Source organism: Helianthus annuus, chromosome 16, assembly GCF_002127325.2.
Source record: "Helianthus annuus cultivar XRQ/B chromosome 16, HanXRQr2.0-SUNRISE, whole genome shotgun sequence".
Taxonomy (NCBI): domain Eukaryota; kingdom Viridiplantae; phylum Streptophyta; class Magnoliopsida; order Asterales; family Asteraceae; genus Helianthus; species Helianthus annuus.
The window spans coordinates 22,385,880-22,457,968 of record NC_035448.2 but is presented as its reverse complement, the minus strand read 5'-3'; the positions used below and the strand labels follow the sequence as shown (position 1 = coordinate 22,457,968).

The 72,089-nt window shown below is 39.6% G+C and overlaps 1 long non-coding RNA gene and 2 other non-coding genes across 3 annotated transcripts; 2 read left to right on the top strand and 1 right to left on the bottom strand.

The window, feature by feature from the left end:
• Positions 1–24,748: 24,748 nt before the first annotated feature.
• On the bottom strand, positions 24,749–24,822 carry TRNAI-AAU. The gene has a single exon. It is a non-coding gene; the product is annotated as a tRNA-Ile (tRNA).
• A 3,217-nt stretch (positions 24,823–28,039) lies between these two features.
• LOC118488479 lies at positions 28,040–28,971 on the top strand. The gene is made up of 3 exons (XR_004884982.1): positions 28,040–28,196; positions 28,260–28,609; positions 28,729–28,971. It is a non-coding gene; the product is annotated as an uncharacterized LOC118488479 (long non-coding RNA).
• A 25,402-nt stretch (positions 28,972–54,373) lies between these two features.
• On the top strand, positions 54,374–54,479 carry LOC118488591. The gene has a single exon (XR_004885135.1). It is a non-coding gene; the product is annotated as a small nucleolar RNA R71 (small nucleolar RNA).
• The last annotated feature ends 17,610 nt before the right edge of the window (positions 54,480–72,089 follow it).

Here is a 72,089-nt window from a genome sequence, read left to right as displayed (position 1 = left end):
AATTTTATTTCGATCTTGTTGACCAAATAAAGTACGTGTACTAGTGGATAAATAACTAAATATCTTTGTCTAATTGTTCAAATAAAATGATGAGATATTGATGAAAGAATGGTTAACCAAGTGAGGTTAATTTACTGGTCTCGTCAAATAGGGTTAATCACTTCTTTTTGAGGATCAATGGCTGGATCGTCCGTTAGTCGATCTCCTGCACAAGGAAACAAACCGTGACTCGTAACAAGGAGGATGGGGGTGGGGGGTGCTCCTTGTTACCACTCTTCGGCGTGAGAAGCAGTAATTTGCTTGTGAAGCAAAGTGTGTGATAGTAGTAGTAGTGAGAGAGTTGAGAAGAGATACCTCAAACCTGGTTTGGATGGGTATTTATAGCCGAGAAGTGAAGGAGGGTAATTGAGTGGTTAGACTGACACGCGCCGCCCTTATGCAGGTGTGTCAGGCTTGTCGGTTGTGGAGATGAAGCCACGTCCTACTGCGGTGTCAGTCTGTTGCTTACGTGTGGCTGACAGGCGACTGTCATTGGCACCACTTGCACTGTGGTGTCAGTCCCACTTGCCTCGTGGGCAAGATGCGGTGCCGCGCCGCATCGCTGCTTGCGGTAACTGCTGTTGTTTCCGCGTTCTCACTCTGGCCAAGACTGTGGGATGCGGTGCTAGGCAGCATCGCCACTCGTGGTGACTGTTGCTGTTGTTCAGATCTCTTGTCGTGACGAAAATGTTCGTAGGATGTGATGCCAGGCCGCATCACTATGTGCACACCCATTTTCATACACAAGGTAAGTCTTCTTATCACTTGACAGATTAGATTCGACCGCTGCGTTCGTGCGTGCCCGCAGTCTAGTCCCCCCCATTTTCATACGGTGGGGGTTTTTGGTAAGGGTAATGGTCACTCGCAGCCATGTTGGTGCGAGATCTGGGACCATACCCCTTCAAGTCCCCCCCCAGTCTAGTGGGTACTTTGGAAGCTGGAGAAGATTCTAGGCCATGCTGGTGGCTCCTGCTTCAAGTAAATCAAGCTGCGGATCTGGTAGAGTCGTGTGACGTCTCTTCCGTACCGGTGAGCAAGTTCCGTCTGATGCGAAATTCTCAGCCGAGGATTTTGATCCGGTAGTATGGTCTACCTTTTTCTGATGTCATCAGGTTGGTTGCCACCTGTTGGTGTGCTGAACCAACCTTTGAGGCCGTGACTGAAAATGTCAGTGGCCGCAACTCTAGTTGTAACCTCTGTGGCAGCGGATGCAATGCTATAAGTGCTTTGCTTTCGCTTTATGTTTATCAACTGGACATGGAACGATGATCCCTATTTTGTGGGTGTTCGTGTTCTTCCAGTTTAGCTCTCAAGTAACCGCACGTCCTTTGCGGTTACCTCGTTCCTTTACATTGTTGGCCATGTTTGGTCGAACAATGTGAATCGTTCACTTGGACTATGGGCAAATAAACATGGTCATAGGCATGGTAGTGCCCACCATTTTTTATTCTATGCGGTCCATAGGTGGGCAAACAAAGTCATAAGCAGACTTGTTACCACTATTGCTTGGCTTGTTCCTCAAGGAGATTACCCTAGATAGTTAAGAATCTAGGTGAAACTCGTCTGCATTCGTTCTGTAGCCACTTTCCTTCACGCTTAGTTGGAAAGCAGTTTTTCTGGAAGTAGCTTTGCTCATCCGCATGATGACTTAGTCGTGGCTATTCCGTAGCTACCGTTCGCATAGTTACTTTCGCCGCAGCTACTCATGAGTGTCTGCGGTTTGTAACAGAATACTCGCTTTAAAAGACTGGTATGCTTTGATGTAGCTCTTGAAGGATCAGGAGTCAGGGTTGCTGATGTGCGGTCGTGCATCATACTTATCCTTTTCCCTATGGAGAAGCTGTTTGCGTTCCCTCTGTGGTTGTGAACCGGACACGAGGGATTTGAAGCGTGAAGAAGCTTGAAAGGAATGCGGTTTTCCTCATCCTGAGAAGTGGTTTTCGCAGTCCAAAGAACAACGTTGGTTCTGAGTATCTGACACACCTGTGCGGGCTCTTGTGTGTCATCTCCGCATATTCCACATGTGCTCATGGGTATATGAGGATATTGGTTATACCCCTTTACATAGTGTAGATATATATTTTTTCTCTTTTTTGAGGGGTATGTAAAAAACGACATGCGGTATGGGTTATGGTGCGTAATTCCAAAGAAACCGCATGCCGCTTAATTTTGAATATTGTCGTCGCTTTTTTGTTGCATACGTGGCAGAACGCACGTGTGAGTTGGTAGAAGTTGGTAAGATTTCCTGGTATGTGCTGAAACGAAAGGACGTTTGCACTGCCCAAGGTAATAAATGCACTGTAGCAGGAGTGGAAAAGTCGTTTTTATCAGGCGCGTGGGCGGCTACTCGTGCATGGTAACCGTCAGTGGAACTGTCGTTGTACACATGGTGTCGTCTAATTCACTCTTTCCATGCACGACGTTTTGGTTACTGTTCCGCATTAATTGCGATGAGTACAAAAGGGGAAACCGTTTTGAGGTTTCCCCTCACTTCTTCGAAATTTCAAAATTTTCCGGTGAGAGAAAGAAAGAATCCTTCATCTTCTCCGATCAACTACTTGATTTTCCGGTGAGGTTTCTGAGTTTCTGAACTCATCTTCTATTTTCTGTCTTCTACATTGTGATGGTTGAACCATCTAATCCCCATTCCACTGTGGGTGAAAATCCTGAACCTTCGTCGCCGGCGATGGCAGAGGAGGAGGAAGGTGATGCTCCCGGGGCGGAGGCTTGCCGGTTATGAGGTGGTCGAAGACGTTGTTCGACAATGTTTTGAGGGACGCCCAGATGCCACCAGAATATGGGGCTATGTATCCAGAAGAGGGTGCTACCGCCGCCGATGCTCTGGCGGGGTATGTGACCATTTGAGCTGATTTTTCGGCGTTTGCCACCTTCGTTTGCCGTTGTCGGTGTTTGTCGTTAAAGTTTTGGAGCGGTACAAACTCCACATTTCCCAATTGAGTCCGTTTGGGATGATCCGGGTTCGAAACTTTGAGTACACGTTTCGTGCTTTCGGTATAGAACCCATCGTTGGAGATTTCCGGCGGTTTTACCAGATGACGGTGTCGATGGGTTTCTTCTCCTTCCGTCAACGGGACAGTAGCCCCAAGTTGATGGTCCCTCCTAAGGGTCTAACGAAGTGGAAGACAAAGTTTTTCTTCATTAAAGCTGCTGCCATCACTACAATGTTATAGTTTAGAAACGTAACGGACACCATTATATCGGAGAACATCAGTCTCCCTAAAGCGGATACGATGGACTGGTTCCCAGTCCTACGGATCATTGGTTGGGTGAAGCTAGATAACACGCAGCTGTGGGTGCTGCGGATGATGCTAGGGAGGATGAGCAGAAAGGCGAGGCCTGGTGTGCGGGAGAAAAGTGGTGGTAAGTATCCTATCTTCCCTGTGCGGTTTGTTTGCTTCTTGTTTTTTGTCACTAAGTTGTAAATTTACTATCAGAGGATGCTCCGCTTTGGAGAATGTTCTGCCCGGATTTCAAGGGCAAAGTTGTGGTGTTGCCTTGTGAAGATGGTGAGGAGGGGTTTAATGTCACCATTCATGATAATTTCCGGGTGCCCGCGCAGGCCGCACTGGAGGTGGAGTTGCCGCAAGGCAACGGTATAATATATATACTATCTTTACTTGTTTTGTAAATAAGTTGACCTTGCTGATTGTTTGTTGATGGATGAAACGCAGGGAATCTTGGGGCCCTAGAGGACCCTGATGCCACTGGTGTTCCCAAACAACACATGGAGAAACATGGTGACAAAAAGTTTCGTACAGCAAAGAAACCGCATGGGCCGGTTGTTATTCCTTCTTTGGTTCCGAAGGTGGCAGGTATCTCTCTTATTCGTTTACGCAAATACGATGATTACGTGGTAGTGTCTGACACCCTTGGGGGTTTGGGTGTTACAGGTGGTGGTGCGGCTGCGGGTGGATCCTCTACGGGTTTAAAGCCTGCTGGTGATAAGCAGAGGAAAGGAGATGCAGCTGGTGCTGGTGGGCAGAAAGCTCCTAGGTTGAGGAGGACCCGGATAACTGCCATCTCGCAGCCAAAACCTGCGGTTGTAACTGGTAAGTTGATCATAAGCTTAAAAGTGTTTGTTTGTTCTAACTTTTAGTTTATAGATGTTTTTTGCTTTGTTGTAGAACCGCGTGAGGAAGGTTTTTCATTTTTTGACGCTCCTTCTTCTCCCCTGCGAGATGCGACTACGAACATGGGGGTCAATAAGGAGTTTAGAACAAGCCCTTCTATCGAGGTAGTTACTCCACCATCTGCTTATGCGAGGGGATACTATTTCGAACGACCCCTCTGCTTGTAGGGATATCTTGAGTGGTTTGGGCACCCCTTTTGAGGTTCTTTGTGACAACTCGTACTTCGAACCTACTTTGTGTATCGTTACGCGTTTATGTGAACTTGGTGATTATATGAATGTTATGTTAATACGTGCTTGTGATGGTGTGTATGTTTATAAAAGGCCCAATCGCACCACACCTATTCGTTTACACAAAAACCCACTCGGTCCATATAGTTGGACTCGAGACCATGAGGTAGCCCAAGTGGGGTTTCGGCCCACTTCTATTCCATACGTATACATGCATACACATCCCTTAGGGTTTTAGTTTTCACAACCTTGCAATCAAGAACACACACACACCAAACGCTCTCTCTCTCTCTCTCGGATCATTGTGCTCGGATCAATCCCATCCTCTTTTCAATCGGTTAGTGCTTGTATGATTGATGATATTATGATCTTGTGTGATAAAATAGGGTTCTTGATAGCATGTTGATTATGATGATATTCTCATGACTTGGATTGCATGATAATAATCTAAAAACCGATTTGATAGGATAGACTATCATAACTAGTTGTTACTATGATGATTTCGTGAACCGAATGCATGGTTAATCGGCTAGGTTGCATGCTAGTCTAATAATATGATGCATGATCCGGTTTTATGTTCTTGATTTAGATGTTAATGATCCGATTGTATGATGATGATATGAATGTTCATGAATATCGATTGATTGCTGTTTGATTTCTGAATAAACTGTGATTTGATCCAAATTGTGAAACTGCCAAAGATGTTTGCTAATTTTACGGAACTGATTGAGCTGCAAATTATGGAAACTAGGAAGTTGGTTACATTCTGATCTGGACACGGGTTGCGAGTCGAGACCACAACACTCGCACACCGCAGCACAACTCGAGACCGACATTGCGAGTCTGGTTGCGACTCGAGACCGAACAGTCTCGAGTGGACCATGACAAACCGAGACCAGCCCATTGCGACTCGAGACCTGACTCGAGACCACCCAGTCTCGAGTGATATATGCATCTGTCGAGATCTCCCTTATTGCGACTCGAGATCTCTAGTCTCGAGTCGAGACCATATGCACGTGCACACAATTGGACTTGCACACTGACACGAGCCCAACTAATTTGGGCCGGATAATTGGACTTCGTTAATTTACGTGACTTTGCTGTTGTTGGACTGCCATGATTATATGTGTGAGCTGCCATGATCAATACGTGTTAGTAACAATACGTGCTTGCATACGAACCTGACTTGTATAATAACCATGATAGGACGTGATTGACCACTTACTAGCTTACCTGTACTTTCTGTGTATCTGCCGAGCAACCCAAGGTGAGTTCATACAAGCCAAGGCATGGGGTTCCCAGGGTGGGAATGGGGATTTGATGATTTACTGTACATACATAGATGGTAGAACCTACTGCTAGACTAGTAACACTCATTGAACGATCTTCGCACACCTGCCAAGGGTTGGCCGCGATATTATGACTGACTTCGCACACCTGCCTTTGGAAGGCCGCGAACTGTAATCTGCTAATCTTCACACACCTGCCTGGTAGGCCGCGATACAAACAAACCTAGTCTAGAATACTCGGGAGGAACATCCCCTAATATCTTCGCACACCTGCCTGGGAGGCCGCGATACGAATTAAACGATATACGACTTAACAAACGAACAAAACGCTACTCACACTATACTATTACTGAACTGTTAACTGTGAACTCGCTCAACTAGTTGTTGATTATCTGCTGCATGCCTTGCAGGACCTTAGGTACATTATGGAGCTTGCGCAGGGAGGAGCAGGTCGTTGTGGGATACGGATCGTGAACGATATTTGAACTTATACCTTATTTGGGTTTTCATTATTATGCTTCCGCTACTTAAACAAAGTTTGGTTTTCTTTGAAACATCAATCATGTCGTGATGAATTACTTTATCTACTTTTATTATTAAATGCTATGTTTGATATGATTGATGGCTTGATCCTGGTCACGTCACGCCTCCAAGCGGTGGTACTCCGCGTGTGGGATTTTGGGGGTGTGACAGATTGGTATCAGAGCCATTGGTTATAGAGAACTTGGTTTTAATATGGGAAAACGTTTTTTTTATTAAAACCAGACTATAACCAGAACAGTGCTCTCAACGATCCACAACGACGCTTCGCTCCACGTGCAAGACTCGACATCCTAGGTAATAAGGTTTATGTTTATTGCCTGTTTGCTAGAACTATATAGAACTTTGCTCGCATTACGCTTAGATACACATGACTTATTACATGAGAACACCTACGTGCTTACGCTTTTCTGTCATCGCCCTATTCGCGAACCACTCTCACTTACGTTACTTTTACTATGAAGATCATGTCTGGACGGATTAACATGACACAAGCCCAGCTAGAGGCTCTCGTTCAAGCTCAAGTTGTTGCGGCACTTGCAGCTGCACAAGCAGGTAGTATACCCTGCAGTATAGACTCATACTAGGATCTTTAGATCCTACACTCCTAAACTAGCCCATGTATTTAAACTTTGCCCTATTCGTACACAATAGGTCAACACGCGCAGCAACCTGTCTGCACTTTCAAGAACTTCATGGACTGTCGTCCAAGTACTTTCAGCGGCACAGAGGGGGCAGTGGGACTCCTCCACTGGTTTGAGAAGCTCGAGTCTGTATTCGAGATGTGCGAATGCCCAGAGGCTCGCAGGGTGAAATACGCCACTGGCACGCTAGAAGGAATAGCACTAACTTGGTGGAACGCCCAAGTTCAGATCTTAGGGTTGGCAGCTGCTAACGCCACCCCATGGAACGAATTCAAGGAACTTATCAAGCGTGAGTACTGCACAAGGGATGATATCCACAAGTTGGAGAATGAGTTTTATCACTTGAAGATGACGGGGTCAGAGATAGAAGCTTATACGAAGCGATCGAACGAACTGGCTATTTTGTGTCCTACCATGGTGGACCCTCCTATCAAGCGTATCGAATTGTACCTCCAGGGTCTAGCCTCAGAGATTCAGAGCCATGTTACATCGGCAAACCTCGACAATATCCAAGACATCCAGCGTCTTGCTCATCGACTCACAGATCAGGCAGTAGAACAGAATAAGCTGCCAAAACGCAACAGTGCTACTACTACTGCTACTACTCCAGCTGCTACTTCTGCTACACCCAACGACAACAAACGGAAATGGGATGGGGATTCCAGCAGGGGATCAGTATCTGTTCAGTCCCAAACACAGCAGCGTCGCACCAACGATTATCAGAGTCCGAATCAGCAATCATCGGGCAGTCAGGGGCAGAATGGTTATAGGGGAACTCACCCATGGTGTAGTAGGTGCAACAAACACCACAGTGGAAGGTGTCGCAGGGAAAGATGCCAAAGATGCCTCAAGCCGGGTCATGAGGCAAAGGATTGTAGAAGCTCACGGCCAGCAAACCAGAACCAGCAACTCCCACCACCAGCTCCACAGAATCAGCAGCAGCAGCCACAGCGTGGAAACCGAGGATGTTTCCAGTGTGGGGCTGAAGGTCACTACAAACGCGATTGCCCTCAATTGAACCAGAACCACAATCGCAACAACAACAACAACCAGGGCAACGGGAACAATAACAACAACAACAACGGGGGAAACAACAATAACAATGGCAACGAAGCTCGTGGTCGCATGTTCGTGTTGGGTCAGGGTGACGCAAGGAACGATCCCAACGTCGTTATGGGTAAGTTTCTTCTCGACGACATCTATGTTACTGTCCTATTTGATTCGGGTGCTAATACAAGTTATATGTCCTTAAAAATGAGTAAACTGTTAAAACGTACACCAACACCCCTAAACGCCAATCATGTCGTAGAACTAGCAAATGGTAAGAGTGTAGAAGCCACGCATGTAGTCAAGGGTTGTAGTATTGTTCTAGCGGGTCAGACCTTCTCGATTGATCTTATACCCATAGTTTTGGGTAGTTTCGACGTCGTCATCGGTATGGATTGGTTATCCCAACATCGCGCAGAGATTTTGTGCAAGGAAAAGATCATCCGTATTCCTCGTTCTGGTCAGGAACCTCTCGAAGTTCAAGGCGACAAGAGTGGTGCTGTGGTTGGCATCATTTCTTTCTTGAAGGCTCAGAAATGTCTGCGAAAGGGTCACACCGCAATCTTGGCGCTCGTTTCAGATGCATCAGTAAAGGAAAGGAAATTGGAAGATATTCCAATTGTACGCGACTACCCTCAGGTGTTTCCTGAAGACTTACCTGGCTTACCGCCTCACCGTCAGGTCGAATTTCAAATCGAGCTCGCTCCAGGAGCAGCACCCATAGCTCGCGCACCATATCGTCTAGCTCCATCAGAACTGGAAGAACTGTCAAAGCAGCTACAAGAGCTCTTGGAAAAGGGCTTCATTCGTCCAAGCTCTTCGCCTTGGGGAGCTCCAGTACTATTTGTGAAAAAGAAAGACGGTACGTTCAGGATGTGCATCGACTACCGTGAACTCAACAAGGTGACGGTGAAGAACCGTTATCCTCTTCCGCGCATCGACGACTTATTCGACCAGTTGCAAGGGTCGTGTTACTATTCCAAGATAGACTTGAGGTCTGGTTATCATCAGCTGAGAGTCCGGGAGGAGGACGTCTCCAAGACTGCATTCAGAACTCGTTACGGTCACTACGAGTTTCTTGTCATGCCGTTCGGGTTAACGAACGCGCCTGCCGTATTTATGGACCTTATGAACAGGGTGTGCAAACCCTATCTTGACAAGTTCGTCATAGTATTCATCGACGACATTCTGATCTACTCCAAGAGTCAGGAGGAGCACGAGCAGCACCTACGCCTTATTCTGGAACTCCTACGGAAGGAACAGCTGTACGCTAAGTTTTCGAAATGCGACTTCTGGCTTCGTGAAGTCCACTTTCTAGGCCATGTAGTGAACAAGGATGGGATCAATGTCGACCCATCCAAGGTAGATTCGATCAGAAACTGGCCTGCACCAACGGAAATACGCCAATTCTTGGGTTTGGCAGGTTACTACAGACGGTTTATTAAAGACTTTTCAAAGATTGCTCAGCCGCTTACACTACTGACACAGAAGGGTGTCACCTACCGTTGGGGAGGTCCCCAGGAAACTGCTTTTCAGCACCTAAAGGATAGACTTTGCAGTGCACCTATCCTCTCTTTGCCAGAGGGCACAGATGACTTCGTAGTTTATTGTGATGCATCCATTCGGGGACTTGGATGTGTGTTAATGCAGCGGGATAAGGTTATCGCTTACGCTTCTCGTCAACTTAAGATTCATGAACGGAACTACACGACGCACGATTTTGAGCTGGGAGCTGTTGTTTTCGCGCTTAAGATATGGCGACACTACCTGTACGGTACCAGGTGCACGATTTACACCGATCACAGGAGTCTCGAGCATATCCTTAAGCAAAAGGATTTGAACATGCGTCAACGAAGATGGGTTGAACTACTTAACGACTACGAATGCGCTATCAAGTATCATCCAGGCAAAGCCAATGTTTTGGCTGACGCTCTCAGTCGGAAAGACACCTTACCTCGGCGCGTGCGAGCGCTACAGCTTACAATTCAGTCTAGCCTTCCAGCACAGATACGAAATGCTCAGGTAGAAGCATTGAAACCCGAAAACGTCAAGGCTGAAGCCTTACACGGCTCACGACAACGAATGGAACAGAAGGCAGACGGCGCCTACTATGTAACGGGGCGTATTTGGGTCCCACTTTATGGCGGTCTACGCGAACTTGTAATGGATGAAGCTCACAAGTCTCGCTATTCGGTGCATCCAGGGTCGGATAAAATGTACCACGACATCAGAACTACTTATTGGTGGCCTAGCATGAAGGCCCATATCGCTACTTATGTCGGCAAGTGCTTGACCTGTGCGAGAGTCAAGGTTGAATATCAGAAACCAGCTGGCCTACTTCAACAGCCTAAGATACCTCAATGGAAATGGGAAGAAATTTCCATGGATTTCGTTACAGGCCTACCTAGATCCCAGCGTGGGAATGATACCATATGGGTGATCGTGGATCGACTCACCAAGTCTGCACACTTCCTACCTATAAAGGAAACGGATAAGTTCTCCACTCTCGCAGACGTCTATCTTAAAGAAGTTGTTTCAAGGCACGGGGTGCCCACTTCCATCATTTCGGATCGGGATGCACGATTCACGTCAGAGCTATGGCAAGCAATGCACAAATCTTTTGGCTCACGGTTAGACATGAGCACAGCATATCACCCTCAGACGGATGGGCAGTCTGAGCGAACGATCCAAACTCTTGAAGACATGCTTCGGGCATGCGTTATCGATTTCGGCAACGGCTGGGAAAAGCACCTCCCTTTGGTGGAGTTTTCATACAATAACAGTTATCACACCAGCATACAAGCCGCTCCATTCGAGGCATTGTACGGACGTAAATGCCGGTCACCTCTCTGTTGGGCAGAGGTGGGGGATAGTCAGATTACGGGTCCAGAGATTGTAGTGGACGCCACAGAAAAGATAGCACAGATACGACAACGCATGGCGGCAGCACGCGACCGTCAGAAAGCCTACGCGGACAAGCGTAGAAAGCCATTGGAATTTCAGGTCGGGGACCGGGTTTTATTAAAAGTTTCACCCTGGAAGGGTGTGGTTCGTTTTGGCAAACGGGGCAAACTAAATCCGCGGTACGTCGGACCATTCGAAATAAATCATAGAGAAGATAGGCAAGGTAGCCTACAAGTTAAACCTACCAGCTGAACTCGGGGCAGTTCACAATGTATTTCACGTGTCGAATCTGAAGAAGTGCCTATCAGATGAGACCCTTATCATTCCTTTTAAGGAACTCACTATTGACGAGCGGTTGCAGTTCGTCGAGGAACCAGTAGAAATCACGGACCGGGATGTGAAGGTCCTTAAAAACAAGAGAATCCCTCTTGTTCGAATTCGTTGGAACTCCAAACGTGGCCCAGAGTACACCTGGGAACGCGAAGACAGGATGACAGAAAAGTACCCCCACTTATTCGGAACCAATACAACCACTACTGAGGCTGAAGCTACTACTTCGGAATTTCAGGAAGAAATTCCAGATCAACGGGGGGAGGATGTGACACCCCAGGAAAACCAGTGAACGATATAACTTACCTAGCTTCCTCAGTGAGTGCGTACCAAATTTCGGGACAAAATTTCTTTTTAGTTGGGATAATGTGACAACTCGTACTTCGAACCTACTTTGTGTATCGTTACGTGTTTATGTGAACTTGGTGATTATATGAATGTTATGTTAATACGTGCTTGTGATGGTGTGTATGTTTATAAAAGGCCCAATCGCACCACACCTATTCGTTTACACAAAAACCCACTCGGTCCATATAGTTGGACTCGAGACCATGAGGTAGCCCAAGTGGGGTTTCGGCCCACTTCTATTCCATACGTATACATGCATACACATCCCTTAGGGTTTTAGTTTTCACAACCTTGCAATCAAAAACACACACACACCAAACGCTCTCTCTCTCTCTCTCGGATCATTGTGCTCGGATCAATCCCATCCTCTTTTCAATCGGTTAGTGCTTGTATGATTGATGATATTATGATCTTGTGTGATAAAATAGGGTTCTTGATAGCATGTTGATTATGATGATATTCTCATGACTTGGATTGCATGATAATAATCTAAAAACCGATTTGATAGGATAGACTATCATAACTAGTTGTTACTATGATGATTTCGTGAACCGAATGCATGGTTAATCGGCTAGGTTGCATGCTAGTCTAATAATATGATGCATGATCCGGTTTTATGTTCTTGATTTAGATGTTAATGATCCTATTGTATGATGATGATATGAATGTTCATGAATATCGATTGATTGCTGTTTGATTTCTGAATAAACTGTGATTTGATCCAAATTGTGAAACTGCCAAAGATGTTTGCTAATTTTACGGAACTGATTGAGCTGCAAATTATGGAAACTAGGAAGTTGGTTACATTCTGATCTGGACACGGGTTGCGAGTCGAGACCACAACACTCGCACACCGCAGCACAACTCGAGACCGACATTGCGAGTCTGGTTGCGACTCGAGACCGAACAGTCTCGAGTGGACCATGACAAACCGAGACCAGCCCATTGCGACTCAAGACCTGACTCGAGACCACCCAGTCTCGAGTGATATATGCATCTGTCGAGATCTCCCTTATTGCGACTCGAGATCTCTAGTCTCGAGTCGAGACCATATGCATGTGCACACAATTGGACTTGCACACTGACACGAGCCCAACTAATTTGGGCCGGATAATTAGACTTCGTTAATTTACGTGACTTTGCTGTTGTTGGACTGCCATGATTATATGTGTGAGCTGCCATGATCAATACGTGTTAGTAACAATACGTGCTTGCATACGAACCTGACTTGTATAATAACCATGATAGGACGTGATTGACCACTTACTAGCTTACCTGTACTTTCTGTGTATCTGCCGAGCAACCCAAGGTGAGTTCATACAAGCCAAGGCATGGGGTTCCCAGGGTGGGAATGGGGATTTGATGATTTACTGTACATACATAGATGGTAGAACCTACTGCTAGACTAGTAACACTCATTGAACGATCTTCGCACACCTGCCAAGGGTTGGCCGCGATATTATGACTGACTTCGCACACCTGCCTTTGGAAGGCCGCGAACTGTAATCTGCTAATCTTCGCACACCTGCCTGGTAGGCCGCGATACAAACAAACCTAGTCTAGAATACTCGGGAGGAACATCCCCTAATATCTTCGCACACCTGCCTGGGAGGCCGCGATACGAATTAAACGATATACGACTTAACAAACGAACAAAACGCTACTCACACTATACTATTACTGAACTGTTAACTGTGAACTCGCTCAACTAGTTGTTGATTATCTGCTGCATGCCTTGCAGGACCTTAGGTACATTATGGAGCTTGCACAGGGAGGAGCAGGTCGTTGTGGGATACGGATCGTGAACGATATTTGAACTTATAACTTATTTGGGTTTTCATTATTATGCTTCCGCTACTTAAACAAAGTTTGGTTTTCTTTGAAACATCAATCATGTCGTGATGAATTACTTTATCTACTTTTATTATTAAATGCTATGTTTGATATGATTGATGGCTTGATCCTGGTCACGTCACGCCTCCAAGCGGTGGTACTCCGCATGTGGGATTTTGGGGGTGTGACATTCTTCATGCCCGTGGTTTGTCTCGTGAGAACCGGATAAACCAGATCTCTTCCATGCTTGTTGGGAGCTCTATAATGGCGAATGCGATTATAGAGGATTACAGGGTTCTTGGCCGCAAGTAATAGGAAACCATTCACCTGCGGGCTGAGGCCGAGACAATGGTGAAGGCTGCTCGTGAAGGTGCGGAACAGCTTGAAAAGTAGAAAGCTGCTTTTGAGAAGTTAAAGCAGACTGAAAGTTGGGCTACAACTGCTGGCCTTAAACAGGTTCGTTCTCTTGCCAAATTACTTTCTGATGAGCGCAAGTGTTGGAGGGAAGCTTGCGCTCGAGAAAATGAAAAACTTTTCCGTGTTCGCCAGGAGCTGACTAATCTAAAGGCAGCGAATGCTGCTTTGATGAAGGAAAATACCGCAGCTGAAGCGGTTGCCAACGAGGCGAAGGAGGCGGAGGCACGCGGTGCCAAGGCGCTTGAAGAGGCGGTTGCGGACCGCAATAACTTGAACAAAGCTGTTGAAGACCTCAAGGTATGAACTGCGATTACACCTGGGTTTGTTTCTTTGTTTCACAAGTATAACTGATTGTCTTTTATACTTGTGTATGTTTTTTTGTTGAAAGGCTGAAGTGCAGAACCGGGTGACCATTCTTGAGTAGGTCACTGCCCGCGCAAGTGAAGCTGAGGCACGGGCAAGGGAAGTTGCTGAGGCTAGAGATAGTTTGACTACCTCTCTAGATCAGCTGAAGGCTGATCGTGACTGGATGCATGATCACGGCATTGGGCATGTAAGTACCTTGTGTCCTTCCCTTTTTTCAGTTTTGTCTTTGTAAACTTTGTTCCTTGTATTCTGCAGATTGTTGGAACCGTTCTTGACGCGTCTGAGAACGCGAGTGCTGTTAATGAGCTTAAGGAACGTGCGTGGGAGGCGGGGTTCAAGGCTGGTTGCAACGAATGCCTTAATCATGTGAACCCCTTCTACAAGAGCAGTTTACTGATGAGAGATTTGGGTTCCATGGTGTAGATACCGAGGCTCGGTATGTCGCAGCTGTTAACGCGTACAACAGCTTGTCCATTTCCGTCATTGAAGATATTGAGAAATGATTGGAGGCGGATGATTATGTGGACCGCTTGCGGTTGTTGTATGGTGATCCTGAGGAGGAGGAGGAGAAGACCGCTGGTGGCGCAAAGGGTGGAGCGGGCACCAGTGGTATAAAAGAAGATTAGGTTGGCCTGCGTGCCCTTTTTTTGACTTCCTCTTTGATGTAAATGTTGGGGAAAAACTTATGTAAATTTCTTGTGCCCCGCATAGGTGTAGAAACTTTTTGGAATATAAAGTTTATCTTTTTGTTCAATTTGTACAAGTGTTTTTACTTCTTGCTTTTAAACACGTGTGAGTTAATGTCTAGATAAGGCCAATGGTTAAGGCCTTAAGTAACATTTAAGTCTGAATTTGCCATTTGCATGTCTAGGTGATATGCAAGTATACGAATGACTTTGTTGGCTGTAAAGCGCGGTTGAGTAAGGTAGTAGTCAATTTCCGTGTTTATCCCGTTAGGGTTTAGGAATTGTGTAGGTTTTGTGAAAACCGTATTGCGTATCCAGCCGGACAGACTTTGATGGTTTGCCTTTGCTGGCCTATTACAATATTTGTGTGTGGTCACCACTTTGTGTGGGTATCGCAAATGAAGATTTTTCTAATCTGTTTTTGCAGATACCGCAAAGTGGAACACACATTTGTAATAGAAAGGATAAACAATGTTGCATTGAATTGTTCATTTATTTATTGTCAAATGGCATACGGCCCGATAAGTTACATAGAAAATGTAAAACATGGCTTACATGTAACAGTGTCGGAGTTGCTGTGCATTCCATGCTCGTGCGATGGGTTTGCCTTCTGATGTTTGTAGTTTATACGCGCCTTTGCCCAGGACCTCTTGGTTGAGGTAGGGTCCTTTCCATTTGGGGGCAAGTTTCCCTGTGCGTTCCACATTGGATGCCTCGTTGTTGCGGAGGACATAGTCTCCCGGGTTGAAGGTACAAATGCGAACGCGTGCATTGTAGTACTTTTCAAGTTTGCTTTTGTACATGGCCTCGTTGATTCCTGCGTTTTCACGCCTTTCTTCTAGGAGGTCCAAGTCAAGCCTGCGTTCGTCATTGTTGTCAATTTTGTGGACAGCTAACATTCGAGGTGAAGGGAGACCTATCTCAGCGGGGATCACCGCCTCAGAGCCATAGAGTAGGCTGAAGGGTGTTTCCCCGTGACTTGTCTTCGGGTTAGTCCTATGTGCCCATGGGATACTTGGGAGTTCATCGACGCAGCCGCGTCTGGCTGTTTCCAACTGTGCCTTTATGCCTTCGACTAAACTTTTATTGATGCTCTCAACCTGGCCATTCCCTTGCGGATGTGCCACTGAGGAGAAGATATGTTCAATGTTCAGTTCTTTTATCCAGTTTTGAAAATCTTCAGCGGCGAAGTTGGTGCCATTGTTGGTTATGATGCACATTGGTAGACCAAAACGGTAGATGATATGTTCCCAGATAAATTTCCTTGTTATCATAGCGGTGGTAGGGCCAGCGGTTTCGATTCTACCCATTTGGTAAAATAATCGACAACCACTATGATAAATTTCACCGCACCTGGTGCGTCTGGAAAATGTCCTACCACATCGATTGCCCATTTTTGGAATGGCCATGCGGTGGTGACAGGGATCAGATTGTTCTTGGGGCGCAAGGTTTTTGGAGCATGTCGCTGACAATTGAAACATTTGCGCAAGACTTTGACTGCATCCAGGTGCATGCCGGGCCAGTAGTACCCAGCGTTCATGATTTTGGCCACTACCATACGCGAGCCCGCGTATATGCCACACATTCCCTCGTGTATCTCTCTGATTAGATACGTGGCGTCTTGGGGTAAACGCATCGTAGGAGTGGCCCCAAGTATGATTTACGATATAAAATACCGTCTCCCTTCGGATAATGGCACGCTTTGTATTGTAGTTTACGTGCCTCTGCTTTACTCTCGAGAGTAACACCTGATTGAAAGTATGCAATAATTGGTGTCATCCAAGATGTTGTACCGTACTGGATGACGTTGACTTGGCGCAGGGGTACTGAGGGATTTTGCAGTATCTCAATACGTATCTCCTTTGCCAGATGTTGGAAGCTGGTGGACGCGAGCTTTGAGAGTGCATCCGTAGGTTTGTTTTCACTCCTGTTGATATGTCGGATATTGAAGGACGTGAATTCCGATTTCAGTTGCAGGGCTTGTTCAAGATAGAGAATCATGATATCCCCTTTTGCCGCATAGTCACTGCGCACTTGCCCTACAACTAGTAATGAGTCGACGTGTGCTTCCAAATGTTGGACGCCGAGCTTGACTGCCAGACACAGCCCTGCCAGTAGAGCCTCATATTCTGCCTCGTTATTTGTGCTTTTGAAATCGAGGCGGATTGCATAGGTGAGTTCTTGACCATCAGGGCTGACGAGTCGCAGACCTGCACCGTCCTCGTTGGATGCACCATCTGTATATAGTGCCCAGATATCTGATGAGGATGGCGGAGGTATAGGGTTTTGTTTGTCTTTGCATTCTTGGATGCGATTTGCCGGTACCTCGGCAATAAAATCAACTAGGACTTGGCCCTTAATTTCTGGACGCGGCTTGTAGATCAATGTATGTGCGCCGAGTTCAATAGCCCATTTTGCTAATCTCCCAGAGATTTCGGGTTTGGAGAGGATTTGCCCGATTCTGTAGTTGGTTAACACGGTGATGACGTAATTGGCGAAGTAAGGCGTAACCGTCGAGATGCATGTACCAGTGCGAGTACCAACTTCTCCATGATGTTGCATCTTGTCTCTGGGTAATTAACCATTTTGCTGACGTAATAAATCGGTGTTTGAACTCCCTCTCGCTCCACTATGAGTACCGCGCCCACCGCGTTGTCTGCGGCGGATAGGTACAAGATGAGTGGTTATTTCTTGCGTGGTGCGGTCAGAGTTGGAAGTTGGATCAAACACTCTTTCATCTCCCGGAAAGCGTTCCAGCCTCTGCAGTCCATTGGAATTGTTCCTTTTTCAAGCAGTTCCGCAGAGTACTGATGAAAGGATAAGATTTAGCTGCGTGGTTAGCTAAAAATCTGTTTAGTGCGGCTAGCCGGCCGGCTAGTCGTTGCATTTCCTTCATTGTGGAAGGTGATGGCATGCGCTCGATCGCCTGAACCTTTTCCGGGTTGACCTTGAATCCATCTTTGGTTACGATGAATCCAAGGAACTTGCCTTCTTCCATTCCAAACGAGCATTTCCTTGGATTGAGCTTCATATTGACGCTACGCAGAGTTTGGAATGTTCTTTCGATATCGTTGAGCATGGCATCCTCGTCCATGCTCATGACGACTAGGTCGTCCATGTAGATTTCGACACTTTTGCTGATTTGATCACCAAAAGTGTCGTTTATCAACTTTTACTAAGTTGCGCCCGCGTTGCGCAACTCAAACGACATTTTTGTGTAACAGTAATTTCCGGTAGGTGTGCGGAATGTCGTTTTATCTTCGTCCTCGATTGCCATCTGTACTTGGTGATAGCCTTTATAACAATCGAGAAAACACTTCTATCGAAATGGGGCGAGGTTATCGACTTTTTCGTCGATCTCGGGAAGTGCGTAACAATCTTTGGGACAAGCTTTGTTGAGATCTTTATAGTCCACGCACATGCGCCAGCCCCCTGTTGGTTTTTCTACCATGACTGGGTTGGATAACCAAGTCTGGTACTTGACATCCCGCAGGATGCCTGCGGAGAGCAGTTCTTTGACCTGCTCGTGCATCGCCTCGTTCTTTACGGATCCAAGGTGGCGTTGGGCTTGGATCACCGGCTTGATACCTGGCAGGGTATTAAAGATATCTCGATTCCTGAATAGAAGTTGCTTCGTGTGGTACCCCCGTCATGTCGGCGGGTGTCCATGCGAAGATATCTCGATTCCTGAATAGGAGTTGCTTCAGGCGCGCTCTGGTGTTGTTGGACAAGGCATGACCCAACGTGACTGTCTGTTCTGGGTATCTTGCATTAAGTACCCACTTCTCTGGTTGAGTGTTGGGGGTGAGCCTCGCTATCTTTGTCGGACGTAGTTCGTCCGTAGACATAACCTCTCTGCGGGCGTAAATTATCGCCACCCCTGTCTCGGTTAGAAAACCAATGGCAGAGTGAGGGACAGATGTAATCATATTAAAGTCGCCCTGAGATTCTCGCCCGAGAAGTACGTCGTATCGGGAGGTGTGGGGTAAAACCATGAAATTTACTTCCTCCGTTCGCGTGTGCCTACCGTTGGTAAGACGCACGGGGAAAGTAATTTGGCCAAGGGGGAATACGGTTTCCCCCGCGAATCCGGCCAAAGGATAGTCCACCGGCTGCAACCGATCTTTGTCTTCCGGATCGAATTGGTTGAAGCACTGCTCGTATATAATGTCAGAAGTACTGCCCGGGTCAATGAACAACCGCTTCGTGTAGTAGGGAGCTAGGTAACCTGTGATGACGATGGCGCGCCTGTCGCGCGGTCCACCTCGAACTTTGGGGAAAACGACTTGTTCGTCTTTCCAGTCGTTGTCCCCTCTTCTTGCCGCCTTGCGCGGCCTTCCACGGCCCCAATTGATCATGTGGGTTGAGGCCACATACATGGTCTTTTTGCCTGTGGAGATGCCCTCATCTTGGGGGGTGATGCGCTTGGTTTGCTTCTGCGCGGCTATCAACAGATGTTGGAGCTTTCCCTCTTTCAGGGCTCGCTCAATCTCCAATCGGAGACTGATGCAGTTGTTGGTTGAGTGGCCCGTGTCTTTGTGATACTCACACTAGATAGTGAGATTTTGGTTCTTTTTGTATTTCATCGGTTAGGCCGGTCGCAAGAATTGTGCGTCCGTAAGGAGGACGTCTCTTGGCGACTTATTGATCTCGGTCCAGTTACGGTCTCGATATTCCTTCTTGGATGCCCGGTTGTCGCGTTGGGCATTGATCGTCGCCCTTGCGTCGGGCTGGTAATTGCGCGGGACGTACGGTTTGGAATCGTTTCCGCGATTCCACGTATCCTGTTTGCGCTTATTATTACGCTTGGTATCTTGGCGGGAGGATTGACCTTCCGCCTGAGGCTGTGCCTTGGCAGTGTGCGGTTTGAGAGACCGCTGAGTTTGGGCATATGTCTTGACCGTGGCCATGATGTCGTCCCACTTTTCTGGCAAGCCCTCCTTGCCTGAGATGGTCATAACCATTTCATCGTCCTTGACGGCTCGGATGAAATGGTTGCGTGCCATTTGATCTGCTATTCCGCCGATCTCGAGGCACTCTTTATTGTAGAGGATGACAAACGACTTGAGGCTTTCGTTGTCTTCGCGCTAGATGTTCATTACGTCCATTGAATCGCGCTTGTGACGTCGCTGCTGGCTGAAATGTGCAAGAAACGTTACTTGTAGATGTTCAAATGAAGCCAGTGATCCAACTGGCAAAGAATCGAACCAGTCCCTCTCCAGTCCAGTGATGGTCTGGGGGAAAAATGGCACCATATGGCCTCGTGCCACTTGCCATTGCACCCAGCGCCGGTAAAAATATTCATGTGGTCATCCGGATCGGATGAACCACTGTATTTCCCAATCGTGAGTGGGAGTTTAGTCGTTGTGACTTCGGCGTGGGGTCTCTTCGGTACAAATTTAGAGTTTTCGGCCGCGGACTTTGGCCTGTAAGCCTGGGTTTGGTTGCGCTTAGCAGTGCGGAGGTATGTAGTGCGGGGTTCAGTGAGAGGAACGTAATTGTATCCTCCTGGTTGGCTGTTAGCCGAGTGGGATTCCCCGCAATACGTACGGTCGTCTGGGTCGGTGCGATCGTGCCCCTCGTGGTGGGGTTGTGGTCCTCGACGGCTATGAATGCTGGAGCCGCGGTGGGCTGTTGACTGTCGCCTATTTTCGCCATGAGGGCCTAGGCGGCTGTGTATTGGGCCCCTACATCGGGACCCATATGTAGAATCATCCTCTTCGAGCGTGCGGACGCTACAGTAGGAGGATCCGCGGTCTTCGCGCCGACTTCGGGAGGTTGCGTGTGTGGGGACCTTGTACTCGTATTGCAAGATACGAGCCGCAGGTGTATTTGGTGCGGGGGTGGGACCACCGGGGATTTGCGCTTCAGCGCAAGCTCTATTGTAGGCTGCGGCCAACATAGTTTGTTGTTGGAAATACCAGGCATGGAGGTCCATACCTGGAGGTATCACAGAAGCATACTGTGAAGAATCTAGTGCGAATGTGAGGGGAGCGCCCCCTTGTGTGGATGTGCCAATGTGGCCAACATGTTGGGCTGGGGGAGAAGTCCCTGCAGGCCTAGGGTTTGCAGGGTTTAGGCTTTCCCCGGTAGCATTGTTTTGACGATCAGACAAGATCTCAAGAAAGAAAGAGATATGAAAAAAGTGCTAAGAGTAGCGGTGGGCGCCAATGATGAAACAGTGGTTAACCAAGGGAGGTTAATTCACTGGTCTCGTCAAGTAGGGTTAATCCTTTCTTTCCGAGGATCGGTGGCTGGATTATCCGCAAGTCGATCTCCTGCACAAGGAAACAAACCGTGACTCGTAACAAGGAGGATGGGGTGGGGGGGTGCTCCTTGTTACCACTCTCCTGACACGCGCCGCCCTTATGCAGGTGTGTCAGGCTTATCGGTTGTGGAGATGAAGCCACGTCCTACTGCGGTGTCAGCCTGTTGCTTACGTGTGGCTGACAGGTGACTGTCATTGGGGCCACTTGCACTGTGATGTCAGTCCCACTTGCCTCGTGGGCAGGATGCGGTGCCGCACCGCATCGCTGCTTGAGGTAACTGCTGTTGTTTCCGCGTTCTCACTCTGTCCAAGACTGTGGGATGCAGTGCTAGGCCGCATAGCCACTCATGGTGACTGTTGCTGTTGTTCAGATCCCTTGTCGTGACGAAAATGTTCATAGGATGCGATTCCAGACTGCATCGCTATGTGCACACCCATTTTCATACACAAGGTAAGTCTTCTTATCACTTGACAGATTAGATTCGACCGCTGCGTTCGTGCGTGCCCGCACGGAAACAGATAAGTTATTGCCGGTGGGGGTTTTTGGTAAGGGTAATGATCACTCGCAGCCATGTTGGTGCGAGATCTGGGACCATACTCCTTCAGGTATATATATATATATATATGTCCATCTAAACTCAATAATATCATAGTTATGCATTGATCGGGTAACGGTTTTGGGATGAAAAAAATGAAATTATGAGATATACCTATAATAAAAAAAGGAAAAAAAAAGAAAAATATGAGGTATACCATTTTTAAATACTTTACACATTGCACATGAGTAGGGCTGAGTAATTTACGGATCTGAATCTTTAGAACCGGAGAAGCGCACCAGAACCCTCAGATCCAAAACCGTATTGTTGTATTTAGGGTCCGGTTATGGTTCCTAAATTTAGGAGAAAACGGTTCCCCGTTCAGTTCCGGTTATAACCGACGGGTCCGTTTAAAGAACCGCTATAACTGGTTTGGGTTTAAACTTTAAATAATATATTCAAAAACCTTATTAATTTATTTAATCTTTAAATATTATAGAGTAAACTGCCATTTTGGTCCCTATGGTTTGGCCACTTTTGTCATTTTAGTCCAAATCTCAAACTTTTTAAATCTGGGTCCCTGTGGTTTCACTTTTATTGCCATTTTGGTCCAAAAATCAAAAACCCCATTTTTTCACTGTTACAACCTGCCTATTTTGTCTTTTTGTTTAGGGGTAAATTGGTCATTTCATAAATATAATGTGATGAACTGCTTTTTAAGGGTAAATGAATATTTAAGAAAAACCCAGATCAAGAACTCAAAGCAGATCATCTTCCACAAACCCAGATCAAGAACTTATAAGAAAAACCCTAATCGAAGTGTTAATCATAACAATCAGCCGAACTCATAAACTCAAACCAGCATAACAAGAGGCTGGATGAACAACAATGAAATGGTCTCAAATGCATTCGATTGGTAATCCAGATTCAGAAACATAAACTCAAACCAGCAAAATAAGACATCGTATTTACAGTTATTCGTGATGCAATGGGAGTCCGGAGCACTATGAATTTGCCAAAGGAAAGAAACGATGGTTCATTTTTGGAAACCCTATGCTATCTCAAGATAAAGAAAGCAAGTTCTACCTCCATCCACTTTTGATTCCCCTATTCCAGTCGAACTCATATACCCTAATGTGGAGGGTTCTTATGCAGCCTCTCCTGCTTGTGGTATTAGCTCAGATCTGAATCATGTTGAGGTTTCTAGTGATCCCCCTGTCACAATTAAACATCAGTTTGGCCACCAATCGGTTTCAAACCAACCAATCGTGCTAACAATTACCCCCAAATCTGTTACTCCCGTCTCTGGCTCAACAACCCAGGTTTCCCCTGCTATGTCGCCATATACGGAGGACGAATTAGCTCTTATAAGAGCCTAAAAGATTGCTCATGATGCCAATTTGATGCAGCAAGCTGGGCTACCTCCAAGTGGGTATCAATTTGCTAACCACAAAGCTGTAGGGGTCAAGATAAAAGGGTTTCGGAACCATAGACGAGACGGCGGTGGGGGAGGTGTTACAGGGAAGAAGAAGGAGGGGAGGGCGTCGGGTGTGCTCGTCGGAGAAACAGGATGCCGGACTACGGTTTTTGGGTTAGGGTTTGGTGTGGGGTGGGGTGAAGATGATGAAGATGAAGTGAAGATGATGAAGATGAACTGGGGAAATAGATATTTAAGTTAATTAATAATATGTTATATTAAATTTAAATGGACAATTTTTCCCCTGAACAAAAAGACAAAATAATCAGTTTTTATTAGTCAAATAAAGGGTGATTTGAATTTTGGACCAAAATGGCAATAAAAGTGAAACCACAGGGACTCTTATTTAAAAAAGTTTAAAATTTGGACTAAAATGGCAAAAGTGGCCAAACCACAGGGACTAAAATGGCAGTTTACTCAATATTATATTTTAAAATATGTTTTTAAGATTAAAGAATATAGAAATAGTTTTTACTTAATGTTTAAATGAAGTTTTTGTGTGTTTTTTAGTTAACTTTTGTTTGTTTACCTTGTATACTTTCATTTTATAGTTTAAAATATTTTATTGTTGCTGCTTTTAATTTGTATTATTTGAACCTTGGATGTTCAACTCCTAGTTATGTATTTTAAACGGTTTGATTGTTTTAATTGTTTTTATTTGATTGTTATTTTTAGGATTTAGTTGGTAATCCGTTCTGACGAGAATCGTTTAACCTGGTTTCGAACCGAACCGGAACCATTGAAATACGTTTCGGTTCCGGTTCTTATATTTAACATTTAACGGTTTCGGTTCGGTCTGGTTCTAAACCGTTATGTAAGTAGCATATATAATTGTTACATGTATTAAAAAATATTGTAGGTAGCGGAAACGTATTTAATGACGCAAATTGTACGCGATGGACATGTAGCTAGTGAAAAAGTTTTGAGTTTGTCTCAAGTGTGAATAAACATAGTCAACCTTTTATACCCGTTACAAACAAATCCAAGGAAGGTGCAAAAGTGAGGGTCACTTTTATTTATAGTAGGTGTTTTTTATTTTATTTTATGAAAACTGGATTCCTTAGACCATGGGGTATGATGGAGCGGGGGTTGAGGGCATGAGTTGACACGTGGAGTTCGAGCCCCTCCACCGATGAGTGACGTGTCCGTAAGGTATGAGGGGCGTAGGTGAACCGCGTGGCTTGCCAGGTTATAAAAAAAATACAAAAAAAAAAACACACACACACAACATTAAAAAAAAAGCTTAAAATTTTATTAAATTCAAAAAAACATAAAAAAGATTACATCAAGCCCCTCCACCGATGAGTGACGTGTCCGTGAGGTATGGGGGGCGTAGGTGAACCGGCCTCAAACTCCTGCCTCTTGGGCCATGCCCTAACCCAAACCCACCCGGGGTGGTAGCTTAGGCGTTTTCAGTCAACCCACGCCCCAACCCAAGCCCCATACCCACGGTCTTAAAGAGTTAAAGATTGAGTTTGTTTTGACAAATAATATGAGTGAAAATTGTTAGAAAAGTTTGGGAAAAGTTATGGCACATCAGTTATTAACCAGATAAAAGAAGGGCAAAAACGTGAAGATGAAACTGCAGGGGTCCGTTTTATTTGTATTTATGAAAATACAAAAGGGCTGGGTTAAAAATTTAATGGCCCATGCAGGTCTCGAACCTGCGACCTTCGCGTTATTAGCACGACGCTCTAACCAACTGAGCTAATAGGCCGATATTCTTTTCGGTGGTTTCTTAATTTAAGTTCCTTATTGTTTTCAAACGGGCTCGTTTAAAATGGGCCATAAAGCACCGGCAAAATGGCAAATGTAGAAATTGGGCAGAGTTACAAGGCCCAACGCATCTTCAACCATTTGTAATAGTTGTTTCAAAAACCATTATAACTAGGAGTAATTTTTTTTTTAACTCTAATGATACACAACTCCTACTTGCTACTAAATATTTATATATTATTAATTTAAAAGATTGTTGTGCATTATGTGTTGTACTACCTGCAATATGTGTAGTACCAGTTGTATAATTTCTATTTAAAAGAGTAGGATAGCCAGGTGAGAGTAGGATAGCCAAATGTTTTATATAGATCTTCCAGTTGTTCATTAGCTGTCTATCTAATTACGGGTTTGAGTTTTAAACCTGATTATAAAGAGCCAAGTGCCCCTCATACGTGTCTTTCTCCTTCAAAATTTAGGGTTTAAAACCCGCACGCCATTTACTCTTTCCTCAGATCAAGCCCTAATCTCTCTTCATCCCGCTCACACAACTGTTGATCGAAGGTACGTCCTTCTGATTTATGGTAATCTTATTTCTAAACAGGTTTTCCTACTCTTAATTTGGTAAATTTTTCACCAATGTTGGTTGTTTAGTTGTAATATGTGGCAATTGTTGTATAGGATGAAGTAATTTTTGTTATAGGGTTTTCATGACGGTTGAGTTGATATCTGAGGTTGTTTATGAGCGATTTGTTTTATTATTAGAGCTTACTTTTGATTTGAATTAGTTTGCTTCATTGTAACTGTTGCATAGATACTGTTGTTGTTGTTGCTGAATTTGAGCTAATAGTTTGTTCTTAGGTTTAGTAGGTTCGTGTTTATGCAAATAAGTTAATGTTTTATGTTTCGAGTTCGGATGCTGAAGAGTTACTGTTGTTGTTGCTGAATTTAAGCTGATAGTTTGTTGTTGGCATTAGGTTTAGTAGGTTCCAATGATATTCTCAATTAATTTTGGAAAAAGTGCACTCAAATTTTCTAAGTACTTTGTCTATTCGTTGTTTATTAGATAACACATTAAATAATTTTAACTTCAATTCTGCATTCCGTCATCACACTGAGTTCATATGTTGCAGTGTTACTATTTTCGTTGATAAATTTGAGCTAATAATTTGTGTTTAGCATTAGTTTTAGTAGATTTGAGCGTTATTTATACAAATAAGTTGAATGTTTATGTTTTGAGTTCATATGTAGCAGAGTTACTACTGTTGCTGAATTTGAGCTGACAATTTGTTCTTAGCATTGGTTTCAGTAGATTTTGGAAGTTATCTTGGAGATATTTTGTTTGTGCAGAATGTGTTGTGCAAATAAGTTGTATATGATCCCCTCAAAGTTACTGATGATACAATAGCTTACTCTTTGTTTTGGTCTTTATAAGGTAACAAGCGAATATGTCCTCCAGGGCTGTCAAGGACATAAGAGCAAGAGAAAAAGCAACAGCTATCGAGATTAGAGTGATTAAAAAATGGATTTCTACCAGCAAAGTCCCTGGCATTAAGAAAAACGAACTGTGCTATCAGTTTGTTGATATAAATGTAAGTCATTATTCGATCCTTATCAATTCCTATTGTGATATTAGAAAACGTATGCTATTATATGTTGTCCAATGTTTCAAGGTTATAGTTTATGTTTTTTCCCAAAAGGCATATGACATCCTAACACTATTAGATTACCTGTAACGCAGGAAGACGGTATTGAAGCTACAGCTGATGGTGACAAAATAGAATACTTTGACAAAATAATAAGGCTGCAATCATGCTACAGGGTTACGGGATATGTCTGCACCAAGCCTCGAGACTACATGGCTACTATAAACCACCCAACATCGCTTATAATAGGTAAGAAGGCAAAGTTTGTTCCCATAGAAAGCGCAGATATACCAAACATATACTTCGGCTTTGTGAGCTACGAGGTGCTAAGGGGTCGCATCAAAGTTAACAAATTGCTAACTGGTACACGTATACTATGATCAATAGTTATAGAAAATAGGTTTATAATTTATACACTAAGGCCTAAATATATGAATAACTGCAGATTTCATAGGCCGTGTGGACCGCAATTATCTCCAACCAACAGGTAAGATTTCAGCAGTTAGGAATGTTGTGTTACGCGACGAGCGGTAAGTGTGTCACAAACTTATCTCATAAACGATAACAAATTATTAACAAATACGGTTCTCAATACATCTTCTGTTATACAGTCGAAACAAGGTTGAGATCACTCTTTGGCCGAGTATGTTACATCTAATCGGTGACCATGTTGGATCTGGCAACATAGTTGCCATAACAGCCACTCAAGTTTCAAACTACTATGGTATGTTTCTTGAAAAAATAGATTACTTGCTACTGAAACAGATTTATCAAAGCAATTTACATCAGACATTAAAAATATTGTTTATAGGTTCGATTCAACTCGAGGCTACATATTTGACAACGGTTGCTATCAACCCGGAAATGCCACAAACTATCGAGTATACAAAGAGGTAAGCACATATAGACATATAAATACCTATTACTTGAATCCTACAATATTTTCATCTAACTTCCTTACATTTCCCACATTTGGAAAACAAACAGGCTTAGGGACTTACCACCTGTTGATCCCAATGACGAAGACGATCCGATAATTACTGTTCGTGAGTTGACGATTCCTGACATTGCTGGGAAAAAGGTACTAAGGCATCACATGTAAACAATATTCTCATGTTCATTAAGCATAACAATGTAAATAAAACTGTTAGGTTCATTAATCGAATATAGATTATGCATAGTTATGTTGAACACATATTTTCATGAAAAAAAAAAACTTAAAGCAACGAGGATTTAAGGGAACAATATAATTCCATATTAATCCGAATCAATCCATAAAACTTCGGGCCGTGTTCGGGTTCATATGTATGATACGGTTTTCGGGTTCGGATTCGGGTCGGGTCGGGTTCGGGTTCGTGTAAAATTTTCGGGTTCGGGTCGGGTTGAACCCGCTAACCCACAAACACGACCTCTTTTGCGCCCCTAACCTACACTGTCTATTTCAGAAAGAAAAAAAAAACGGGCTGTCACATAACAATATGTTATGTTAATGTAAATGGGTGAGGGGGTTGTTAGTAATGCTTTTCCGTACAGACACCTAACATGTTCTTCCACAATGATCAAACACAACACTCTACAAGATTCAGGTGTGACGCATGGATAGAGAAATTTGACCTGAATCGTGGATGGTTTTATGTACACTGTTCAACCTGCGACAAAACGGTTTATCCGGAGGAAGATGGGTCATTGATGTTCGTTTGCAAGGATGATGAAGACATAACACCCAGTTCTTGTAAGTATGACACATACATAGGTGGATTTTATAACCAGTATTAACAAACATTATTCTTTTCAGGTACTCTGTTAATGCGATCATTACGGATGGAACAACACCAACTGAAGTCACGTTCTTTGATGAGGGAATGACTGCCCTCCTGAAAACAAGCTGTGAGGATTTGATCTTGAAACATGGCTACACTGACCCCAAATCACTGCCACAACAGATTTCTGACGTTATAGGCATTAGGAAAATAATGTATGTCTCTGTTAGAAGGGAAGGTCATGTCGTAGTCACCAACGTTACAGATCTCGCTGAGACATGTGATGCTCAGGGAAGCAGTGTAGGAACTCTAGCATCAGCAGTGCCTCCAACAACTCCAGACCCAAAAGTTAACATCAACAAACGTTCTCATACTGATTCACCAGGTAAAGAAAATGCGCTTTAGTCGTATATCCCGACACTGAATAGGTTATGTTTAAACCAATAAATCCGACTCTGAATAACAATAAGGACAGTTTACTAACAATAGTCAATGTCTACGCAGATGTTGGCCCTGCCACTAAGGCACTGCAGGTAGGATGAATCAGTTGGTGACCAGTTTTTTGGGGTAGCTGCTAATGATAGTGTAACAGCAGCGTGAAGCCATGGAAGAAGATGTAACAGCTCAAGAAACATGCTTTTGGTACAAGCTAGGGAACTAGCAGATGATGTGTTAGTCACTTAACTTGTATGCCAACCCAATTAGCTACATGAACACAACTTTTGTAGATGTTATGTATGTAGTATGATCGCTGTAAAACAAACTAAACTTCTTCATATAAATAAATAATGGCTTTTGTTATGAAATCATGTGTTCATAGCCAACATTTTGTTTGAATTAGTGTGGTACATTCTTCCTATCATCGTCCTTCGTTGCTCTATTGCTTCCCACAAAAAGTTCCGACGCCGACTATTTGTTTGTAAGTCACAGTTTCGTATCTCTAAAGTGTATCCCCGTGTTCAATCATGAATGGCATCATGATTTACAAGACAGATAGCACTTATAGTTTTCCCACGCCCACACTGGAAGTTTTGTACCAGCAAAGTGGGTTTAACCAGTGAGGTTCTCTGTGGTTTTTTTATTATGCATATGACTTGGGCATATTGTATTGATATGAATTGATTGTGAATTTTGTTTGTATATACTGCATAAACGTTATGAATGCTGGTATTTAAAGTTGAAGCACATTGAAGTGGTTTTATGTCTTTTTTTATTTAAGACATATTAAATTGATACTTTTACAACAAATTAGAAATGGATAGATCACTGTAAAGTTACTTAGAAACGACTTAGAAACGCTTACTTTCAGTCTTAACCAGAAAAAAAGTAAACCTAAAGAGTCTATTTTAGGCCTTTAATTGAATTCCAATTGTTTCTTTAGTTTTGCACTCTTTGCTGATCATGCAGGTCTACGTTCTTATTTGCCGGTCGTCATTCATTGATTCTGGTTTATCTCTTCCCTTCGGCATGTATGTATGTACGAATATTACTTGGAAACGTTAAATACATCAGCGCATATAGCCAAATAGTTGTATCTTTAAAGTAGCTCTGGGGTATTTTGTCCAGGTTTGATGCGAAGGTAGCAGATGACGTGTGGCTATGGAAGTCGGGAGACGTAAAATAGGACTTTTCAAAAAAAAAAAAACATGTAAGGCGGATTTGGTGGGCGCGGAGCAGATTCAGGTTCAGCAAGCGGCGTTTAAATGGTTCAACTATGTTGTCTTTAAATGTGATTTAGAATCCCTCGCTCGAGCCACGATTGTCATACCGCAACCTAACCATCTCCACTTTGCGAGTATTTGGCCCTTCACTACTTAACCCAGATGGGTGCAATATGTATTCACTCATGGGCCGGCATTATGATTTATATAGTGATAATGCTATATATTATATATAGATATAGATTACGATGAACCTGTCTAACGGGAAAAGATAGACGCGGGTTCATCGTAACACGCGAGTCCTAGATCAACTTAGTTATTTTATTCTATATTTTACGTTTCGGTTTAATTTCTTCGTATTAACACCGTAACTTCAGTGTCGGTGGTCGCTGACAGTAGTGTGGCATTAGTACTCGCCCCCGCCGCAACGCGGGGGTACTTGATACTAGTTTAATTTAAATACTATAAATAAGCAACACTTTAATAGTTAGGAGAGTTTTTAGAAAAAATCATATTACACTTTTAGCCCCACACTATTTTATTGTTTATTTTTAACCCAAAAGTTTTCATATTTTCCAATTTAACCTCACAACTTTTTTACTTTCAACTTTGGTCCCTTATACTTTTTATATTTCGCAAATTTTTCGTTTTACGTTTCGTTCTAAATTTTGCGAGCTAACATGACGCAACGTGCGTGTGTGGTATGTAATGAGTGGTATGTAAGTACATGGATCATGATGTAGGTTAATCATATTATAAATTATAAATTAGTAACAACTTGTTGCTTAATGGTGTTGTACCCCATGTATTGGGAGTTTTTCAAAAAAAAAAAAAAAGATTTTTCACTTCTAGCCCAAATGTTTTCACCTTTTTCATTTTAACCCCTTTGATTTTCTAACTTTTAATCCAAAGCTTTTCGTCTTTTGCAATTTAACCCCAACACTTTTTTATTTGCAACATTGGTCCCTCATACTTTTCGTCTTTCGCAAGTTTTTCGTTTTACGTTCGTTCTAAATTTTGCGAGTTAATACGCCACAACGTGCGTGTGGGTTTCAACATATTTTCGTCATTTTTTTTCCCGTTTGACAAGCTCATCGCAACACATCTGTTTTCCTCGTTTGACAGATTCATCGCAATGCGTGAGTCCTAGATCGACTTATTTATTCTTTTCTACGTTTTATGTTTCACTCTAATTTCTTCGCATTAACACACCAAAACGGGCGTGCGTGGTTCAACGATTTTATGTCTACTTTTCACCCAATGTTATTTTTTCCTTTTTTATTTATTTTTGTTTTACGAGTTTTCCAATGGTGGTCGCTAACAGTGATGTGAAATTAGTGTTACTTGGCACGGTTACGTGCATATTTTTATGTACGTGTCGGTATAAATTCAATTTGCTCTATGTTTTGACGTAAATACTTTTTTGGAAACGAGTCAGATTAAATATAATACGTTTTTTCATTTAAAAACATTTTTACGTGCATATTTTTATGTGCGTTTTGCTATAAATTCAAGTTGGTCTACGTTTCAACGTAAATTTTTTTTGGAAAACAACTCAGGTCAAATACAATATGTTTTTGTGCTTTTTTATATATGTTTCATAAATTTTGTTTCGAATTGAGCAGAGTCATTTTGTGCCTTTTCCCTTTTTTTTTTCAAAATCTCTAATTAATTCCTTTTGATTACACGTGTCGGTTTTCCTTTATACCCGTTAATTTTTCTATGTATGAGTCGGGTCACATATAATACGTTATGATTGTACGGTATAAACTCGATTTACTTTACGTTTTGATCGAATCGCAATGCTAATATAGGTCACACTGAGCTCATTCAGATACGTCGAAACGTGTGTTTTCATATGATTAACGCATAACATAACATTTGGACTAATCAATTCAATATTTGCGATGTATCCGCGCCGCAACGCGCGCGCACATGTTTTCGTATGATTACGTTGCAGTCTAATTTCTTCGCATTAACATACCATAACTTCAGTATTGGTTATCGCTGGCGGTGGTGTGTCATTGATGCTATTCGGCACGATTTTACACCGGCGGGTGGTAAATCTAGTTATTTATATAAGTTACATCTATGTACATGATTTAACATTGTCATCATAAATTAAGTTTACAATTTCAGGATCATACCCAAAATCTAGTTATTTCATAATCGCTGGCGGTGATTGTTTGATTCTCGTATTTTGTCAAATTTAGTTTAACTGAATCTTCAATCAAACTTTTGGTTCCCTAGCTTGGAGGCCGTAAAATTCCCGAACATGGTTCAACAGGTCATGAACAGTAATTTCTCGACTTTGTTTTTAGTAGGATAGGTTTTGTAATTCAAAAGGGGGTGTCGGCACAACTTGCTGCCCGTTTACCTGTCATTTTTTTGTAATTTCTTGTTTTGGTTGTTGAAGTGATCTGAAATAAAAAATAAAAATAATAATAATCAAACTTATTGCATTTGCTTATATAATCGTTTAAGACGTGTTCGGGTTACCACATGCTATCTAGGTTATTTAAGTTTTTTTCTCGTATCAAAAAACGGTTATCAAATGAAAACAAACTTTAAAGCTTAAAAGAGCAATGCTCATCAATAAAGATAATTTGATGAAACATTTAAGAACAATTTTCTTTATACTTTTTGTTGTAAGACAACCCGAAAGATTCAAATTTATCTAGCGGAATATTTCAGAACCTTTCTAATACATGACATCAACAACCTTTTTAGGCCACCCGATTCGCTGGTTCGTGTAAGATCTTGAACAAGCTTTTTGTCTAGCGGAATGTTGGTGAAGAGCTGTTGAAGTTCCGGCTTTCCTCTATAGATTGAGTAGTTTCTAAACCTCGGGTTTGGAGTAATCGCGCCATTGTTCTTCATCACGTCTTTGAGACTAGTGTAGGTGTGTTTCGACATGATGAAATCAAGAACACAAGTGAGATTTGTTTTTGGTTTTGGTTCCATAAAAGTTATAATGGAGTTTATATTTATATTTGAGTTTTTGTGTGCGTAGATTATGTTTGATGAGGGGGAAACATGTGAGTTGAGTTTGATGATAACTCATATTGGTGTGTTTATGAGTTTGAATATATTACGGGTGGTATGTGTGAGGGATAATGTGAAATAATATTATTCTCGTTTTTTTCCTAATCTTTGTTTGTCACATGATAAGTTTTCTTGGAATATATTTAATATTTTTTAATCTTTACTATATAATAAAATAAATCAATTTGTGGACACTTATCATTATATTAGGACATCTCTTATAGATAATTATTATTTTAGTTTAATCTTTTCTAATTAATTATATATAAACTTGCCACTAAATATTATTTAGTTGAATATCTTATGGATAATTATTATTTTAGTTTAATCTCTTCTAATTAATTATATATAACCCTGCTACTAAATATTATTTAGTTTAATATCTTATGGATAATTATTATTTAGTTTAATCTCCTTCTCATTTATAATATTATTTATTTGAATTAATTATTACTTTTATACTTATCCATTTACTTCAAATTCGAACTTAATTATCTAATTTGATTTTAACTATATATTTGAACATTTTGTTTAGTTTGGTATCAAATAGATTTTATGAAACTTAAAATAAAATTAATTAATATTATTTATCATTTATACATTTACGGAGTTTTAGATAAAGGGTTAAATTTATTGAGACTTCGTTAACAAATTTTGCAATAACAGAATAATCTATTTTTATCACGAAAATCAAACTTTGTGTTAATATATTAAATATTTTTATTTTCACTATACAAAATTACATGTACTCGACCCATGTAATACATGAGGTTTTTTAAGATATACCTTTTTATTATTTGATGTATAAAATTATATTTATTCAATTCGTACAATACACAGGTTTTTTAAGGATATATATATATATATATATATATATATTTATTTACTGTAGAAAATTACATTTATTCAAACCATGTAATACACATAGTTTTAAAGATGTAATTTTTTTTATTATTTGGTATATAAAATTACATTTATTCAACTTGTGCAATAAATGAGGTTTTTAAAGATATATTGTTTTATTATTTGGTATATAAAATTTATTTATTCAACCCGTGTAATACACGTGGTTTTAAATATATAACTTTTTTATTTGGTATATACAATTACATTTGTTCAACTCGTACAATATTGTTTTTATAGATATACCTTTCTATTATTTAATAAATAAAATTACATTTACTCAACCCGTGCAATAAATGAGGCTTTTAAAGATATATTGTTTTATTATTTAGCATATAAATTTATCTATTCAACCCGTGTAATATACGGGGTTATAACCTAGTATTATATAATTTATGTTTTAGTGTTCGTCCCTGATTTATAGATACGAGTGTAATTTGATAATATTTTAAAATTATTTAGATAAACTTAATTTGTTGGATAAGCGAAAGAATGTATTTTCATGCATTACCAAATACACCTAAAACTTAATTTAACATGTCTTTAATAAATAAATAATTTTAATAAAACTAGTATTAAGGGCCCGGGGGGGGGGGGGGGGATAGACCGTGCCACTGCCAAGTAACACTAATGCTACACAACTGCTGGTGACCAACAATACCGGAAAAAGCTCGTAAAAATAAAATAAATAAAAAGGAAAAAATAACACCGAACGAAAAGCATATGTAAAATCGTGGAACCACGTATGCCAGTTGCGACATGTTAATGCGAAGAAATAAGACTGAAATGTAAAAATAGAAAAGAATAACTAAGTCGATCTAATACCACGCGCGTTGCGACGAACCTGTCAAACATGGAAAAATAGACGCGTTGTGACGGTCCTGTCAAACGGGAAAAAATAGTCAAAAAAAACTTTGAAACCCGCACGTACGTTATGGCATGTTTACTCGCAAAATCAGAACACAACGTAAAACGAAAAATTTGCAAAAGATGAAAAATACATGGATTAAAGTTGAAAATAAAAATGTATTGGGGTTAAATTGCAAAAGATGAAAAGTTTTGGGTTAAAAGTAAAAAAACAAAAAGGTTAAAATACAAAAAATGAAAACTTTTGAGTTAGAAATGAAAAATCAATTTTTTTTTGAAAAACTCTCCATGCTCGAAGTACATTCCATTCCATGAAGTATAAACATCTTTCTAATTTATAATATGATAATGATGAAAAAGTGAAATTAATATGTTAAATTTAAATATCTTAAGATCGTGATCCTTGATTGGATTGTTTTTATCTTCGCAAATTCATGATCATAACCTCAAATTTGGTAAATTCATGATCATAACCTCAAATTTGGGCGGTATGTTCCCGATATTAATTAAGAAAAGAAGAGAAAGGCGAACTAAAGAGAGAAAAGAAACGGAAAAAAAAAAAAAGAAACGGAGGGAAAATGAATTAAGAAGAGAAAAAAAAGGGAAAGAAAAATCTTAGTTTAATTTCGTATTCTCGGGTTCGAAGGTAAAGAAAAGAACATTAGGAGAAACCTTTCTTTCTCTCAAAATCTTTCCATTTTAGAAGGAAAGTCAGGAGGGATAACTATTAAGAATTTTCCTTTCTTTTTTTTTCGATTTCTTTCCCTTTAAAAAACTCGGCAACACGACATTTTTCAAGTTCCTTCCACTTCCTTCCATTAAAAAAAACCCCAGGAACACAAAATTTTTCCACTTCCATTTTTTTTCCTTTAAAAAAGACACAGGAACAGAGCATTAAAGATTTTACATAAATTTAATAGTTTATTCGCATGTCTTATTTTTTTCGCATTACCTGTTGAGTAAATTACAAATCTATCTATACTTTCTATAAAAGGAGAAATCACGATGACATAAGAAAAGCTGATGTGGCAGCCAGAGAGGCTGTCCAACAATGCTTTGCTTATGTCATTACTGCATCATAAAGCTTAATATATAAAATCACTTTAAAATCTATCTAACACTCTGCCTCCCAAAACCTCTGCTCATATCCATCCATACTTTAAAGCCAGCAGAGGTTGAAGGTTCATATAATGCTATATACCAGCAGATATTTACTTGCCGGTAATTTCAAATTCAAAATGCCTAGGAATACGTAATTTGCAATTAACGCATGTCACTCACTCACTTCTGTCAATCATCTTCTTATATAAAGGTTTTTTTTCTCATTTCCCTCTTCATATTTACACTCCCCTGTTCTCTGCTTTTGTATTTTGAAATTTGAATTCATTTCGATTTCCGAATTAGAAGCACGTCAGCATGAGTTGAGATTAACAATTTTAATTTTGTTAACGATTTGAATCCTGGGAAAGATTTGTGGCACATGAGAGCGATGATCATCCGAAAATGGAATCAAGGTTATAGAATGGATCTCATCTAGGTATGGTGTATTTGTGTTTTTTCCGGTCGTGCATAAATGATTCCATGGATGTATATATGTGAATTCCTGTTTCTATGCTTTATAGGTTTCTATTATAAATGTTCCTGGGAAAGATTTGTGGCACATGAGAGCGAGGATCATCCGAAAATGGAATCAAGGTTATAAAATGGATCTCATCTTCATTGATGAAAAGGTAATGTGTATTTGTGTTTTTCCGTTCGTGTATAGTTGACTTACATAGATGTATATGTGTGAATTCCTGATTCTATGCTTTTAAGTTTGTATTATAAATGTTCCTGAGTTTTGTACGGTAGTTTATTGAGGATGTATATTCTTTAATTTTTTCTTTTTATCACAAACTGTAGGTTTGTATGCTAAAAAAATATTTTGTTTAAATGTTCTTCAGGTAGATGTTGCTGGATCTGTTATTTGGTGTGGAGGTCTTGAATTCGTTGGCCGCCTTCAAAAGAAACTAACAGTAATATGTCACAGAATAGTAACCAAGTTTCAAAAGTGTTCTAATTAGGTCACTCGGATCGTTTTTGTCCCAATTAGATAACTTAACATTCAAATCAACTCATGTCCTTTTTTCTATAGGTCAAGAAAAAAATGAAGGATAAAATGTTGGGATCGGATTATTCTAATATATGAAATTATATTTATTAAAAATAAAAACACTTTAATTACATTAAAAATTAAAAAAACAAGTTACAATTCACGTTATCACTCAAAGTTAGCATCAAATAAAAGGGAAAAAAGAAACAAAAATCCACATCATCATGGTTACTTATGAAATGGATGAAAAGACCCTTAATTTTAATGAAAAATGAATGTTGAGTGACCTGATTGAAACATTTTTAAAACTTGAGTGACCTAATTGAAACACTTTTAAAACTTGGTTACTATTCTACAAAGTTACCCCAAAGCGATATTCAAGAGTTGGAGTAAGTGGTCATTTACATGTTCAGTCATGTACAATTTATTGTTTGTATTTACTGTGGAATGATCTTAATAAATGAGATCAAGACTGTTGGTATTTAAAGTGGAATCATGGTAATGCTAATAAATGAGACTAAGGTAGCGTTTGGTATGAAGGAACGGAAGGTGGAATGGAATGGATCATTCTGATGGAACGAAAAAAAATATGTTTGGTTGTAATGTGGTAATGGAATGGAGCATTCCAAAGGAATGTAACTCCTTCCAAATATAATAATTTCCATTCCTTGGCATGTAGGTGTTTTTTTTTCTATTCCTTCAAGGAATGGAAAGAAATATGTTATTATTATTATTATTATTATTATTATTATTATTATACTTTTATTTGGATTTATATTTATTAATATTCATACTAATATTAATATATATCAAAAATCTATTATTAATTTTTTATCATTAATATATTATTATTATTATTATTATTATTATTATTATTATTATTGAGGCAATTATATTTTTGTCGTTTTTAATACAGTTGTGTTTCGTTACTTCATCTTTTTTTTGTTTATCAAAATTGTACAAAGTAATGATTCATTCTATTCACATATGAGTAACCAAACATCACAATGGAACGGAATGATCCATTTCATTCCGTTGTCCATTCCATTACCTCGTCCATTCCATTCTCTCATCTATTCTATTACCACATACCAAACAGACCCTAACAGTGTTTGTATCTAATGTGGAATCATGGTAATAAATGAGATCAACAAATTTATTCTTCAGGTGAATATGTTAGTTAATTTGTTGCTCATTTACTACTTTAATAGATGGTCACAATTTTCGTTTGATTTTTGTTGTTATTCATTCAGTTTTAGTTTTGATTTTATAGATTCTAGAAAACTGGTCATAAATTAGTGTTTAGTTTATGGTTAAATGAATATTATTTTCATGTAGTGTTACGGTTTTGCGATGTATTGTGTGGAATGATTATGCTCTGTAGTTTAACGAATTCATCTCTAAAATGACAACTCATGAGCATGTGATGGCTGTTATACAACATATAAAGTGTAAGGAAATGGAAAGGTAATTTTTGTTACTTTCTGCAAATCATAACTATACTCTTTATCTCTGGCAATATAATAACAGGTTGAATAAATATTCATTAGTTGTTTTGTGATATGTTGCAAGGATGTTGGTGATGTTACGAAGACTTTTCAACTGTTGAAATTGAAAAGGATTCTGGATTAAGTCTGAATGGAAACTAAAAACAACTTATTTTGAAAACTAAAATTGTGGTTTTCAGTTATGTTTGTTAACTTTTGTTTTAACCTGGTGTGTTTGAAAGTTTGGTATGTTATGGCTACAATTTGAATCATCTAAACGGATGGATTTTGTATGTAATTGCTACAATTTGAATATTATTGTTATTATATTATTGTTGATATTCATTTTTTGCACAAGTAGTAGGGTTATATATTATTTTTAGTGAATGAATACTTCTTTAATGAATTGGTTAGTAGGAAAACTGTTAGAATCTGTTGAATAGACTTTACTTCAACAGACCTTATCATCTATTGATCATGGTCTGTTAAAGCTCTTCTGTTAAACATCCCCTGTTGAACTGCATCATCTGTTAAGCCACAGCAGAGGTTCTCTTTGGCAGACCTTTGCTTGAACAGTCTCTGTGTTTATCAGCGGATGTTGTTTCGTTCAACAGACTTTGCTTTTAAAGATTTTCTCTTCAACAAAGTTTTGGGCAGGGCCGGTCCAATGGGCTTCTGACCCTAGGCACAGGCCTAGGGCCACCCAATTTGAAGGGCCTCCAATTTTGTTGTGGATTTTTTATATATTAGGCCCATTTTTTGTTTTAAAGCAACAACCCATCACATGAAAGGTCCGTCCAAAGTCCAAACTAACAAAACACAAAAGCCTCACTCCTCAAACACGTGCAGATGAATTGAATGAAGAACGAAAGGTCGTGGCAGAATTAGGGTATCGAACAGTCGTTGCAGAATGAGGGTATCAATTATTGAACAGGCGCTGGCCGCTGATGAAAGGTCGGTAAGTAACTACTAAATAATGGCTTTCTCTTCTTCTTCTTTTTTTTTTTTTTTTTTTTGCTTTTTAACATCTATATCTTCCATTTGATTACAAGTTGCTCTCTAATATCGATTACAAACAAACCAGACGTTGATTTGATTACAAACTGGCCGATGATACTTTGATTAAATCAGACGTTGTTTGATTCTGTTAAATCAGTTCTTCCATTTGATTACAATTTTACAAACAGTTCTTCGAATACGAAAATATATGTTGTTCGATTAAATCAGTTCTTCGATTAAATCAGTTCTTCGATTTGTAGCAGTGGCAGGTGTTGTTTAATTTGTGGTAGACGACAGACGTTGATTGATTCGGGAATTAGGGCTTATTCAGTTCTTCGATTTGTTGCAGAGTTGGTGTGACACAGGTTAGTCATATCCTCATTCTTCTTTCATAAGTTGCTATTTTTCTAGGCTTATTTGTTGAATTGATCCTGTTATTTAGGCACTAGGTTTGCTTGTTTGTCTATTTAATTTGTTGTTTAGGGAATTAGGATTCTTTCATCAAACAATTTGCCTCGGTTAAAGCTAGGAAAATCAATTTTATTTAAACGTATACTTAATTTATACAAAGCATACAACCTTCAACAAAAAAAAATTTAACTTCACCAACTATAAACTTTTTAGTTTATAATTGCCGGTCCTAAGCCCGGGTAAAGGAGGAGGGTTTTGTTACTAAAAATGTTGAAAGGGTAATTTTGCAAAAAAGGCCTCCACTTCGAAGTTCGCTTAGGGTCTCCAAAAACCTAGGAACGGCCCTGGTTTTGGGTTTGGTAGACTTTATATAAGAAGATGTTGACTGTATTCCTTTTGTTGCAGATGTTCAAAAGACTGTTATTTGTATTTAGAGGTTGTAGAGTATAATTCAAGTTAGATTATGATAATGATCGGCCATAAATTTGTTTCGCCTTTTAAATGTCGATCACCAACATGTTGTGATTTATCGTGAAGAGACAATTTAAATATAATGAATTTATAGCAAAAATGAGAATCATCTAAGCTGATGGATTTAGCATGTAATTGCTATAATTTGAATAGTATTGTTATTATATTATATATTATATTATTGTTGATATTCATGTTTTGCATAGGTGGTAGAGTTGTATATTATTGTCAGTGAATGAATGCAAATTTAATGAATTGGTTAGTAGGAAAACCGTTAGGATCTTATAAACATTAACATCTATTAGAGACTAACCTTTGTTATAGATTGCTAAGATCTGATGTGCCCTAGACGAAAAGGGACTTGAGCTACATTAGGATCTGTTAAGCCATAACAGATGTTAGCTTCATGATACTTTTGTATTCATCAGCAGAGGTTCTCTTTTGGTAAACCTTTGCTTCAACAGTCTTTGTGTTTATCAGCAGAGGTTGTTTGGAACAACAGACTTTGCTTCAACAAAGCTTTGGGTTTTGCAGACTTTAGCTAATGAGATGTTGAGTGTATCCCTTTAGTTGTAGATGTTAAAAGACTGTTATTTGTAATTAGAGGTTGCAGAGTATAATTCAAGTGAAGTTATGGCAATGATCGGTCATAAATGTGTTTCGCCTTTTAAATGTCGATGATCGGCCATAAATTTCCTGAGTATAATTCATGTTGTGATGATCGTGAAGAACCAATTAAAATATAATGAATGTACAGCAAAAATTTAAGTTAATATAACTAACAAGATAATCATACATGATTATAATTTAAATATTCGAAAGTTTGGAAAATATACAAGTTTCATACATCACCATCGCATAACTTCTTCTCACATGAGATAATATCAACAACCATAACTATTTGTAGACTTTCTTTAAGATCAGCTTGGCTTTGTCTGTAGAGTAGACAAATTTGCATTTCTTATTTTTGTAGATACCATTGGGCTTGGTGAACTTCTTGGTCCATTGACAAGCCGCGTATCTAAATCCCTTGCCATGCTTCTCCGGTCGAAAGTCAATTACAGTATCAACTCCATTCGGATTTTGAACTGTCATCTTCAGTGATCTATCAATCCTTGATAATAACGCCACTTTCGTATTCAGACCCTTAAAATAAATATAAAATAACAATAATCAATAATAGATAAATAATGTATTTAAGCAAAGTAACAAATTTTTAATTGTAACAAACACTTACAATGAAAGAATGAGGCATAATATATTAACAGAACAAACTTACAAAATGTTTACTGCAGTACCATACGAATTCTATGGGATATACATCAGGATCAGCTTCATAATCTGAGACAGCAACATCAAAATCTGTATCGTCGCATCATCGGATGATTCATCGGATACAACATAATTACTATACGTCATTAGATACGACTGATGATCCATATCTTCAGTAATTGGAGCAACTTCTAATTTGGGTGAGGAAGTATCGCCTTTCGGACTGTCATCAGCTTTGGGTGCAACAATCTCACATCCATTCATATTAAAGACAGTAAGCTGAAAGATGTAATCCACTACGTATCTTAAAACAAGTACAACTCTTGTTTGCAGACCAATGTAGTATACAACATTTTCCCATCCATCAGTTATAAAGTAACAATTCCGAAGAGGATCCCGTTGAAGTACTACATCAAAAGAGTCCCACTGATTCACATAAATCTTAAATGTCTCTTTAAGTTTACCAACTCCAATACTGATGTTAACTAAGTCCTTGGGTATTAGCTGAATAAAAAGATATAAACTTTATTATGAAATCAATAAAGGTACAGTAAATTTTAAAGTATATCACTAATTAGTACAATAACATTTAAAATATTGGATTAAAATACCAAAACTTACCAACACATCCTTAGAAGCATCAGAAAAACTATGGGAGAATGAATCCATACATCCAAAGTTCCTCTCAAATGATATTGATGTGAACATAGAAATCATTGGAAGTTTTGTTGGATAATGATGAACTTTTTCAAAAGGTGTCAGCATATATGTATATGGTGCAGTTTTTTTAAATACTAATAGACATCATTCTTTCAATGAAATGTCAGAGACAACTGAGGACCATCCTTCTTTTAGAGCAAAACTTCCACTGTGTTTTGAGAATCAGATCTCCCATCTCATACCATTTACACACTTTATAACGGCAATATTACCAGGAACTTCATTAAGTAAATGATTGTTTGCAAAGATTTTTGGTATTATCTGTGAAGTTCAAGTATTTAAGTATTAGCAAGTGTTATATGTGAATTAATCGTTAACAACAAACTGCAGAAAATGGTTTTAATGTAATAATCTTACCAAGATTTTGGAATTAAGAGAGTCCAAATATTTATAAAAAGACATCTTCCAAGATATGGTGTTTATCTAAAAACCAAAGAAACAATGAAACAATGTATTTTATCAGATACTTCATTATTTATCAAGACTGTGATAACAAATATGAACCAACAATGTTTAACATATCTATTGTAAGGACTCTCAAAATTTCCTAAAAAATACCCGTATTTATAAACCCGGACCCCTGAAACCCTAAACCATATTAAAAATCAAGAAAAAAAATTAAAATTCTGGGTCTCAGACGGGCCGCGTAAAAGACCATTCATGTCTTACGCGGGCCGCGTCAACTTGATGTTGACCGAATAAGTATGCCAGGGCCACGTGTTGACCAGCTGGGGGACCTACGAATGACCAATCAAACCTACGCCTAGACTGGGCGGCTAGGCGGGCCGCGTAAGTGTTACATAAGGGTTTACGCGGGCCGCGTAAAACCCTAATTTCAGCTATAAATAGCCTGTTACCTCCACAGTCCACTGATGTCGAACAATTTTCATAACAAACGAATTCTCACTACTGTTAAGACGAAATTATAATTAGTATCGGGGTGCTGCAACAATACCGGGTATTAACTCGATCCCTATTATGATTCAACGTCCGATCGATTGAAACTATCCAACGATTATTTAAGTGCTGCTCAAATTGGGTTTATACTTTGTTATTCGTCATGATTCCGACAGGATATTTGGGTATTGCCCAAATCCGGGCTTTGCTCTGTTATTCGTTGCGAATCCGCTGGATATTTAAGTATCGCACTTTGTCAATCGTTGTGAGGGTTTAATCTCGTGAATTGTCGTAACTGCTGTATTAGTTACTAACCCAGTTTGTGTGCATTGTTATTTAAATTAGGATCAAACAAGGATAATCAGTAGGCATATACACTGCTCGTTAAATCTGCAATGTGAGTCATTCTCTTTTTATTAACTGTTTTACAAAACTCCACAGTTATTTTCAAAGTTATAATTACAGTGATTAAGTTTATGTAGTCTTCAATTACAGCCGGTATGTGGGGTTTTGTATACATTACTTGATAACCGTCACCATTGGACAACGGGTTAGCCAAGGGGTGATATGACCATAGTCACAGACACCATTGGACAATGAGGTTACCGATGGTTGGTCGAGTGACAAATACTGTGGGTAGTTGGTTGACATATAGAAACATTGTAATCTCTCTTAATACTGTAAATTATAACAAATGTGTCATTTTCAGTAAACTGAATGATTCACTCAGTATTTCCCCGCTGACAAAACCTTTTTCAAACATGTTTCAGGTGATCTGTTGTGAGCAAAGAAAAGTGCCGTGAAGCACTACAAGCTTAGAGAAGTGGATCCATATAAATAAATAAAAGAAACATGTTTTAAGAAGTAAAGATTTCCGAGTGAAATTATGTTATTGTAAATTACAGGGTTTTATCCCTAAATTATGTAATAAAGTAAACGGGCATTTTTGATATTAAAAGATCCTGTATTAAAGACTTCCGCTGTCGCCTAAATTAAATACCACGGGATTTCCTGCCTCGCGGCTCTGGACCGGGTCAAACCGGGGCCGAGGGCCGTGACATCTATGTCATTCAAATAACGCATTTAATATTTATCGATTTATTGAGAGTAAATCAATAAATAAAGATTCCTCGAAAAACTGTAGAACCGAGTAGCAAGGAAATAACATTTTTAGAAGTCCATAAACAAAAGATTGGTCATTTGATCATATTATTTAATATCAAGTAAGAAAAACAACAAAATATACCTTATCGATTGGCTTCAAGAAACTAAATGTAGCACCATATCAAAGAAAACTTCGAATCGGAAACATTATAAAAAGTAAAAAACTTGTAAAATGAAATCCATAAATCATCTAAAACATGCAATACATGATCACAGTCTTGATAACAGTCGTTAATGATGTGCATATGAAACTCATGTGCATACAAATTTTAATAAATATTATTATACCTTGAGCGAAGTTGTTGATGATGTCAAAAGTAAGAAGTATTCAAGTGGAATGATTGAATATTGAAATGGACCTCAGTGATTAAAACTTGAAGCACTTTTCATGAGATCAGACAAAAAATTTTGTAAAGGGATGTGTAGAGTTGTTAAAAAGGTAAAGTATGTTTTTATATGCCTCTATGTAAATGATCGGAGTTCATCTGATTGGTCCACACAATACAATTAAACCGCCATTGGAATAATAAATTACATCTTACCGCCATTGAGATAAGTAAATTACATTTTACCCCCTAATACAGCTGTCATATTTTTATCCTTAAATATAAAATATAGTATCCATTTCAAATCTGTATCATCAAATATTTCAAATCATTTTCACAATACTTTCAAAGTCCTTTTCTCGAGTGGTTAACAATCTTCTTCATTCAGGTATTTGAAATTATGGATACAGATAACAGAATTTCAAGTAAGTATGAAGTGTTCCTTCAAGCAAGTCAAAGTCAAAGTTGTGCTGAAGCAAGGAAAAAAAGGAAGCGTGTTCTGCAACAAAAGAGAAACAACAGTGGTTGTCATCCTACATCAACATCCGATTCTGTTGAAAGGATTCCATTATCAAATACTACAAATGGTATGTGTTATAGGTTTGCAAACAAAATTCAAAAGAAATATGTATTTATATGTTACCTTTTGGGAATCCTTACATATGTCGTATTTTACAAGTTTCAACCACCAATGTTGAAAGAAGGAATGTATATCATCTTCCTGCTTATGCTACTCCAAATATTAGTAGTAATTTGTGTCACTCATCTACAAAAGGAAAATGTATACTTACTGCTGATATATTTTTTTTTTTGTAATTTCAAATCATTTTCACAATACTTTCAAAGTCTTTTTCTCGACTGGTCAACAGATCTTCTTCATTCAGGTATTTGAAATTATGGATACAGATAACAGAATTTCAAGTAAGTATGAAGTGTTCCTTCAACAAAAGAGAAACAACAGTGGTTGTCATCCTACATCAACATCTGATTCCGTTGAAAGAATTCCATTATCAAATACTCCAAATGGTATGTGTTATAGGTTTGCAAATAAAATTTAAAAGAAATATATATATATATATATATATGTTATGTTTTGGGAATCCTTACATATATTCTATTTTACAAGTTTCAACCACCAATATCGAAAGAAGGAATGTGTATCACCTTCCTACTTATGCTACTCCAAATATTAGTAGTAATTTGTGTCACTCATTTACAAAAGAATACGGTAAACTTATTGCAGATATTTTTTTTTTTGTAATTTAATTATGAATTGTAGTTTTGTTCATTTATTTTATATACTTTTGTCTTATAAGATTCATCAAGAAAAATCTCATCAAGGAATGTACATCACACTCCTTATGGAAGTACTAAGCAAACATCCGATTTTGTTGAGAGGACTCCAGTATCAAATATTAAAAATTGTATGTTTTAAATGTTTGAAAACAAAATATTTGTTTAATGTATATTCATACTTAGCTTTTATGAATTGTTATATATGTCATATTTTACAAGTTTCAATATAAGATACAAATGTAAATTCCTGTTAAGTTTTCAACTTGTATATATCTTATATTGACTTATAAATTTGCTAATTCTGTAGATTATATTGATCATGGAGATGCCATCATTGTGTGTTCTAAATGTGATTCAATGTTATGGGAAGATGAAATGCTTAGGGAAAATCAAAATCGTAAGAATACATCATATTCTCTTTGTTGTTCAAATGGAGATGTTGAGCTACCACCACCACCACCTCCATTACTACGTCATTTATATAAAAGTCATACCTCAGAGTCTCACAATTTCATGAATAATATTCGAGCATATAACATGATGTTTTCGTTCACATCTCTTGGTGGGAAGGTTGACAAAAGTTATCAGAGAGGCAAAGGTCCTTATGTATTTAGACTACAAGGTCAGAATTATCATCGAATAGGTAGTTTACTTCCGGACGATGGGGAAGAACCCAAATTTTCACAGCTTTACATATATGATTCACAAAACGAGGTGGAAATCGTCAAAAAGCAGTAAGGTAATTTCTTTATGAAATTGTGCCATTTATGAATATATATATATATATATATATATATATATATATATTGCTTCCTAATATATTCACATCCATGTTTCATTTGAAACGAATGTAAATTTTAACATTTTATGTTTCTTGCAGTTCTCAGATAGAATCCAAAACTACAAGAAACAACCAGCTTGATATTACAACCATCAAAAGTCTTAAAAATATGTTGGATTCTTGCAATCCTCTTGTCCAGTCCTTCAGAATGGTAAGAGATTGTTTTCAAGAAAATGAGTGGCAAGATGTAACCTTGAAGCTTATTAGAATAAGAGATAAGGAGGGAAGAGTTCACAATTTGCCAACAACATCAGAAATTGTTGCGTTAATAATTGGTGATTTTGATGGAGCATTTAATAAACGGGACATTGTTGTTAGAAAGAAGTATGGTGGTCTTCAAAGAATAAGTGAACTTCATCCCTCTTACCTTGCTTTGCAATATCCACTTATTTTCCCATATGCAGAAGATGGTTATAGAGTTGGTATTTAACATAGAGAGATTGCGGTTGATAATGAGGTACTTAGAACCAACATTACAATTAGAGAATTCTTTTGCTACAAAATTCAAGATAGACAGAATCAGTTTTCATTGTTAGTTAATGCCAAAAAACTATTTCAATAGTTTTTGGTTGATAGATACACAATGATAGAATCTGCCAGGTTAAATTATATAAGGTCACAACAACCGAAACTTAGAACGCAAAGTCTTAAGAACTTGAATGCTACTATTGAAAGTGGAGAGAATAATGCCTCAAGTTGTGGTAAACCTATACTTTTACCTTCATCATTTATTGGTGGTTTTAGATATATGATGCAAAAGTACTTGGATGCTATGGAAATTTGCAAGTCTGTTGGATATCCCGATCTATTCATAACGGTGACTTGTAATCCCAACTGGCCTGAGATTTATAGGTGTTTGCATGATAAAGCTCTTAATGCTGAAGACAGTCCGGATATTATCTCTAGATTATTCAAGTGTAAATTGGATCATCTTATAAAAGATTTCAAGAAAGATAAATTCTTTGGTGATATACAAGCAGGTACCTTTTACTTATATTTTTTTACTTTGAACATCTAATTATATTTATCCAATAGCTCACTCTTGAAAAATTTCAGTTATATATACAGTTGAATTTCAGAAGCGTGGACTGCCACATGCTCACATATGTTTGTTCTTGAGTGCTGAAAGCAAATTTCCAACTGCATCTGATATTGATCGTGTTATATTAGTGCTGAGGTACCAGATAAAGAAAGAGATCCTAAATTATATGAGCTTGTCCAGCAATTTATGATTCATGGGCCATGTGGTACAAACAACCCATTTTGTCCATGTATGGTTCAACAAAAATGTTCTAAAAAGTTTCCCAAAAATATGTAGATGAGACTTGTGTTGATTCTGAAGGATATCCTGTTTATCGTCGTCGTCAAACAAGTAATACAGTAGTAAAGAATGGTGTGGCACTTGATAATAGGTTGGTAGTTCCTTACAATACTCTCCTCCTCAGAAAGTATCAGTGCCATATTAACGTTAAATGGTGCAACCAGTCAGGTTCTATCAAATATTTGTTTAAATATATTAATAAGGGGCCTGATAGAGTCATGGCTTCTATTTTTAATCCAATACCACCAACAATGATACGTAGAAGAATGTAGCTGTAGATGAGATAAAAGCATAACTTGATTGTAGATATATTTCTGCTTGTGAAACTGCTTGGAGAATATTCATGTATGATATACATTATAGATATCCAGCTGTTGAAGTATTGCCTTTTCATTGTGAAGATGGTCAGAGTATTGTGTATAATGATCATCATAATTTGTGTGATATTGTTACTGATCTAACTGTGAAAATGACAATGTTCACAGAGTGGAGGAATTGTAACAAAGTCGATGAATTTTCCAGGACATTGAAGTATGTTGAGTTTCCGGGATATTATGTACGGAAAGCTAAAAATCGGAAATGGTATCGAAGAAAGCAGCCGTATAGATCAGCTGGGAGGATACATTATGTCCCACCATCACTTGGTGATTGTTATTACCTAAGGATTTTACTGAATCATATTAGGGGACCAACCTGTTTTGAAGATATAAAACAGTTGATAGACAGGTTTTTGAAACATTCAAAGATGCATGTTTTGCACGGGGACTGTTGGATGATGATAAGGAATATGTTAATGCTGTCAAAGAAGCTATCACATGGTCAACCGGAGATTTCTTGAGGACTTTTTTTGTAATGTTGTTGCTGTAAAATTCGATATCTCGTCCTGGTGTTTTTTGGTCGGAAACGAAGTCCCTGTTGTTTGAAGTGTCACACCCCAACCGATGGCGGAAACATCGGGGCATGGCACTGAGCGAAACAGATTGTCCATGAGTATCCATAACAACTATTCATTACCAGATAATTAAACGTCATGTCCCATACCACAACATATCCAAATAAAACAGTTATTACAAATAATTTTCTAAAAAACAAATACTGTTTTGACGACTCAGATTTAAGCGTGACATAGCTAGACCCCTAACTTGATTCACCAAAGCAAGCATCCTAGCAGTTAGCATCCTAAACACCTGTCACATATGTTAAAATACGGGTCAATACACATAGTGTAAAGGTGAGCATACAAGTTTGATAATAGCATAATAGAGTTCGAAATCGTTTACGCATAACCAGCATGAAGCATGTATAAAGTGAAGGCAAGTAGGTTATCGAGAGAGAAACATGCACAGACGTGACTGCGAGTTGTAGAATGCGCAACACATATCCCCACTGGGACATGTGAAGTAAAGCCCTTAACAACCCCTGTCCATGACAGGTGCTGAGTCCAAACTATAGTACTATCGTTGCTAAGGTGTCAGGCAACAATCACTGTGTTAACATAACATACAAGCATTCATCGAATAACATGTAGCATGCAATAACGGTTAGCGTATAAATAGTGTTTGCATTGTGTGATTGATGTGATTTGAATATAGATAACGTATGTAACACCCAAAAGTGCATAAAGCAAAAAAGGATCGAGTATACTCACAGATTGTGTTTAACAAGTAAACACTCTCTTGGATTGAAGGGAGCGCTGAGAGAGATTAGCCTGAACAGTTAACGATAGCATAAACGATAAGCGGCGCGTAAAACGGTGCAAGTGATAAGTGCCGGATGGAAATCCGATCGGATAGCCAATCGATCAGGTGTCAATCCGTTCGCATAGTCATCCGATCGGATGGCCATTCGATTGGATTGACACCTTATTTGGTGAAGATGTGTTTGTGTATGATGGTTTGTCTTTTGAAGTTTTCGTTGTAGCATTTTGAAAATAGAGAAGTATCTCTACCCTTCAGGTCGGTCGATCGAACGACGGTTCGATCGGGTGACGATCCGTTCGGTGAGGTATTTCTCAGAGAACAAGTTCACAGCAGTGTTGTCACTCGATCGGATGGTCTACCGATCGGGTGGCAATCCGCCTTGAACATGTTGAAAATTGTTTAAGTGCTGAAGTCCCAAACATCACATGATCGGATGGTCGTTCGATCGGATGGCAATCCGATCGGACGGCAATCCGTTCGACGTTCCAACTTTGAAAAGGTTGAAATATTGTCTAAGTGTGGGGCCAAGTGCAAGCCGATCGGACGGCTGTTCGATCGGATGGCAATCCGATCGGACGGCAATCCGTCCCAACGGTCTGATCGTCTTGACACTTGATTGTTTGAGAGTTTTGCCGTTTTCTCGAGACGGTATGACAACGTGCTAAACAACAGAACCCCATCAATACTCAGATGATCCAATCGGGTAGGAATCACCCTAATCCGGCCGGTCAATGACGTGATGTCGTGGTCACAATCAAATTTAATCCAAATACAACTAAATAGATAGCGGTAAGTGGGTATCGAACACAGGGAGTTTGTGGAAAATGTGTTATTTGAGAATTTATCTAGATTAACTAAATTAGGCTAATTGCAAGAAAATAAAATTCAAGAGTTGGTTTGATTGGATTGGTTCTTTTAAAACTAAGGTTACTAATTAATTTGCGAAATGAGAATTGAGTTTGTAAACAATTTAGAGACAAATGACCATCCTAAGTTTCCGGTTTGTTTCAACAATTGTGCTATGGTTTACTAGAAAGAACTACATAGACATAGTTCATGTGAAATTACTTGTTGTGATAAAAGGGAACTTAAGTACTCAGATTCCTAGAACGTGAGGTTGTTACCCGATGACCAATTGGCCCTTACCCAATTCTAATTCTACCCATGATATCTCGATTGCCAACGGCACCAAGAACGTATGGTTTCAAAGAAGAATAATTATAAGCATCAACACTTTACAAACAAACAAGAACACACCATGATAAACAAAACATAAGTTCAATTCATCATTCTAGAAATATAAAACAATCACAATAGTTTTCACAAACCTTCCACCTAAGATGACCATAGAGTGTTTAGCCATGCATGGCTTGAAGCAACATCATAATGCAAATAAAGTTAATATTGTTCAACAAGATCACCCACAACAAAAACTAGATAAAAGATAGTTCTCTAAGCTTCCAAGTCTCCAAGATTGCTACAATTTTCGTTCACAAGTGAGTCGTAACCGAAAACATAAGATGAGCCACCATAAAAACCCATGAAATGACAATTTAATGCATAAGTTACAAAATTGGATCAGTCGGTGGCGTAACCTATGGCAGAGGGCCGTAGGTTACGACGGGTAGCTTTCCCTTACGGCGGGTGGCTTCTGTCTTACGGCGAAGGCTTTTTGCAAAGGTTGGAGCCGTAACCTACGGCCAAGTGCTGTAGGTTACGGCGCTGAGTGTTAGTTTTTCCTTGTTTCCTTCATTTAATTCACCATTTCTTCAATCCCAAAACCGCCAACTTCTAGCATCCATCCAAGCTCCATAAAACCCGCATTTTAAGCTCTTTAACACCTGTAACATCAACACATACACGATCAACATAAACTAAACAAAAACATGTCATCCTTTTACTAACCCGTTCTTAACACCCAAAACAATACACCCCTCTCTAAATCTCTCCTCTTGGCTACAAGTAAGTACTAGCAAAGATAAGCTAGACACACAATAGGCAAACGGGTGATTGCACAACTATAGGCTTGTACCTAAATCGGTCCTCCTCCTACAAGTGCCAAACATGAATGCAAATCAAAGGGGCTTTTAAGGTTGTAACGAGGCTAGGCGAATGGGTAGGAAATGGAATATATATGAAGTAGCGAAAACTTAACCCGGTCTTTTATTACCCAAAGAAACAAACGAACAACTATCAAACTTAACTACTATATACAAGAAAACTAAACATCACTTTTTTTTCATTTTTTTTTCATTTTTCATTGCTTTTTCTCTTTTTTTTTCTTCTTCTTTTTTTTCTTTTTTTTATATAACAAACTAAATCACAAACTACTAAACAACCACTAATACTATAAGACCGCGTCAAATCGGGTAAATTTTTAGGTAACTAACTAGGGGTAACAAACGATAGGCTTGTAGGCACAAAATTGGGCAACTAAATGTCCAAACCCCCGCCCCTCTCACAACCATGCTCATTTATATAATTTATGAGGTCCAACCCCCCAAATCCCACACTCACACACACTAAAGACGAGGCTACCTAAATGCCCTTATCCTTTTCACATTCACGTCCAACTAAGGACTCAAACCGCATTCAAGCACAAGTTCTAATGCACCCCCGCCCGTTGCCACTCTCATCAAAGATAAATTTTATTTATGTACAAGTGTGGCTTCAACTCTCACCAAGAACAAAAGCATATTAAGGGTTGCCAGTGCATCATCTGGGGTTAGACTAAGGTGTTCAAATTTTTCATGTTTTGCTTGATTTAAAAAGTTTTCAAAAATCTCAAAATTTCTCCCCATCCCCACACTTGGGATACATTGACCCCAATGTATGGTTTTGAGAGACTTTGATCGCATAAATTCTTAAACACCAACTAAAAGCTTATAAACTCAAACCCCAAATTTCTTTTTGTATTTTTTTTACAAAATCAAACAAACTAACTACCAATATTTCAAAGCTAAAGAACATGACAAGTCCAAGGAAAAAAGTACATTAACCTGGTGAATTTTGACACAACAGATATTGTAAATGATCCAATTTCCTATCACCACCTTCACACAAATATCCGCACATCTTCCCCACACTTGAGTGTTGCCATGGCCCTGAAACATAGAAAACTAAAGAAATAACAAGATCAGTGAAAAACCTCGGGTTGCCTCCCGAGCAGCGCTAAGTTTTCAGGTCTTTAGCCAGACCGTGCCACCCCCATTTAAGGTGGCTCAAAGAATCGGTTTCTGCTACTTCCATCACTACATCGTGTCATTTCGTAAAATGCATCCGTCCCGCTTCGATTCGATGGGTAATCAAATACACTCCTACTTGATCCCGTATGCGTGTCTTCATGATTCGGTGTGTGATTTATTTTCATTCTTTGACACACATTTTTTATACAATCATTAGACTCACCACCCTTCCCCTCAATGGACTCATAACTAATCACTCTAGTTTGAAATCAAAGGACAACTTACGGTTCTTTTCGGTCATGGTAATAATCCCGTCTCTACAATTGATTTGAGCATTTGCTGTGTATAGAAACGGTCGACCTAAAATTACCCTTTGTTGTGCTGCCATTTTGGTAGAAGCATAATCTAGAACTAAAAAATCCACTGGGTATTCTAATTATCCCAATCGAATCATAACATTCTTAACTATTCCCCGTGGACGCCTCCAACTTTCATCCGCCAAACTCACCATGGTGTTTGCATCTTGAAGCGGACCAAAATCATACATATCATATAAATCGCCTGGTAGCACACTCATGCTTGCCCCGTAGTCCAACAATGCGTGAGGGATTTTTAATTTTCCCACACGGATAGGCACGATTGGTGCTCCATGTTCTTTATCATTCTCACCATCAGCATCCTTCTCTATACCTTTATTTATTTGACACGAAGAGGTTAGACATTTTTCATTAAATTCGGTACTAGGAACGGTGCTTACCACATTGATATTAATGCCTTTTATGTTCTTGGGATTTTTCACCGTATCACTTGGTAGCTGGCCTTTTGCTTTCTTCAAAATCGCCACTTCACTCGCAAGTTGACCCATTTGAGTAGTCAACTTTATCACGGGCCTCGTCCTTTTGCATCCGAACCTCATCACGTTGATTCATTCATTGCATTTCAACTTGCATCGCCTTCAACATTTCCATTACTTCGTTTCCACCCGAAGAGCTTTGACCCGTTTGATATTGCCTTTGAAATCCTTGGTTTCCTTGGAAATTCGGGTTAACTTGATTTGAAGGGTTCCCATAACGAAAGTTTGGGTGGTTCCTCAACCCGGGGTGGTAAGTGTTAGAATTCATATTGTTGTAATTTCTACCACCCCCTCCTTGACCTTGCACAGCATGAACCTCTTCGTATTGCCCATCACCTCCTTGGCAATTTTCAGCCGCATGACCTATTTCATTGCAAATAGCACAAACATCATAAATTTGATTAGAAGTTTGTACATTACCATCATCAACCACATGCACTTGTGTTCGGGTAATGGCCGGTCGTGCTCTCCTTGATGCTTGAGCTTTTCTCTTTGATGTAATGGCCATTTGCTCCAAGAACTCCCAATCGTCATGCTCATAGTTTGTGCCAAAAGTCCCATTTGTGATGGACATTAAATCACGCGCATCTTCGGCACACAACCCCTCATGGAAAGCATTCATCAACTCCCAAAGTTCAATTCCATGATGCGGGCAATTTTTGATCATCATATTAAAGCGCTCAAAAGCTTCATGAAACATTTCGCCTTGTTGTTGTTGGAAACTCCTCAACCCCTTCCTAGCATCATTGGTCTTTTGGGTGGTATAAAATTCGTCTAAGAAAATTTGTTGCATTTCCGCCCAAGTGTAAATAGATGCTGAAGGCAAAGTGTAAAACCAATTCTTTGCCTTATCCTCCAAAGAAAATTGAAATAAAACCAACTTGACGTCATCGGCCGAAAAACCTTGACTCCCAAGAGTATTGCAAATTGAGTCGTAGGCTTCCAAATGGAAATAGGGTTCCTCCGTTGCTAGACCCTTATATTTCGGCAAACTTTGCAAGGAATTCGTTCTCACTTCAAAAGTTCTTCCTTGATTGTTGTGAGGAATAACCACCGGTGAAGGATTATGAGTAATCACCGGCCTAAAATGCGCTTCAATACCCCTCGCATGTTCTCTAAGATGCCTTCTTGGTACACCAAACCGCCCCCTTGGACGAACAGGACCCATTGGTCTTGGTATATGCCCTTGTGGTGCCATTGGTTGTTGAAATTGTTGTTGTGGCATCGGTGGTTGTTGAATTGGCCTTTGAAGTTGAGGTTGTACATTTTGTGGACGAACTTGTTGCAATGGTATAGGACGTTGCATTTGTGGCCCTTGTGGCCTCGGCCTAATGTGTTGTGGTATGAGTTGTTGTTGTTGTTGCACTCCACCAACACTTGGCATTCCTTGAAATTGGCCTTGCACGTAACCGAACTCTCCTTGATCCCCATCACCTCCATAAGCATACCCATCTTCATCAAAACCCTCAAATTCCTCATATCCCTCATCATAACCATCTCCTTAAATTCCCGAAGATTGCCCAAATGGATGAGTCGAGTACTGAAAACCCGACTCGTTTGGTGCTATGGTATAGTTTGAATATGATGGACCCGCGCCCGGGAAGAAATGGGATAATGGTGGAATAGTAGTAGCAGGGTTAAAAGTAATGGTGGGTTCTTCTTGAGTGGTAATAGGTTGTGTGGTATTAGTTTGTTGTGACATTTTGAAGTACGGTAGGTTAAGTGGTAGTGGTTGGAAGGGTGGTATTTGGTGAAGGTTGAGTGGTTGTTGGTATAAATGGTGGAGCAGTTTCACCCGTAGTGGGTGGTGGTGGTGGATCCCGATCCATGTATCTCAGTGGTGTAATCGGTGTAATTGGTGTTGTTGGTGAACCGCTAATTGTATTTTCCCTTAACAAAATCCTGTTTGCTCGCAAAGTTCGTTCGATTTCCGGATCAAATGCTAATGTTGAAAGCTTGTGAGAGCTTCTAGTACGCATGCACCTGTAAATACCTGCACACTAACAAACCCCGCGTAAACCAGAAAAATAACAAACTTAAGAAAAGCAAAAATAACACACGTTGCGCACTACTCCCCGGCAGCGGCGCCAAAATTTTGACGTGATGTCGTGGTCACAATCAAATTTAATCCAAATACAACTAAATAGATAGCGCTGTAAGTGGGTATCGAACACAGGGAGTTTGTGGAAAATGTGTTATTTGAGAATTAATCTAGATTAACTAAATTAGGCTAATTGCAAGAAAATAAAATTCAAGAGTTGGTCTGATTGGATTGGTTCTTTTAAAACTATGGTTACTAATTAATTTGCGAAATGAGAATTGAGTTTGTAAACAATTTAGAGACAAATGATCATCCTAAGTTTCCGGTTTGTTTCAACAATTGTGCTATGGTTTACTAGAAAGAACTACATAGACATAGTTCATGTGAAATTACTTGTTGTGATAAAAGGGAACTTAAGTACTCAGATTCCTAGAACGTGAGGTTGTTACCCGATGACCAATTGACCCTGACCCAATTCTAATTCTACCCATGATATCTCGATTGCCAACGGCACCAAGAACATATGGTTTCAAAGAAGAATAATTATAAGCATCAACACTTTACAAACAAACAAGAACACACCATGATAAACAAAACATAAGTTCAATTCATCATTCTAGAAATATAAAACAAGCACAATAGTTTTCACAAACCTTCCACCTAAGATGACCATAGAGTGTTTAGCCACGCATGGCTTGAAGCAACATCATAATGCAAATAAAGTTAATATTGTTCAACAAGATCACCCACAACAAAAACTAGATAAAAGATAGTTCTCCAAGCTTCCAAGTCTCCAAGATTGCTCCAATTTTCGTTCACAAGTGAGTCGTAACCGAAAACATACGATGAGCCACCATAAAAACCGATGAAATGACAATTTAATGCATAAGTTACAAAATTGGATCAGTCGGTGGCGTAACCTACGGCAGAGGGTCGTAGGTTACGGCGGGCAGCTTTCCCTTACGGTGGGTGGCTTCTGTCTTACGGCGAAGGCTTTTTGCAAAGGTTGGGGCCGTAACCTACGGCCAAGTGCCGTAGGTTACGGCGCTGAGTGTTAGTTTTTCCTTGTTTCCTTCATTTAATTCACCATTTCTTCAATCCCAACACCGCCAACTTCTAGCATCCATCCAAGCTCCGTAAAACTCGCATTTTAAGCTCTTTAACACCTGTAACATCAAACATCTTGTGATTACCAAATTCAAGCTATTAACCGGATAAAGTATGGTATTTTAGTCTATTTAAAGGCCTTAAGGGTTGTCCTACGGACCACCCGTCACATCCCCACACTTACCCGTTGCTTGTCCCAAGCAACTCATTCAAAAACTATTTTCAACACATACGCGATCAACATAAACTAAACAAAAACATGTCATCCTTTTACTAACCCGTTCTTAACACCCAAAACAATACACCCCTCTCTAAATCTCTCCTCTTGGCTACGAGTAAGTACTAGCAAAGATAAGCTAGACACACAATAGGCAAACGGGTGATTGCACAACTATAGGCTTGTACCTAAATCGGTCCTCCTCCTACAAGTGCCAAACATGAATGCAAATCAAAGGGCCTTTTAAGGTTGTAACGAGGCTAGGCGAATGGGTAGGAAATGGAATATATATGAAGTAGCGAAAACTTAACCCGGTCTTTTATTACCCAAAGAAACAAACGAACAACTATCAAACTTAACTACTATATACAAGACAACTAAACATCACTTTTTTTTTCATTTTTTTTTCATTTTTCATTGCTTTTTCTCTTTTTTTTTTTCTTCTTTTTTTTCTTTTTTCTTTTTGTATAAAACAAACTAAATCACAAACTACTAAACAACCACTAATACTATAAGACCGGGTCAAATCGGGTAAATTTTTAGGTAACTAACTAGGGGTAACAAACGATAGGCTTGTAGGCACAAAATTGGGCAACTAAATGTCCAAACCCCCTGTCACACCCCGACCACGTAGAACATACAAAACGTGGCGGAATCATCGGGGAGTGTTGTAACAGAATTAATTGTTTCAAATCCATGGCAATTGAAGTTTCGTTTTATTAATCAAACATGAAAGTTTACATTATTTTAAACAAGAACCAAAGAGTACATAACATAAATTAACTAGTTCTTGTCTCGTTTTAAGTCACTAAGGCACAGGTCCGCCTAAGTATGTCTTGATACGTCCTATGCATCATCTCCTGAAAACACATGTGAAAATAGGTACGTCAGCATAAAAATGCCTGTGAGATACATAGGTTTTGTGAAAACAGAATTCATGACTTATGTTTGAGAAAATGTTTAGTCATGAACCTTGTAATTTGCTTTGTCTTGTAAATCATTTGAAAAACGATAAGATCAGATGATATGTATAAATAGGAGAATAATGTATGGTTAAATGAATAACCATGTAAAATGAGTTTGTATAAGATAAGTTGTTTGTAAATCAATGTCTTGTGAAAAGTATGTTATTTGTATAAAATGTTATATGTCTCAAATTGAAATGATTCAAATAACGCTACGATATGTAATACCATACAAACACTTATATATAGGAAGTACCAGCGGCGTATCCACCATGCTTGTATCATATTACACACGCCTCGTTACTTAGATCACTTACTCAAACCAAACCATCAAGATGAAATGTTTAACAATTGTAGAAATGTTTATGTATAGTCAAATGTCTATTGTCAAATGTAAATCATGTCAACAGATACAACTGGTTCACACGGTTCAATAGTTACAAACGGTTCATATAATCAAAGGGTTAAGACGGTTCACATAGTCAAATGGTTACATCGATTCAAAATGTAGTCTAATGTGTTCATATGCTGGATAAGCATATGCAACAGAAATGCAATATAAAACAATGTACTAAGTATGCACACAATGGGCATACATAGCATGAAATGTATTGTAAAGTGATGTACTAAGTATGCACACAATGGGCGTACATAGCATGAAATGTAATTGCAAAGTGATGTACTAAGTATGCACACAATGGGCATACAAAGCATAAAATGTAATGAAATCACGTACTATAAACGTACTAATGAACATAGCAAGTATACGATGTGAAAACAGGAAAGCATGAAAGTAACAAGTAGGCACATGTGTTTCACCCCAAAACAGTTTGGAAAACAGTAATAGAGGGGTCTATGTACTCACTTGAGGTTGATTTGAAGTCCTTGTATAACAACCAAACAATGCTAGGGATCACGGATATCAAACGGCACCTAATATAGGTAACTATGTTAATATACCGGACCTAAATCGGAGGATTGGATAGGATGAGGGTTCGTAAACCAAACGAGTATGGAGACTCGTGTAATATGGTTTAACAGAGCCCACATACTAAAATGAAACTTAACCTAAGTGCTTACGACCCATTACGACCCGTTTAGGTAGCTTATGCTACCTTAACACGTCGTTCGCGTAAAACGCGTTTGGAACGCCTAACGTCGTGACCATAAGGTATAACCTCGGAAGGTTATTCCCCATACAACTATGGTCACTTAAACTGTTTGGTCGGATCCTAAAGATCGACCAAATGGGTCGGGTTCGAAAGTATAAGCGATTGTTTAGATCGCTTATCTTACGACCCTCTATAAGCACTATACTAAAAGTGACGAGCTAAGCATGTTAGAACATGCTTAACTAAGTTTAGAAAAACAGGTTTGGTATCAAAACAAACGGTTTTGATACCTATGAGTAGTTTGGTTACAAAATACGCAAGAATGCGCATTTTGGCCGAAACTACGACTCGTCACTGAGCCTAGATAACGTGGTAATCAGTAGGTGTAGTCACTATGGACTATAACCATCGTGATTGTTGGTGCATAATGTCTAAAGCCTGCGTCTTTGTGAAGTTAGATTAATGTATATGGTCTAGATAGGTTATTTTGTAATAGATCAGGGGTTAAATGTGTAATTATATGTTAGTTTGTATGCTGGACCGCTTTTGTGACACTTGTCCACAAAAGCGAACCAAGCTGGATCGCTTATGTGGACATGTCACATAAGCGGTTCATAAATCCTATATATACCCTTGATCTTAGTTCATTTGTAACGTTGTCCTGGATTGTACGTCGAACTGCTGACCTTCTGGCAATCGTTATCAAGTGAAAGTAAAAGTGATTAAAGTGAAGATCTATCTGTTTTCTACTCCTTTCTGTACCGTATATCTTCGTATCATGTTAAAATGTGTTTCCGCCACATTTTTAGCAGGCTCTAGCTTATATTGACTCCTCAGTGAGATCATACTCGATCCTACAATTGGTATCAGAGCCAGTTGTAAGCTATGTGCTAGATACGAAGTGTTTTTCTGAGACTTTTTTAGATCTGGACTGATTTAGCGGTGAAAATGAACTGAATTTTGGACAGTAGGTGGTAAATATAGTAATAGTAAACCCTTGAAAGTTTCGGACAAAAATTCGGATTAAAACTGAGCTAAAAACACTCGTGAAGTTTGGACCGCTCTGACGTCAGCTTTGAACCGCTCTTCTGAACCGCTTTTACATACAAAGTTTCCTGAACCGCTCTCTGTCTGGATCGCTCCAAATGGTATCTTAGGTGCTGGACCGCTTTTCTGAACCACCTGAAAGTGCTGAACCGCTTATCTGTCAATCTTGGATCGCTCTTATTACAAAACTCTGGATCGCTCTTAGTGCAGACTTTGGATCGCTCATTGTGCAAAACTCTGGATTGCTCTTAGTGCAGACTTTGGATCGCTCATTGTGCAAAGCTCTGGATCGCTCTTAGTGCAAGTGTGTGAATCGCTCTTAGTACAAGTGTGTGAATCGCTCTTAGTACAAGTGTGTGAATCGCTCATAGTGCAAAGTTTGTGGATCGCTCTTAGTGTTTTTCTGGATCGCTCTTCTTGACAGTTTCTGGATCGCTTATTGAAACAGTTTCAAAATTTTTCCGTAAAGTCTGAAAATGGATAGTCAAGACTTCTACAACATGTTCTCGGGTGTGAGTGCTACTCAAGGCCAAACCAATATTTTGCAGAATGTGAATCTAGAAAATGAGCTGGGCACGATGCAGAAACCTCCAAAATTGATGAGTTTAGACGAATACTCAGGATGGTCAGTGAGGTTTAAGAACTGGGTACAAGCCAATCACTTAGAGAGTTGGGTAAAGATCGAGAGAGAGTATGTGGCTCCATTAGATGCGATGAGAACAAAAAAGGCAGTTGCAAGTCTAACGGATGTAGAGCAGGTAGAATTCAAAGCTGAGAAGAAAATGATCAGCATCCTGCAACAAGCTATAAAAGAAGATATTTTAGTGCTACTACAGCATAAGGATACTTCAGCATCAATATGGTATGCATTAGAGAAAAAGTTCAAAGGCAGCGCGTCAATGATAAAAAGCAAAAAGGCTTTGTTGAAGAAAGAGTTTGACATCTTCACAGGGATAAAGGGTGAATCAACTAAACAGCTTATTGAGCGATATTGTCATTTAGTGTTGGAGATGAGAAGGTTGGACGTTGATAAGACGAATGAAGAATGGATAGATAAATTGTGCGATGCACTTCCCTATGAGGAATGGGGAACATACTTAATGATGTTGAAGAACAGTACGGATTTCATGAATTACAGCTTGAGTGAGTTCATAGAGAAGATTGAAGCTCATGAACTAGAGTTGGTGAAAATTAAGAAGATAAATTCGGCAAATATGCCACAAGATGTATCGTTGTATTACAAGAGTAGTCCTGTAGTTTCGAACGTTCAGAGTCCGAAAATTCTTACTGGTTTTAGTGCAGAAAACACTACATCTGTTACTCCAAATGAATATTCGTCAGGTCATTCAACTCCGTTTGCTAACTATGAGCCGAACGTCAAAGCTTCAGATAATTCTCCTCAAAGTTCAACTGGGTCGAATCAACAAACAGTCGTGTCTGGGGTGCATTGCAACATAGCGATTAACATCAAAAATGGAAATGAGATCACAGAAACTGCAGCAAAGCAGCATATCGCGTTATTGGGTTCGGTTCTGGAGGCGTATGAAGGGTTGGTTGCTGGTCGGATCGGAAATCCTGATATGACCAAAGAGGATTACGATCAAATCGACCCTGAAGAGCTGGAATTGATAGATATTAAGTGGTGTATGGCAAGTCTAGTCCGGAGAGCTCAGCGGTTTATGGAAATCACGGGTAGAAATAGTTTGTCGGGACCGGATCAGAAACTGGGGTTTGACAAGACCAAAGTCACCTGCTTCAAATGTAAAGAGAAAGGTCATTTTAAGCGGGAGTGTCCAAATCGCGAAGTTAAAAACCATCAGAATCCGTTCACCAACGATTACTACAAGCAAGCTATATATCATCGCCCAAACCAACAGCCTGCAGTTCAAAGACCTCAGATCGAAAACAAACCTGAGAAGGCGTTGATCGTAAATCAGGATGATGAAAAAGTTGCATCTGGATTTAGTTGGGACAAGTTCATTCCTGGAAAAGACGATCAGGCAATGATGGCTGAAGTGGCAGAGATTACCGAGACAAATGCTGAACCGGAAGTCGTAGTTTCTGAAGATGTTGATGGAAAGGCTGCTGTTTTTGCTGATTCTGATTCTGAGGTGGCTAAAGAAACAGTTACTAAGAATGTTGAGTCTGTTCCTGAGATCGTGATTGAAGAAGTTATTGAAGGTGTTGATCAAGAGATTCCGGAGGTTGTTACGGATGTTTCTGTGAAATATTCTGCTAAAGCTGAAGAATCTGTATCTGATGATCTTCGTTTTGAATCTCGACGGGAGGAATTTATCTATACTATGAAGTCAATTTTACCTCCTAATGTGTTTGGTTCTTATGCAGATTTTTTTGAAGACCCAAGAACCGGTACGTGCCCGAGATTCGAAGCCAAGAAAGATGAAGTAGTGGAGATAATTGATGTGTCGAAAGAAATGACGGAAGAAGCTCTGAAGGATATAGCCGATAAAGCACTTATGAGCAAATTGAAAGAGGTAGATTCAGACATTCCGGAGTCAGTTGACAAAATGTCAGGTCTAGGAGAAACTGGAGTCGTAGAGGTCAGCGAGGTCAAGGTGTCTGAGTCAGAGTCAACTCCTGTTGGTAACATGGTTTGTGAGAATGAGAGCTTAGGTGAAAAGGTTTCAATTCCTGATACACCGTGTCAAAGTTGTTCACAACCGTTCACGGAGTGTCTTGTAAAAGACACTATGTATCAAGAATTGAAACAACATGCAGATCTGATGAAATTTGACTTAGGACAATTAAAAGAAGCTTATGACACATTGTCTAGGTCAATAAAAATGATACAAAAAGAAAGTCTTGAAAATGACAAAGCAACCAAGCTAGCTCAATCAACTTTATTTGACAAACAAAGAGAAGTAAATTTTCATTTAGACACAATCGCTTCTTTACGAAAAGAGCTTGAGTTGACTAAAATAGAAAATGATAGAATTGATCAGAAACTGATGAGTTACGTGGCATCATCTTATGTCTTAGAGCAAATAGTACCACAACAGCCATATGCTACACCTGCCTTCAACAGCGTTCCACCCCCAATGTGGAATCATTACACACAGAAATATCCAGATGGGGTGGAAGCTGCATTAAATATAAAACTGAAAACACTTGAGAATGATTTACCTGATAACTTAGATATCACTTTCGATGCGTCTGACATTGATAACTCATCTCAGGTTATAAAAAATGTTATTGATCAGGTGTTGGACGATGGTAGTGAGAAATCTGAACAGGCAAAATCAGTGGAGTCCGTGAGTGAGTCTGAGGAAGACGGAAACTTTTTAGACCGTTATTTGACAAAAAAGGATAAAAGTACGGATGATGATTCGATTATGGTGGCCTATACTATGATTGGGTCGGACAAGCTTTATTCCAACACGGAGTTTCCGCTTCAGAGTGTTAAGTTTGAGTCTGTTCAGAAAGTGTTTAGGATGGTCGAGTTGAGCGTAAATGAGCTAAAGAAAAGTGATTTCTTTGCAAAACTGAACAAGTCAGTTGGATCGTCATGCTCTACTAGTCCAGAAAAAGTAGAGGGGGTGGGTAAAGGCAAAAACAGAAATAACAAATTAAAGAACAAAGGTATTGGTTTCGAGAAAAGGATGGCTAAACAGGTGGTAAAGCCGAAAGAGAGAATTGATGATGTTTTTGTTTGTGGTCCGAGTACTGAGATCGAAAAGGATTATATTTTTAGTCAAAAGGCCGTGGAAGACTTCAATGCAGCGCAAAAGCTGAAAGCAGAAACTGTGAGTAGCACATTTGTCGAATATGACAAACGTGTATGCTATCGCTGCAATGAAGTCGGCCACATGGCAAAGCAGTGTAAAAAGGTGTTTGAAAAACCGGTTGTGGTAAAAACTGTTGCTAAAAAGGTTGTTGAGAAACCGAAGGTTGAAAAACCTATGGTTGAAAACAACAAATTTTCAAAACAATACATTCAAAAACCTCGACCAAAAACACCGGTCGTTGCAAAAGATAAGCAAGTGATGGTTTCGCCGATCCGAATTCTCAAACGGGGTGAAAGGTTGAAGTCGGAGGACAAGCCAAAATCGACTTTCGAAATTGGCGAATCTTCTAAGTCCCCTAAGACTTCGACAATTTAATTTAAAGAGAAAACTTTTGAAAAACAAACATGGATCGCAAAACCTAAACCATCTAATGAGATTAAAAAGATGGAAACCGAGTTGAAAAATGAATCCCAATGTGTGAGAGATGATGTGGGTAAATGTGAATTTGAACTCGATAAGTTCATGTCGGAATTTCCAAAACTTCATAACAAAGTAAAACAAGATATAAAGGAAGTTGAGTCAAATGTTACATTTAGTTTTCCTAAAACAACTGAAAAGTGTGATGTGGTTTTTGGTACCGTGTCAGAGGTTAAAAAAACGTGGGCATCATTGTTTAACTGATGTGTTAGTGGTTTGATTGCAGGAGCTGCCCAAGTCCGTGCTCTCAAGATGGATAATGGATAGCGGTGCTTCGCGGCATATGACAGGATCCTTAGCTTTATTATATGATGTGAAAGCAATTAATGGAAGCTATGTGGGTTTTGCCGGCAATCAAGGTGGAAGGATAGTTGGTCAAGGAATGCTCACGAACGGCATCATTTCGTTTGACAAAGTCAATTATATCGTTGAACTGACAAACAACTTGTTGAGTATTTCGCAAATATGCGACAAAGACTTTAGCGTTCACTTTACGAAAACAGAATGTTTGGTCTTAAAACCTGGGTTTAAAGTCCCTGACGAGTTGGTTCTGTTGCGCGCCCCTAGGGTTAATGATCTTTACATCTTAGACATGAGCGCTGCAACACCAACAACTCCTCAAAAACAGTGTTTTGTGACAAAAGCTAAAGCTACAGAAAAAGAGTCAGTTATGTGGCACAGAAAGATGGGCCATATACATATTCGTAAAATGAACTTTCTTGTGCATAACGATTTGGTAGAAGGAGTTAATGTTAAAAACTTTCATTTACCTGATGATTGTGTTGCTTGTAAGAAAGGAAAACAGGTACGAAAATTTCATCCGACAAAGATGCTCAACTCCATCCGGTTACCTCTCGAGAGATTGCATATGGATCTCTTTGGGCCGGTCAACGTAAAAAGCATCAGTGGGGATTCTTACTGTCTGGTGGTTAAGGATGATTACACAAGGTTTTCATGGGTAATTTGCTTGGAGAAGAAGGATGAGACGTTCGAGGCGTTAATGGTTTTGTTCAAGAAGATGGAGACAGTGTACAAGTTGCCGATCAGAAGAATTAGAAGCGATAATGGAACCGAGTTCAAAAACAACAGAATGTATGAATTCTGCAATGAAAAAGGGATTCTTCACGAATTTAGTGCGCCATATACACCACAACAGAACGGCGTGGCTGAAAGAAAGAATAGAACCCTGATCGAGACTGCACGTACTATGTTGGCTGACTCAAAGCTTCCAATCTTTTTCTGGAGTGAAGCAGTGTCCGCAGCTTGCTATACGTTGAATAGAGTTTTGACAGTGAAGAAGTATAAAAAGACCTGTTTTGAGTTGTTGCATCGCTATAAGCCAAATCTTGAGTTCTTGGAACCTTTTGGCTCTCCGTGTACGTTCATCGATGCTGATGGAAAATTCGGAGCAAAAGCGAACGAAGGATTTTTCGTAGGATACGCCAGCCCGTTAAAGAGGGTATTTGTACCATGTCTGGGGAAGGTAATTCAGGTTCTTCATGTGGATTGTCAAAAGCATACACCGTCGCAACAACTTCCCGGACAAAGATTCCTATTTGACTATGATAAACTCTGGGAATCGTTTCATCTACCGTCCGAGCCGAGTGAGGATGAAACTGCTCTCATGTACCTGTATCAACAGAGTCAGTCGCAAGAGCCAGAGTCTAGCCCGCTAGAAGTTCCTACACCCACCGTGGGTACTCACGATGATGAAGCAGGACCGAGTGGAACCGTTCACATCCCGCCAGAGGAACCAGAGGAACCAGCTCCGTCATTTGACGTTTCTGACGACTCAGAGGAGGAACCCGCTCCTACTTTTGACGAGGAACCAAATGAGACTGCAGAGGAGACTGTTGATCAAATCGTTGATCTTGATATTTCAAACCTGGAATCGGAAGTTGTGGTGCCAGATACTGTGATGCCGAGGACACTGTCTTACCATCCATCAGAACAGATTATTGGTGACATACAGAGCGGTGTTAAGACGAGACATCAGATTGATCATGCACTTACTTGTTTTTATTCTGATATAGCTGATATGCAAAAAGAAGTTTCTTATAAATGTTTTATTTCGCAGATCGAGCCCAGGACTTATAAAGAAGCATTGACCGAAGACAGCTGGGTGAATGCTATGCAGGAAGAACTGCTACAATTTGAAAAATTGGGCGTCTGGAGATTAGTAGATCTGCCGAAGGACCAAAAGCTGATAAAAACAAAATGGGTGTTTAAGTGCAAAAGAGATGATCGAGGCGTCGTGGTAAGGAACAAGGCACGGTTAGTGGTTCAGGGCTTCAGCCAACAGGAAGGGATAGACTATGAAGAGGTTTATGCGCCAGTTGCGAGACTCGAAGCAATCCGCATCTTCCTAGCCTTTGCATCATGGAAAGGTTTCAAAGTTTATCAACTTGACGTCAAATCGGCATTCCTGTATGGAAAGATTCGTGAAGAAGTTTATGTGGGGCAACCACCGGGGTTTGCAGATCCGCAAAACAAAGACAAGGTGTACCTGCTGGATAAGGCACTGTACGGTCTTCACCAGGCCCCGAGAGCCTGGTATGAGACACTATCAACCTACTTGCTGGACAACGGGTTCACAAGAGGAACAGTAGATAGCACCTTGTTCACAAAAGAAGTAGCTGGCCACTTGCTGATTGTGCAGATCTATGTCGACGATATCATTTTTGGTTCCACCAATGACGAGTTATGCAAAGAGTTTGAAGTTGTGATGAAGAAGAAATTTGAGATGAGTTCGATGGGGGAGATGAAATTCTTCCTTGGGTTACAAGTTGAACAATTACCCGACGGAATTTTCATTCATCAATCGAAATATGTAAAGGACGTGCTCGAAAAGTTCGACATGGCAGATTGCAGTCCTGCGTCAACCCCCCTGGCACAGAATCACGGTATATGTCCGGATGAGCAAGGTGTAAAGCTGGATGAAACATTATACAGATCGATCATCGGCTCATTGATGTATCTTACAGCTTCCAGGCCCGACATCATGTACCCGACATGCTTGTGTGCACGATACCAGTCGAACCCGAAACAATCGCACTTGACAATCGTCAAGCGAATTCTACGGTATTTGAAGGGTTGCCCAAGCATTAGCTTGTGGTACCCTCGCTCGGGTGATTTTACATTATCTGGATTTGCTGATTCAGATTTCGGTAGTTGTAAACAGAACGCCAAGTCCACCACTGCTGGGTGCCAGTTCTTCGGAACTCGGCTTGTTACCTGGCAGTGCAAGAAGCAAACTGCAGTCGCGCTTTCTACGTGTGAGGCTGAGTATGTCTCAGCCTCTAGCTGTTGTTCTCAGATTCTCTGGATTCAACAGCAAATGCGCGATTTCGGCCTGCAATTCTTGGATACTCCAATATTTGTGGACAATGAAGCGGCCATCAATGTCACGAAAAATCCGGTTCACCACTCAAAAACAAAACACATAGAAATCCGTCACCATTTTATTCGAGACTGTTATGAAAAGAAACTAATACGGATTGAACATGTGAGCACCGATGATCAGAAAGCTGATTTTTACACGAAACCGTTTGATAAAAAGAGATTTTATTATCTTTTGAAGTTAAATGGGTTAAAAAATCTGCAATCTGGGAGGGTTATAGAGTGTGAAGCCGAGCTGGGCGGCGATCTGACTTGAACCGTATCATGTTGTCAACTTTTGCTTGTACAGTTGTATTTTCTGCTTTTCTTTAAAAAACAAAATCACAAAAATATGTTTTAGTTTCAGGGGGAGATATTCGCAGAAAAGTACAAAAACATGATAAAATCATAAAAAATCCAAAAACATTAAAAAATGCAAAAAAAGAGCAGTGTAGTATAGGGGAAATGATAGTACATCAGCTAGACAGGCATAGTACGCTAAAGATATGTAATGAAAAATGCAATTAAGCAGTCTCGCTAAAGATGTGCCGGTAGGTTTATACAAAATTAGTAGATCGGTTTGGGATATAAACTAAATTTAACTTGCGTTTTCGTGGGGAACACCTCCAGGATATATAGGTAACCCCTGAAATTCTGTTTGAAAGGTCCCGTATTCTGAGATACTAGGTCTTTATACTCGGTGATATCTGGGGTATTATCCCGGGACTTCTGCTGTATGGAAATACTGACCTAGTCCCCGGATAATACTTTATGCAAAAAGCTTTGAAACATAAGCTTCACCCTCAGCATGCTGATGAAACAATAAAATTGATAGTCGCTGCTGTTGAAATGCAAAAGATCCTCTAAAGGGGACCCACCGAAAAGTCGAGCCGTCATCTCTCTGCTGAACGGAAGTTCTGACCTGAGCTCTCACGGTTTCGCATTTACCCCCTAACAGATATCAGTTGTGGTATATTCACCTGTAAGACTGAATACTGGGATCCGGATACGGGAGTATATACTGAGGTGGGAACACACGTTGACGTTTAAGTCTCTAAAACACTACTAACGTATCCCGAACAGTTTGAAAATTCTGTGAGAATTTAAAATGGACCAATATACCGACAATTAACGCGAATTGCTTAAATGTTTAAAATGAAATAAGCTTAACGGTGCTTGTGTTCTGTCAGAAGCTGATATGATCCCTTAACGCGCTCGAAAAAATAGTGTGTGTATATATTTCTGTTTGTACAGCTTTAAACCCAAAAAGATTTTCTTTTCTCATTTTAGTTTCGACAACTGATACTGGGGATTGGAAGTTAAAAGCCTATATGCAGAACATGTCGGTATTTGATGAGGTTTGGGTAAGCTGTGATTGCAACAAGATCTGGTATGATGTTTGTGAGAAAAATGTGCAAAAGTGTTTGAAAAGTCAAAAGTTCATTAATTTGAACTATTTTTATAAAACAAAACGGAAAATTACTTCATAAATTCGATCATCCAGGGCCATTAATTTGGACTTGGTAGGACAAATCAGTTGAACAGGGTCATTAACTTGGACCTGGTCAACTGGGTGCAAACATGGGAAATTGAAAATGTTGAAAAATGTTTAAAATTGAAATTTCTTGAAAAACAAATTGGGGACCGCTTTTATGACATTCTTGAACCGCTTTTGTGACAAAGTGTCTGAGGATCGCTCATAAGAACATGACGAATAAGCGGTCCATACTCTCATATAAAAGCAACAGGACCCGCTTATTCTGTCATTTCTGAACCGCTTTTTCAACGAGTGTCTCTGAAGCGATCTCAACTGTTTTCATGTATTCTTCAAGTTTTCCTTAGATTTGAGCCCTGTTTTCTTGTATTCTTGATAGATTCTTATCTTTTACATCATAGGCAAGGTATGTTTGTTTTTAATTTCAGTTCTTTTGTGGTAAACATTATCTGTCAGGATGTATGTATGTTCAAATCATCTATTGAAGCATTTAACTGTCGAATTTGAGTGAATCAGAGAGTGTAATAGTGTCGTCTTATGATTACGAGTATGATGTTAGGCTTTAATTGATGAAATTTGATCGTTTGATGAAGGTTGTTGGATCTGAGTGTGTTCAATACTAGATCTAGGGTAATTCAGGCTATTATAACAAAATCAAAAGACACCCTTAGGTTCGGATTTCTTCGTAGAATCTGTTTATAGAATCAATTTTAGGGTATAAGTTGTTTTTACATGATTTTGATATGTGGGTCGCTTTTACAGTCAAATATTTTGAACCGTTCATAGATCCTATCTTGAATCGCTCATAAGGCATATTCTTGAACCACCCATTTGTATAGTTTCTGGACCGCTTATGTGTAACATTCTAGGACCGCCCTTATGTACTCTGTTGAATCGTCTATATGTACAGTCTGTAGATCGCTCATATGAACAATGTTGAACCGCCCATGTGTACCTTTTCAGGATCGCTTTTAGAACATATTAGGGTTGTATCGCTTTTGTGACTAGGGGTGGGTCGCGTTTTGTGTTTTTTATCTTAGGATCGCTTTTTAGTCAATATGTGTGGATCGCTGATAGGATAGTGTTATGTTTGAATTGCCTTTGTGGTATCATAGTGGTCAGATCGCTTTTTAGACACTATGATGGATCGCTTTTTAGGACAGTTTCTCAAAGGTTCAAATTTTTTTCTAAGTGTTTGTATTTGTTGCAGTGCAGGCATCTACGAATGTGTTGTTCGATCCAGTCCATAACAGTTGTGTGGATTTAGATGTGGAGAAATATCCTCTGTTGTCTGAATTCAGCAGTATTCTGAGTTACATGGATCGGATACCAGTAAAGAAAGCGATGACAGAACAGAGGCCATTGTATCGATCACATATCAGCAGATTCTGGAACAGTGCTAAGTATGACGAGGAAAACAAAGTGATTTCAGCAGATGTTGAAGTGAACGGAAAGATAGAGACTATTCTGGTGACCGAAGCGTTGGTTAGAGAGGTTATGAGTTTTCCTGATGAAGCCAATTATCCAACAAGATTTCCTGAAAGAATGGTGAAAGGATGTATGCTGCGTTTGGGATATAGAAGCACGCTGAATACTGGAAATTACTTGAAGTCTAAATTCCAGAAGTCGTTCAAGTTTTTGATACATTGTATTCTGATTTCCCTGAGTCACACAAAGGGAAGTTATGATCAAATGAGGGACTATCAAATGAACATGTTAACTGCTTTGGTCTTGAATAAGAAATATAACTTTTCACACATCGTGTTTCATTATATGGTGGAAAATCTAGCGTCGGATGTTAGAGTTTGGAGGTATCCACGCTTTGTTCAAATGATGATAGATCGTGCGTATCCTGGTATTGACAAACATATTAAAGATGATCTTCTTGTTCAAGCACATATGTCTAATATCTCATTGAAGAACTTGATCAAGTACCATCCTCATCATCCAGAACCGGAGTTGGTGATTGAAAACTTTGGTTTACTTAAAGATGCAAGTTATGTGGATCCTGATCAAGAAAACCATCAAAACTGGAGAAATGAAGAAGAAATGAAAGAAGCATTGTATGCTGCAGAGTTGAAAATAATTCAAGGTTTCAAACCTATCAAGAATGAGTGGTTTGTAAAGGAGTCTGGGCGCAGACGTAGACTTGTATCTCCGGTAGTCGAAGGTGAAGGTTCTTCATCAAAGCCAAGAAAGAAACAAAAGAAGAAGGCTGAAACTATGCTAATAGATGAGTCTGAAAAAGAAGTTCCTGAGGTGAACATTGAAAAGGAACAAGAGGTGGCTAGTGTAGCACATATTGAAATTGAAACTGATTTGTTCACAACAGAAGCAGTTTTTGTTGATAGGCAAGTTACTTCTGATGTTCAAAAGGAGAAAGAGAAAGTGATAGATAATGTTGAAGGCGACGATGTTGATAAAGACACTACTAGTTCATCTAGTGGGTCTGTGTTTGAGGTAGTTGATGCACTAGAACGTGAAAAGCGAATGAGAGAGGAAATACAAAAAGAGAAGTTACTCAGAAAGAGGAGGAGAGAAGAGAAAGAAGATGCTCCGTATGAACCGTCTCCAGAACATATTTCTGCATCTCAATCTACTCCTAAAAGTAAAAAGAAAGCTGGAGGTAGAAAGAAGGCTACTCCAAAGATAAAAGTATTAAAGCGTCCTCAAAAGATCATGCATACACAATCAACACCTCCACATCAACCAACACCTCCACAATCTCCAATACATCAATCACCACCTAGACAACCAACACCACAACAA